Raw genomic sequence first — 72,089 nt, 5'->3', positions numbered from 1 at the left:
TCACTTCTCAGGCAGGAGTTGGTATGTTTCATCACCAACCTCTCAAAGCACTTCATCACTGTGGATGTAAGTGCTACTGGATGACGGTCATTGAGGCAGATTACCATGTTGTTCTTAGGCACCGGTATAATTGAAGCCTGCTTGAAGCAGGTGGGTACCTCAGACTGCTGAAGCAAGAGGGTAAAGATCTCAGTGAGCACTCCAGCCAGTTGATCAGCACAGGTGTTTAGTACCTGGCCAGGTACCCCATCTGGGCCGGATGCTTTCAGTGGGTTCACCCTCCTGAAAGATGCTCTCACATTGGCCTCAGAGCCTGAAATCACGGGGTCATCAGGGGCTGTGGGAGTTCATGAAGGTTTCTCCATGATTTGATGGACAAAGTGAGCATAGAAGGCATTGAGCTCATCTGGCAGTGAAGCCCTGTTGTCACCCATGTCGCTTGGTTTCACTTTGTAGGAGGTGATAGTGTAGGGTAATGAAACTGGTGGAAATGTACATAATTCACAACCACTGATATTGAGTTGGGGTTTCACTTTAAGAGCTGGGTCTGACATGATGATGTAATTATATGAAGTTCTTTTTACCGCACTTTGTGTTCACTAGTACAATATGAGTTGTTACAGTTTTTCTTAAACATAAAACGCCTCGTGTTTTATTTTCAAGAACCTCATTGGTGATCCCGATGCTCTAGGATGATTCCAGAGTTATTGAACATGGTGGCCAATGCAGTCGCTTTGAATCCAGCAGAGTTTTAGGAGCAAAATGCAGTTGCTTGGTTTGGACAAGCTGAGGCCCAGTTCGCACTGCGAAAGATCTCCACAGTTGACCTAGTTAGGGGCAACCATCAGGTACTGGTGTGCTCAGAGAACATTCCCAACACAACTGTGATAACCCCATTTGGCCTCTTGAGTTTCTGCACATGCCGTTTGGGCTGAAAAACACAACACAGACTTTCAAACGGCTGATGGACTCTGTAGTAAAAGACTTAGATTTTCGTTTTGTTTACCTGGATGATGTAGTTGCTCCCAGGGAGTCCAAATCTGAACATGTATCTCATCTCATCTCATCTCTGCACACTTTTTGAGTGTTTAAGCCAGCACAGCCTGTGCTATTAGCCCTGCTAAATGCCAGTTTGGGTTGTCAACCACTGACTTTCTCGGCTATCGCATCTCCGCGGCAGGTGCAAAACTCCTCCCATCAAAGTTAGTTGCTATTATGAATTTCCCACCACCCTCACTACTAAAAAACTACGGGAGTTTTAAGGCATCGTGAATTTCTATCAGTGTTACATTCCATGAGTTGCTGAGTTTATGAGTGGCTTAAAGGCAATACACTTAATAAAGCGCTTGACTGGTCAGCAGCCATAACCAGGGCTTTGATGATCCCAAATGAGTTTTTTCCAAGTCGACCGTACTGGTGTACCCGCTCCCCAATGCACCCGTGGCCATTACTACTGATGCTTCAGACTCCGCTGTGGGTGCTGTGCACGAACAGTTGGCCAGAGGTGTGAGGAAGTCGTTTGCCTTCTTCAGCCGGCAGCTCCGTCCCTCGAAAGGAAGTACAGCACGTCTGAGAGCTTCTCGGTCTCTCTCTGGCTGTCTGCAATTTTTGTTTTCTTCCAGAGCGTCGCCATTTCACAGCACTCGTTGACCCCAAAACCCTCGTGCACACAATGGCTAAAATATCAGAGCCTTGGTCTGCATGGCAGCAACACTAGCTGGCCTACATATCCGAGTTCACAATGGATATACAAAATATCAAAGTGAAAAATAATGCCGTGGCTGTTTGCCTCTGGCAGCCATTTGTTGAGGGGTTGAATATGCCGGCATGGTAGCTGACCAAGCTACTGACACAGAGGTCCAGGCCTATTGAACAATTACAGGCCTGCAGTTAGTTGACATTAAGTTCGGAGAAGCTGCGGTTTCTCTCTCTCTCTCCCTGTGATGTCTCAACCAGTCACTGCCCTCGCCCCATGTTGTCCACAAACTGGAGGTGGGCTGTGTTTTACTCCATACATGGCCTCACATGTCTGGGCTGAAAGGCCACAAGGAAACTGGTTGCACTTAAGTTTGCTTTGCACAGCCTCTGAAAGGACATGGGCCAATGGAGAGCCAGTGGGCGAATGGAGAGCCAGTGGGCAAATGGAGAGCCAGTGGGCGAATGGAGAGCCAGTGGGCCAATGGAGAGCCAGTGGGTGAATGGAGAGCCAGTGGGCCAATGGAGAGCCAGTGGGCGAATGGAGAGCCAGTGGACGAATGGAGAGCCAGTGGGCCAATGGAGAGCCAGTGGGCCAATAGAGAGCCAGTGGGCAAATGGAGAGCCAGTGGACAAATGGAGAGCCAGTGGGCGAATGGAGAGCCAGTGGGCGAATGGAGAGCCAGTGGGCCAATGGAGAGCCAGTGGGTGAATGGAGAGCCAGTGGGCGAATGGAGAGCCAGTGGGCAAAAATTAACTGTCACGTTCAGGCATTATTGGCACCTTTTGTGGCTCCTGAGTGACGGCTTGAGCATGTCAATATGGACCTTGTTGGTCATCTTCCCCCTTCCCTCGCTTTCATGCACCTCCTTACCATGGTGGACTGTACCACTAGGTGGCCGGATGTAGTCCCCCTAGCATCAGCAATGGCTACAGACTTGGCTCAGGTGTTCATCAGCACCTGGGTTGCTCAGTTTGGTCCCCCACGTTGTGATATTTCCTCTGACCGTGGCCCCCAATTCATATCAGACCTCTGGGCTGCGATGGCCCGGAGTCTCTGCCGTAGGCTACATCACACCATGCCGTATCACCCGAAGTCCGATGGCCTGTGCGAGCAGTTTCACCGCTCCTTAAACACTGCTCTGACGGCATCCCCGGCCGATGAGTGTTGGCATGATCGTCTCCTGTGGTCCTGCTGGGGCTCTGAACAGCTCTAAAAGAGGACATACGGTTGTCCACAGCTGAGCTGGTATATGGGCTGCCATTATGAGTGCCAGGTGATTTCATTCCTGATGCCACCACCACCTGGTCGGCCTCTCAAAAGCATTCCACCCTCCTCAGTAAATTCAATTCCTTTGCACCTATTCCTGCCTCCCATCATGGGATACAGCACTGTTAACCTACATTCCACCTTGTTTGTTTTCGGCCACCATGATGCACACCAATATCCCCTAAGGCCCCCTTATGATGGCACATTCCATGTTCTGGAACTGAAACAAAAGGTTGTTGGCTTTCTGAAGATTGTACCTAACCTCTTGTATTTACCTTGGTCGCCCTGCCTGACTACCACTGATCTGGCCCCGACGAGACTGTGAACTTCATGGTTCATCCAGGGGCTCTGGTTAGTGAAGACTCTGAACGATTTTGTGGGGACACACGCTCTGTGACTGTTTTTATAAAGACAGTGACAACCGTGGTATATTCATTCAGATCCTCTAATGAGTCCTTGAACCCAGCCCACTGACTCGAGAAAATCCCCTAGCCACTCCTCTGCCTCCTGCGTACACCTCTTTACTGTCCTGATCTCCGGAGCCTAGCTCTCTGGCCTCTGCCTGTATTCAGGTAGGAGAAGGACCGTCAAGTGATCAAGTTTCTTGAAATGCAGTCTATGCATGGAACAGAAGGCATTCCTAATCATCGTATAGCTGTGGTGGGGGCCCCTGGAGCTGTAGGTGATATGTTGGTGATAATTGGGCAGAGATTTCTCCAAACAAGCGTAATTGAAGTCCCCAACAGTGATTTGAAAGGCATCGGGATAGGCTGTTTCTTGTTTGCTGATGGTGGTACTCAGTGTCTTGGATGCCTGATTAACACTGGCCTTGCAGGTATGTAAACTGCAGTCAGGATCACGGTGAGAACAGTCGGCACTTAATCATCAGGGGAACAAGAGAGCAACAAGACCACTGCATCAGAGCATCACAAAGAGTTTATCATGGGACCCAGATACCCAGCTTTTACCTTCTCCAAATCAGCAGTTCAGTCCATTCGATGTACCAAGAAGCTCTCGGGTCTTATCAACGTATCCGGCGTGTCCAGAGTGAGCCATGTCTCCGTGAAACACAGAACGCAGCAATTTCCCATTTCCAGCAGTACAGCAATCGTGCCCTTGGGCTCTCAATCTAGTTCTGCAGCATCTCTGCGTTTGGTAACAAGATGCTGGGTAGGGGATGTTTCATTCCCTGGTATTTTCATCAGGCTTGGAGTTCTCCCCTCCTCCCTTTCTTCCGGCCGTGGGGATGTACCTTCATCTGCTTAAAGGTGCCATACCTGCATGTTTGAGTGTTTAATGCACCAAGTCCTTCAAAAGATCGTGAATCACTAGTTCGTTAAGACGGTTCAAGACTGTAGTGAAGTAGTTCAGAAGTATATTTAGAATTTTATTAAGCTGCCTGCAACACGTTGCCATGTTTCACCAGTGCCATCTTGCATAAGACGTCTTGTGATGTGCTGGCTGCAGCCCTCAAACCCTCAGTATCGCCGTGCTTCCAGCACAAGCACGCACAAAATGCTGGAGGAACTCAGCAGGTCTGGCAGCATCGATGTTTCAGATTGAGACCCTTCATCAGGACTGAAAAGGAAGGGGGTAGATGCTAGAATAAAAAGGTGGGGCAGAAGAAGGAGGATAGCTAGAAGGTGATAGGTGAAGCCAGGTGGGTGGGAAAGGTCAAGGGTTGGAGAGGAAGGAATCTGATAGGAGAGGAGAGTGGGCCATAGGAAAGGGAAAGAGGAGGGGACCCAATGGGAGGAGATAGGCAGGTGAGAAGAGGTAAAAGGCCAGAATAGTGAATAGAAGAAGAGGGGAAAGGGAGAGAATATTTTTTACCGGAAGATGTTCAGACAGAATATAAGGTGTTGCTCCTCCACCTTGGCATAAGACTGATTTGTTGAGGCCAAGGACTGATTTGTTGGAGTGGGAATTAAAATGTTTGGCCACCAGGAATTTCTGCTTTTTGCGTATGGAGCAGAGGTGCTCAACGAAGTGATCCCCCAAATTACGATGGGTTTCACCAACGTAGAGGAGGCTACATTCAGAGTGCTGGACTCAACAGACGACCCCAGTGGATTCACTGGTGAAGTGTTGCCTCACCTGGAAGGACTGTTTGAGCTCCTGATTAGAGGTGAGAGAGGAGGTAAATGGGCAAGAGGTTAGACTTAGGCCACTTGCAGGGAAAAGTGCCAGGAGGAAACCTACTGGGGAGGGACAAATGGACAAGGGAATCACAGAGGGAGAGATCACTGCAGGAAGTGGAGAGAGGGGTGAGTTAAAAATATGTTTGGTGGCCAGAGGAAACCAGTGCGCCCAGAGGAAATCCATGCAGTCATGGAGAGAACATACAAACTTCTTACAGACAATGGTGGGAATTGAATCCTGATCTTCCAATTGCTGGCACTGTGAAGTGTGACGCCAACTGCTGCACTACCATGCTGCCCTTTGTAAATATTAGAAAAGGCCACGTAGCATCTCTGGTGAGAGAAATGGAGTTAACATTTCAGGTCACTGAGCCTTCATCAGAAGTGGAAAAGTGAGGAAACATGTGTTTTGAGTTGCAGAGAGGTAGAGGTCTTGGAGAGAACGAAGGGGATGTCAGTAAAAGACTTCGATGAAGATTGTCCAGATCTTGGGAGTCACTGAGAAGGGAAAAGAACGCTTGTGAAGTGTTACACCAGGTGGATGCACTAAACTGAAGTACAAATGAATTGCAGGTTTATCTGGAAGCTGAGAAGGAACAATGTCAAAAATAGGGAAGTAGTGTACAGCATATGATGCTCACAGTGTAGTCTCCTCTCCGCTGGGAAAACCAAACAACTTTGAGGGGTGATCTCATTGAAACCTATTGAATATTGAATGGCCTAGGAAAAGTGAATGTGGAGAGGACGTTTCTTTTAGTAGAAATGTCTACAATCTGAGGACACAGCCTCTGAATACAAATACGTCCATTTATAGAGGAGGGAAGAGAAGGAATTTCTTTAGCTAGAGGGTAGTGAATCTATGAATCTGTGTAATTCATTGCCACAGGCAGTTGTGGAGGCCAAGTCCTTGGGTATACTTAAAACAGAAATTGATAGTTTCTTGATTCGTAAAGGCTTCAAAGGTTACTGGGTGAAGGTAGGAGAATGTTGTTTAGAGAGATAATAAATCAGCCATGATGGAATGGAAGAGCAGACTCTATAGGTTGAACCCCACTAATGACATCTCACCCTCAGTTCTAATAAAGTATCGTCAACCTGAATTGTTAACTTTGACTTTTCTCTACAGAGGCTGGTCAATCTGCAGCATACCTTCTCTTGATAGCTTTCAATATGCTCACCTGCATTGTCCTCTTCAAGTCAAGTCAAGTCAACTTTTATTGTCATTTCGGCCATAACTGCTGGTACAGTGCATAGTAAAAATGAGACAACATTTTTCAGGACCATGGTGTTACATGACACAATACAAAAAACTAGACTGAACTACGTAATAAAAAAAACACAGAGAAAGCTACACTAGACTACAGACCTACACTGGACTGCATAAAGTGCACAAAAACAGTGCAGGCATTACAATAAATAATAAACAGGACAGTAGGGCAAGATGTCAGTCCAGGCTTTGGGTATTGAGGTGTCTGATAGCTTGGGGGAAGAAACTGTTAAATAGTCTGGTTGTGAGAGCCGGAATGCTTTGGAGCCTTTTCCCAGATGGCAGGAGGGAGAAGCGATTGTATGAGGGGTGCATGGGGTCCTTCATAATGCTGTTGCCTTTGCGGATGCAGCGTGTAGTGTAAATGTCCGTGATGGCAGGAAGAGAGACCCTGAATATCTTCTCAGCTGACCTCACTATCCGCTGCAGGCTTCTGAATCATCTCATTCATTGTCTCACTCAATAACACAACTTTGCTTGGATCATCCCTTATTCATTCAATAGTAGACTCCACCTTTCCTTCATGAAAGCATGCCTTTCCTTCAGATTCTCAGATGTTCACTTCTGCAATGTCCCAAGATCCTTGACCTGTTTCTCTTGGTTGTTGTACATGTCACCAATTGTGACATCTACCTGCAGATCAGGAGGACATTTCTGCTTATTCACTGTTATGCAGTCCTGGACATCTTGGACTTCTCTCCAGCTTTGAAGGGCTAAAAATGTTGTTCTTTGTTACCACCCACGAACCCAAATGAATACCCCAGATATCAATTCCATTTCCTGCCTGGTTTCTGCCTTAGCTTGAGGCAGATAGTCTGGCACTGTAGCTGTCACTTTGCCCCCCCCCCCCACCCCCAAGTCTGCAAAGACAAACTAATCTATTGCACAGCATTCATCTCTAATATCTATCGCTGTGGCTCTTGGTCATGTCTTTGTCATCCCTTGATTTGATTATTCTGATGTTTTTATCATCATCTCCCCACTCCTGTTAATTTCATTTTATTCTGGCTCATGTTAAGTTCTGCTCACCCATCATTCCTGCCTCACAGATTGAAAGAAGATTTCTCCCCTCAATATCTCAGCACTAAAATCTCATTCAGGTCTCACCACCGCCTTGTCGTTCCCTTTCACAGTAACTACTATACCTATCCTTTATTCTGCTTATTGTAATCACCTCCCTTTTTCTTTCAAACCTACCTCTGTGGTCATGCTTTTGATCAACACTCCTCATCGCACAGAGTGTCTGCTTTTGTGAAGCAAATCCCGTGTCTGAATAGGTTCTGTAAACACAAGGAGTTTTTTTTGCATTCACTTCTAACTCAGGAACTGGGAAAAGAGCCAGCAGGGTGTTCAATAACTCTACCCTTTAAGATCATAAGACTGTAAGATATAGAAGCAGAACCAGGCTATTCGTCCCACCTAGTCTGCTCTGTCATTCCACCATGGCTGACTTATTATCCCTCTCAACTCCATTCTCCTGCCTTCTTCCCGTAACCTTTGATGCCCTGACTAACCAAGAACCTATCAACTTTAAACATACCCAATGACTATGGCAATGAATTCCACAGATTCACCAGCCTCTTCTCATCTCCACTCTAAATGGACAGCCTTGTATTCTGAAGATGTGCCCTCTGGCCTAAGACTCAACCAGCATAGGAAACATCTTCTCCATATCCACTCTGTATAATTTCAATATTTAATAGGTTTCAATGTGAACCCCCCCCCCCGCCATTTTTCTAAACTCCAATGGGTACAGGTCCAGAGCCATTAAACGTTCCTCATACATTAACCCTTTCATTCTCTGAATAATTCTCATGAACCTCCTCTGTGCCATCTCCAATGCCAACACATCTTTTTTTGGTTAAGGATCCCAAAGCTTCTTACAGTACTCCAAGTACAGTCTGACCAGTGGCTGATAAAGTCCCTGCATCACATCTTTGCTCTTATATTCTAGTCCTCTCGAAATGAATGCTAACATTGCATTTGCCTTCCTTACCACTGGCTCAACCTACAAGTTAACCTCCCAAGTCCCTTTGTTCCACATAATTTTCTCCCCGTTTAGAAAATAGTCATCCCTTTCATTTATTCTACTGAAGTGCATGACCATACATTTCCCAGCACAGTGTTTCATCTCTTACTTCTTTGCCCATTCTCCCAATCTGTATAAGTCCTTCTGCTTCCTCAACACTACCTGCCCCTCCACCTATTTTCGTATCATCTGCAAACACGGCCACAAAGCCATCAATTCTGCCATCCAAATTGTTGATATATAACACGAAAAGAAGCGGTCCCAATACTGACCCCAGCAGAACACCTCTAGTCAATGGTACCTAACCAGTATAGGCCCCCTTTATTCCCACTCTTTGCCTCCTGCCAGTCAGCCAATCTTCTGTCCATGCTCATGTCTTTTGTGTGATACTATGGCCTCTTATCTTGTTAAGCACCTTTTCTCTTCTCTCTCTGCTCAACGGCCCGTGTAGAATCTGCAGTCAGGGAATGTTAGGAAGAGGAGTTGGAGTGGTAGTCTGATTCCTTGTGTTCCCCATTTGTTATAGTTCTAAGACTGTATCCCTGTGGGAGACACAATTATATCATGCAAGGGGCAGCAGTAAGTGGGAGAGGGAGGAACCTATGCAGTTAGCACTGCATGAAAACAGGCCCCTTGGCCCAACTCGTCCATGCCAACTGTGTTGCTCAGAGAGCTAGTCCCCTCTGCCTGCATTTGGCCCATAGCCCTCTACACCTTCCTATCCATAAAGATTTTAATCATTGTTAATGTGCTTGTGTCACCCACTCCTTCTAGCAGCTAATTCCAAATATGCACCACTTTTCACGTACAGGAGCTTTCCCTGATGTCCCTTTTAAGTCTTTCTCCTCTGATCTCAAACCCACGTCTTCTTGCTTTTAGTACCCCCTTCCTGGGAAAGAGACTATCCATTGTATCTCATTGCTTGCCTTCCCAAAATGCATCATCTCACAGTCGCTGGGATTAAATTCCATTTGACACTGTTCTGTCAAACTTCCCATCTGATCCAAATCCTACTTTTCTTGCCATCCGCAACACCAGTTTTCTCATCACATCCATACTGGAAGAGTCCAATCAGACCTCCCATCCCATGCCAGCTCCTATCACCTTGAGCAAAATAAATCTAAACCTATAACTAGAAACATCAGTCATCTGGGCAAAGTCTGGTCTTGAGCCTTGGTTATTTCCATCTATTTTAGTAAGCAGCAAATTTCTTTTGCAAGATGATGGGTGATCTGTGGAATGCTATGCCATAGATATCTGTCAAGGGCAAATGATAGGGTATGCTGTATTCACAATGGAGGTGGATAGGTTCTGCCTTAGGTTACTGGGAGAAGGCAAGAGAACGGGGTTCAGAAGGGTAATAAATTAGCCATGATGGAATAGTAGAGTAGACTTGATGGTCCAAGTGGCCTAATTCTGCTCCTATGTCTTATGGTCTTATGCCAACAGCATAAAGTAAGAGATGACAAAATATACTAAGCAATGCTAAGTCATTAACTAGATTTCATCTGGAGTACTGAATCCTATTGGTGAGAATCTTGCAGCTTTGGAAAGTTGTGAGAATTATTAGAAGGGAGCCATGGCAAAATGTAATGACTGGAAAAGGTGAGGTTACTCTTCTTATCTGAGGGAAGGTTAAGGGTAGATTCTGTAAGAGGTGTTAAAATTCATGATGAGGTCAATGGAGTAAATAAAAGACATTTTCCAATGTCAAAAACATTGCAACAAGGTTAGACAGATTTTATAGTAATGAGCAGAAGAAACAGATGAAATTTATTTGTACAGAAATAAGGAAAAGGTGATGTAGGAAAATGTGAAATTATTCTTTTGTGGAAGGAAAAGTAACATCCAAATGATGAGAGGGCAATGTAGTTGTGAAAGCTCACGTTTTTGGCGCATTGCTTCGGAAACTTTATGCAGGTTACACTTTGGTTATATCAGTATCCATGAGATCTGGAGGGATGTGTATATAATCAAGTTTCCTATTAAAGAAATGTGTTAATGAAATTAGAGTTATAGGGTACTGCAGCACGGAAACAGGCCATTTGACCCATCTAGTCCATGTCTACCTGCTCTTCTGCCTAGACCCAGATCATTTCCCTCCAAACCCCTCTTATCCCTGACCTATCCTTTCTGATGTAACAATATTACAGTCGGGTAAAGGCACAGAACTAAAATGCTTTGATACCATTGTGTTGGCCTCACCCACTTCCTCTGGCAGCTCATTCTGTATACTCAACCCCATCTGCATGGAAACAATTGTCCCTCTGGTCCCCTTTCAAACCTCTCATATCAGTAAGTGTTTTGTGGTCATTTTGTTTAGAGACACCTGAATCCCGTAACAGAGATGACTGCATTTAAGTTACTGACTGTTCATTTGATTTGGTATGCGTCTGCTTTGGCTGCTGGCGCTTTGAGAAGTCAGCTGCAATATATATTCTTGACAATAAACTCAATTAATGTGCTGAAATAATGCACCCGGCTAAAGCTTATCTCAGGAACCTAAGTATTTCCCAGTTGCACATTTTGCCAAAGAAGTTTTGTTAACTCTTGAGTTATAAACTCAAATACAGTTGTGACATTATCCCCGATTAGTCATGCAACTCCATCCTCTCCTTTACCTTCATCTCTATCTCTTCTAAAACATCAAAATCCAGGAACATTAAGCATCCAGTCCTGAACCTCTCTCAACCTAGTTTCTGTAGTGGCCACAACACCATAGTTTCATGCCTTCAAAGTTCAAAATAAATTTACCATCGAAGTACGCATATGTCACCTTGCAACCCTCAGATTCATTTTCTTACAGGCATTCACAGTAGAACAAAGAATCAATGAAACTACACACAAAGACTGACAACTGATGCACAAAAGAAAACAAACTGCAAATACAATAAATACACAAAGAAATGATGAACAACATAAATGAATAATGAATGAATTAATACTGAGAACATTACTTGTAGAGTTCTTGAAAGTGAGTCCATAGGTTGTGCTCAGCGATCAGTGCAGAGTTGAGGTGAGTGAAGTTATTCATGCTGGCTCAGCAGCCTGATGGTCGGTTCCTGAGCCTGGTTGTGTGGGACCCAAGGCTCCTGTACCTCCCTCCCGATGGCAGCAGCGAGAGGAGAACATGGCCTGGATGGTGGAGGTTCATGATGATGGATGGCAGTGCTCCTTGTAGATGTGCTTAGTGGTGGGGGAAGGAGCCATTCCCATGATGGATTGGGCTGTACCTATCATTTTTGTGCATTTTCTGATCTTGGGCCTTGCTGTTTCCATACCAGGCTATGATACAACCCGTCAGGATACTCTCTACTGTGCCTCTATTGAAGTTTCTATTCTGATGGTGATTGTGGAGGAGGTGTTGTTGCCAATCTGAACAGAATAGAGTCTGCAAGTGCAAATGAGTGTCTTGGTCCATGTTCTAAGTTCATCACTCTTACCCTAGCATTAAAATAAACACTTCAACCTGCCTGTCCCATCGTGTACATTGCTGTTCTCCTGCCTGGCCCTCTTTTCAGACTTGCTGGTCAATGCATCTTCTTTCCTCTCAATCCCTCTACTTTCTGACCCGGTGCTTTGGTCCCTATGCATCTAGCGGGAAATTAGTTTAAACCATCGCAGGTACTATTAGCAATCCTCTCGGCCAGAATATTGGCTTCCCTCTAATTCAGATGCAACCCATCCCTCATGTCCTGGTCGCCTCTACACCAGGAGAGGTTCCGACAATCCAAGAACCTAAAACCTCGTCCTTGTACCAGCCTTGCATTCATCTGTCTACCTTTCCATTCCCGTCTTCACTAGCACCTAAAGTTATGAGTAACGTAAACTATGACCTAGAGTTACTCAAAATTCTACTAGAGGTTAGAAACCAATCTAAAACTGTTAGAAATAATTAATTTGCAGTATTGATTCATGCCCACAATTAGTTCACAACAGCAACAAAACTTCAACAACTTTTCCACTCTCTCCAAAGTTCAATGTTCAGCTATAAAAATACCAAAGCTGTAATTTTTTTCTTACTTGATTCCTTTTTCTCTCTGTTCCAGAATAGTTTCATAATTTTCCATTTCTTCAAGTCATTTTTTATATTTCTTTTGATCGACTTGCAATCTTATTTTGCTTTTCTCCAGTGCATGGACTTGATAAAAATTCAACAATTTGGGAATAGAAATTTACCGAACTTGTGCCTTGACAAGGTGCTTTTTGCCAGATGCTACAATCAGATATGTCAGAGTAACTGGAGAGCAGAGTGGATGGGGAATGGTTGTACAGTGTTGGTGCGTATATGTTGGGGGCCACGTCCAGGAGGTCCAAAGCCTCGTGCCTAAATGAGTTTCCAATTAAGGAGGTATTTGGAGGCAACTGGAACATTAATAACTGTATGCAAATTTTAAATGTGTTTGTTAGTGTTATCTGAAGATTGATGCCCCTTCAGTGAAATGCTCAGGAGTTTGAGAACCTGTAACAGTGCAGAGCCACCTAGTGGCTTGAGCATGGCATTGCTGTCAATGGCATGAAAATCAAACAGTTCAGGTGTTAAGAAACTCTATTCCAAAGTTGCCTGCAGGTATCTCAGAGTGTTTGATGTCAGGGTTTGTGAACTGAGTTTATACAGATATTTCCAAAAAGAAATACAAGAAGATTGTGCTAGCAAGCAATGCGACCAAAGGTGATGTCGTTCGGACATGAGATTACTTCTTTTATTTCCTTTACCTCTTTCAAATCTGATTCAGCTGCTATGGAAACCTATGATGTACATTTTGATGGTGTGTTTTCGAGCTGATTGAGTAACCTGGACCTTTGCTGTCTCTGAGGGAGTTTGGTGAGGTTTTGAGCAGAGTGTGTGACCTGGAGGTTAAGAAGCTTGGAAATCGCGAGCCCGTGATCGACTCTATGTCGATCTCGCTAATTAAAGCGTTGAGCTAGATTGAAATCAATGAGGGCGAGAGCACAAAGCGAGTGAGTGTTCAGTGCCATCTGCCTGCATTTGGTCAGTCTCTCTTTCGCTGCTGCCGGAGGAAGGTGCCTGCGTTTGACTGGTCTCTCCCTCCCTCTCTGCTGTGGGGGGATGGTCTTGGGCGAGGTTGGATTGACACGGTGTGTGGAATGGACTCTGTAGTTCATGTGATGATGTTTCTGGCTGCTCCTTTTTTTAATTGCTACTTTGATTGGGGCGGACTGGCTCTGCAGCCTGCAGTCAACAAATGACACAATGCTAAACTGAACTGAACTGAACTATCCTGAATATTCCTAGACTGTTTCAATGACCTTGTGGTTTGATGTTTTATATTCTGTGCTTTTTTGCCATTTGAGTGACTTATTCTTTTTTTTTGCAGGTTTGATGTTTGATGTTTTCTTGGAACAGATTCCATGCCTGTTTTATGGCTGTCTGTGGGAAGACAAATCTCAAGGTTGTCTACTACATTCAAACTTTGATAATAAATGTCGTGTGAATCTTTGATTTTTACGTATAGGAACTCCGGTAATTGGCTGACACTCCTGGTCCTTTAAAGCTTAGCACAGACACAGCCTCCATGTTAGGTGTGCACAATGGTGCATCCTTTTATGGTGGGGATTAATCCCTTAAACAAAATTTTTGTAAATTGAAACTGAAGGCTGAAATGCATACTGGGTACTTCCATATAGTGTACAGAGTGTTGTGTTATTTGTAGAGAAAAAAATACAATTGCAAATCAAAGATCGATGGCTAAAGAATAAATGATATTGTAGAGAAAATATTTGAAATGAATATTTGTAAATGGAGTCATTTCTGCATGTGTGGCTTTTGGCTTGTTTGCTTTGTGCCTGAGACGTAGGCTGTGTTTCCCACTTCTTGGCCACCTTAGACTCAGCTGACTTCCCCATCCTCCTCCATTATCCACCAGTAGCAGAAGTTACAATTTAGGTCACAGCCAGAGTATTAGGTACGGTTCATGTTGTCGCAGTATTGGAAGGACATGATTACACCGGAGAAGATTTCACCAGTATGGTGACACAGGGTTCTGCAGATAGTGGAAGCAGGAGCCACACACACACACACACAAAACGCCCAAGGAACCCAGCAGATTTCTGGTCGAGACCCGTCATCTGGACTGCCTGGGATGGAGTGTATTAAACATAAGGAGAGACTGCCAAGGCTAGTTTTGTTTTCCTTGGAGGAAAAGGGGCAGAGTGGGGAACCAGATGGAGGTACATAGAATTATAAGGAGCACAGAGACTGAGAATCAGGGAATGTGGTTTTAATTAGGAAGGTCATGCTGGTGTAAAAGATCAGTCACAATTTGTTTGAAAGGTAGAGCATGCATGAGGGGCTGAGTGGTCTACTCCTGCTTCTTCTTATGACATTCTTATGTTTATAACCGTGGTGTTATATTTAACCCTAAAGTGAGATTTGCATCCATCTGGCCCTCCCTCACTGTTGAAATCTACAACTGTACCTTTCCTGTCCTGGGTTTCAAATATCCCAACAATTGTCTGGCTGGCCTCATGTTTTTCATCCTCTATGAACTCCAGAGGTTATCCAAACTCTGCAGAGTATGTCCTAACTCACACCAAAGTCCAGCCCAGATCCTTCTCCGAAAGCAGACCCCGGCAGCTGAAACAACTTGCTTCTGCTCTCCTCTGTGCAGGATCTGCAGACTCTGCCATGGTGGGGTGGTGGGGAGGGGAGTTGTAGTGTGGCAGGTAACTGTTAGTTTGGGATGATGTGCACCCCTTCAGTAGGAGGATTTATACACAAAGGAAGAAACAGTGCAAAAAACTTTACGTTCATGATCTGTCCATTCAGTAGTGTAAGCTTTAAGAAGTCACAAACATAGCAATATTGCCATCATGTGGTCCCCTGAGGTGATTGTCCGAGGGGCTTCCACATTCAACTCTGGATCTCCGTGTGTAATAGTTTTAGAAGCCAACACTGCAACCCTTCCCCACGGGGTCTTAGCACTGTTTGCACTGAGCTCCAGTGCATTTCCCAACGGGCACACCCGCTGCCTGAACTGTGCCAGTCAGCACCACTCCCTTACACACGTCTCACTGTGCCGCAAGACTAACAAGTTTCAGGCAGGCTGAAGGGTGTCCTTCACCAAGTTGATAACTTTCCAGCAACACTTGGTGCCTGTCTTGGTGTGTGTCCCCAGGAACAGTCCACCGATCATCTGTTAGGCAGGTGCCGGGGGTGAACCGGGACACAGACCCTTCCACTGACCTTCAGGGACCATCAAGTAATCCGATGTTTGCCACTTGCCTCCATCTGCTTCTGTCCTGCAGGCCCGATGAGTGCCTTCTTAAACGAATGATGAAACAAAGTTTAGCCCTTTCTTAAAGGTCAGTTTTGGTATAAACACCCTTGCCAGTCATGGACCTAATAGCATACGTGCAGAAGAACTTTAAGTGCGTGACATCAAATATGAATTAGATACCCCCCAGTTGATATTGCTGCTGTGCTGGGGGGAGGGAGAGAGGGGCAGAGAGAGGGGGAGAGAGAGGGGGAGGAAGAGGAGGAGGAGGACAGCTGGTGGAAACAGACCAGGGAAAAGGTGGGGGAGGCTAAATGATGTAAGAAGCTGCAAAGTGATAGGTGGAAAGGTGATGCACCATCAACAACTCTTGGAGACGTGAGGCGAGATATAGGCTTTTATTGGCTGGAAGAAAGAACAAGCAGCAATTGACCACCACACTGCATCCTGGAGACTGAGGCTGGGGCGGTGTCCCCAATCGCCTTTATACCGGGGTCTGTGGGAGGAGCCACAGGAGCAGTCAGCGGGGGGGGCGTGTCCAGACAGGTATATGTAGTTCACCACAAAAGGTAACTAGTTGAAGAAGGAGGAATCTAATAGGAGAGGACAGTGGACCATGGAAGAAAGGGAAAGAGGTTTGGAAACTAGAGGGAAAAGCTTTTCTTGTACACTGTCCACTCAGATCATTTCATTACAATGGTGCATTGAGGTAGTACAAGATAATTACCTCATGTATAATCATTACTCTGATGTAACCAAACAAATAATTAATTTATTTGACTCACGCCTTTTTTTTACTTGAAGGTACAAGTAAAGTCTGCAGTGAGCAAACTGAACATTTCTACAATAGATTTTTTTTTCCCGGTGAGTGCAAAGTATTCATCTAAGTGTTTAAGTTTTATATTTAGTTCATAAATTTGTTCATTTACTCCTTTAAAAAAAACATGTGGTATTATTTATTACACCAACCCAGGGTGGCAAGCTAGCGTAGTAGTTAGCACAACACTTTGCAGTACCGGTGACCTGGGTTAATTCCCACTGCTGCCTGTATGGAGTTTGTACATTCTCCTGTGACCACATGGGTTTCCTCTGAGTGCCGCCATTTCCTTGGTAAGTTAATTAGTTTGTAGTCTAGCCATGGCTAGGTAAGGATTAAATCAGGGGACTGCAGGGCTGCACTACTTGAGGGCCCGGAAGGAAACATGGCGCACCTCAAGCTGTATTTCAGTATAAAAATATCTAAATCCCTCACTATACTCCTGTTGCCTCAGACATCTCATCTTCCCTCTAGAGTTTGATGCCATAGAGAAAGCTTAGATACAGTGCGAAAGGGAGGATAGGCAGGTGATCGAGAAGGGATTCACTCAGACCGATGGTTTGAGATGTGTCTATTTTAATGCGAAGAGTATTACGAATAAAGCAGATGAGCTTAGAGCGTGGATCAGTACTTGGAGCTATGATGATGTGGCCATTACAGAGACTTGGATGGTGCAGGGGCAGGAATGGTTACTTGGAGTGCTAGGCTTTAGATGTTTCAGAAAGGACAGGGAGGGAGGCAAAAGAGGTGGTGATGTGGCACTGTTGATCAGAGATAGTATCACGGCTGCAGAAAAGGAGGAAGTCATGGAGGGGTTGTCTACGGAGTGTCTGTGGGTGGAAGTTAGAAACAGGAAGGGGTCAATAACTCTACTGGGTGTTTTTTTTGGATCACCCAACAGTAACAGGGACATCAAAGAGCAGATAGGGAGACAGTTTCTGGTGTAATAATAACAGGGTTGTTGTGGTGGGAGATTTTAATTTCCCAAATATTGATTGGCATCTCCTTAGAGTGAGGGGTTTAGATGGGGTAGAGTTTGTTAGGTGTGTTCAGGAAGGTTTCTTGACACAATATGTAGCTAAGCCTACAAGATGAGAGGCAGTACTTGATCTGGTATTGGGAAATGAACCTGGTCAGGTGTCAGGTCTCTCAGTGGGAGAGCATTTTGGAGATAGTGATCACAATTCTATCTCCTTTACCATAGCATTGAAGAGGGATAGGAACAGACAAGTTAGAGAAACATTTAATTGGAGTAAGAGGAAATATAAGGCTATCAGGCAGGAATTTGGAAGCATAAATTGGAAACGTATGGAAGAAATGTGGGAAATGTTCAGGGGATATTTGAGAGGGGATCTGAGTAGGTACATTCCAATGAAACATGGAAAGGATGGTAGGGTACAAGATCCATGGTGTACAAAGGATGTTGTAAATCCGGTCAAGAAGAAAAGAAGAGCTTACGAAAGGTTCAACAAACTAGGTAATGATAGGAATCTGGAAGATTATAAAGCTAGCAGGAAGGGGCTTAAGAATGAAATCAGGAGAGCCATAAGGGGCTATGAGAAAGCCTTGGCGAACAGGATTAAGGAAAACCCCAAGGGATTCTACAAGTATGTGAAGAGCAAGAGGATAAGACGTGAGAGAATAGGACCAATCAACTGTGACAGTGGAAAAGTGTGTATGGAACTGGAGGAAATAGTGGAGGTACTTAATGAATATTTTGCTTCAGTATTCACTATGGAAAAGGATCTTGGCGATTGTAGGGATGACTTGCAGTGGACTGAAAAGTTTGAGCATGTAGATATTAAGGTAGAGGATGTGCTGGAGCTTTTGGAAAGCATCAAGATGGATAAGTCACTGGGTCTGGATGAGATGTACCCCAGGCTACTGTGGGAGGCGCGGGAGGAGATTGCTGAGCCTCTGGCAATGATCTTTGCATCATCAATGAGGACGGGAGAGGTTCTGGAGGATTGGAGGGTTGCGAATGTTGTTCCCTTATTCAAGAAAGGGAGTAGCAATAGCCCAGGAAATTATAGACCAATGAGTCTTACTTCAGTGGTTGGTAAGTTGATGGAGCAGATGCTGAGAGGCAGGACTCATGAACATTTGGAGAGGCATAATATGGTTAGGAGTAGTCAGCATGGCTTTGTCAAAGGCAGGTCGTGCCTTATGAGCCTGATTGAACTCTTTGAGGATGTGACTAAACCCATTGTTGAAGGAAGAGCAGTAGATGTAGTGTATATGGATTTCAGCAAGGCATTTGATGAGGTACCCCTTGCAAGGCTTATTGAGAAAGTAAGGAGGCATGGAATCCATGGGGACCTTGCTTTGTGGATCCAGAACTGGCTTGCCCACAGAAGGCAAAGAGTGGTTGTATACGGGTCATATTCTGCATGGAGGCTGGTGACCAGCGGAGTGCCTGGGACCCCTACTCTTTGCAATGTTTATAAATGACCTGGATGAGGAAGTGGAGGGATGGGTTAGTTAATTTGCTGATGACAGAAAGGTTGGGGATGTTGTGGATAGTGTGGAGGGCTGTCAGAGGTTACAATGGGACATTGCTGGGATGCAAAACAGGGCTGAGAAGTGGCAGATGGAGTTCAACCACGATAAGTGTGAGGTGGTTCATTTTGGTAGTCAAATATGATGGCAGAATATAGCATTAATGGTATCTCAAAGCTGCTACACACGTTGTCTCTGTGGTTAAGAAGGTATGTGGTGCATTGGCCTTCATCAATCGTGGGATTGGGTTTAAGAGCTGAGAGGTAATGTTGTAGCTAATTAGGACCCTGGCCAGACCCCACTTGAAGTATTGTGCTCAATTCTGGGCACCTCACTACAGGAAGGATGTGGAAACCAGAGAAAGGGTGCAGAGGAGATTTACAAGGATGTTGCCTGGATTGGAGAGCATGCCTTATGAGTATAGGTTGAGTGAACTCGGCCTTTTCTCCTCAGAGCAATGCAGGATGAAAGGTGACCTGATAGAGGTGTACAAGATAATGAGAGTCATTGATCATATGGATAGTCAGAGGCATTTCCCCAGGGCTGAAATGGCTAGCACAAGAGGGCACAGTTTTAAGGTGCTTGGAAGTACAGATGTGAGTGTGTTGAATGGGCTGCCGGCGGCGGTGGCGGAGGCAGAAACGATAGGGTCTTTTAAGAGACTCCTGGATGGATCTATGGAGCTTAGACAAATAGTGGGCTATGGGTAAGCCTATGTAGTTCTAAGGTAGGGACAGGTTCGGCACAGCTTTGTGGGCTGAAGGGCCTGTATTGTGCTGTAGGTTTTCTATGTTCTACAGTGGAACTCAGCTCCAGCATTCTGTGCCAGCTTGCTGGACTGAAATAAACAGCTGACTCATATGCATTTTCAATATCAAACTATATGCAACATATATTTTCTGCAGCAAGATAGTGTTGCAACAAAAATTGCTGAAAGGAAATTGAGGGAAAGGAAACAAATCATTGAGGCAAGGTGTAGTATTTGAGGAGATGTTAAAAGATTAGTCTAGACATTGATTTGTTTCCATTTTTGTGTGTGTTTGAACAATGATGTAACTCATCCTAAAGCTTTATGGGAACATTGTGCAAAGAGTGAGCACTCCAGTTACAAGATTCATAGAGTGGCACTAAGTTTTGTCTATATTGTTACTCTGGATTTGTTGGAAGGTTTTGGTAAGGCTCTTTCTGTTGACGTGTTACAAATTCTCACAGCTTTCAGCATGTAGCCTAGCAGGTGCCATTTTTGCAGACAGTTCTCAAGTCCCACGTCCTATCAACTTCACATGATGGATTGACTCATAGTTTGATGAAAAAGACAAAGATTACATGCAAAGTGCTACAGTGATGAATAGAAAACAGTTAAATAAGATAGATGTTACCATAACAAGGACTATTCTGTGGGTTTACAAATGGAACGGTACTTTATTTGTTAACTACCTGTTCTGCTTAGCATAATTTAAAACAATCCTGTAAACACTCCTGCACCTCCCTAGGCCTCACCACTGATGCTATCTGTACACTGGGAATAAAAGCACAGCCAGATGATTGGACTTCCCAATGTGTGGGTGTGGGATGGCATGGTAAGTTTTTGATGGTGTTATAACAGTGGTCAAGTGTGTTGGCTCCTCTGGTTCCACAGGTAATACGTTGGTCGTAGTTGTTCAGAGATTTTTTCAAGCTGGCCTGGTTGAATTCTCCAGCAATGATAGAGAAGGCATAATAGTGTGCTGTTTTGTGATTATTGATCACAGTGCTCAGCTCTTCTTGTGCTGCCTGACAGTGGCCTGAGGTGGAATGTACATCGCTACTAAGATGATGGCAGAAAACTCCCTCGCAAATAAAATGGATGACACTTGACTGCTAGATGTTCCAAGTCGGGTGAGCAGGATTAAGATACAACCGCTATGTAAAGCATCCTTTACCTTTAAAAGAACCGGTTGTCCTGTTTTTGAGATGAATGGTGAAGCCTTTGGGTTGCAGTGCTGTGTCCAAAATGGTGGGGTGAGCCACGTTTCCGTGAAGCAATATACATAGCAGTTCCTGATATCCCTCTGGTACTGCAACCTTGTTTGTAGTATTGCAATGACATAATCTGTCAAGATGTGTAAGCCAGCGGCAATTTTGCAACTTTTCAAATCCGTTTTTTTAAACTGACTGCATCGTTTGCAGGTACAGATTATTTTTCTCACAACCAATCACACATTTTTACCTCTCATGTAAAACATTAAAAAACACTAAGCGATTTAAAATGATCTTTCTTGTTCTGTTTTTCCGGCTTGAGGCGCATGTTTTGTTCTTGCAAGACCAGCAGAATCATCCGCCCTGACGACCGACGAGGACGAGCGAATCCGCGGCAGAGACGCGCGTTCTCGCGACCCGCCCGCGGGCTCGCGGCTCAGTCTGGCCGATGCCTGACGGGAAGTGACGTCGGTCCGCGCGGCGCCTGAGTTCAAGGAAAGTTCGCGACGGCGCTTGGTTTTCCGTGCGAGCCATCGAGCGACGCTGAGGCCCGGGCGCCGAGTGTGGGATGTCGCGTTTGGCGCTGGCGGTGACAGCAACAGCGAAAGCGGCCGATTGCGTGTGCGAGAAGGGTTTTCGGCGGAGTCAGGTGGGCAGGGCGGGAGTTTGTGGGACGTTAGGCTGAATTGTGTGGGGTCGGGCCGGACTGGGCTGGGTTGGGTTGGGTTGTGTCATGGCTGACGGTGGTCTTGAGAAGGGGCTGTTGGAACAATGAAGTAGGGCTGGGCTTAGCTGTGTGGGGCCGTGTCAGTCTGGACTGAGTTAGATTGGCCTGGGTTCATCTGTGCAGGGTAGGCGGTGGGGCTTGGAAGGGGGCTGTTTCAACAGTAGGCTAAGGGGTGGAGTGACGGTAGGAGATGAGGGTTCAGCACCTCGATCTTTAACCCTCTGTTGTAGGCGAGGGATTGAGATATCGGTTCCTCCAGTTTATGCACTGCCATTGTTTAAACCGTTTTATGAGAGGGAGACCAATTTAAATGCCAACCTGAAAGAAAGTTTCTATTCTACAGGAAACTCGTTTGCAAGTATGGTTATTGGACGCGTTTTGAAACACGTACTGTGTCGTTGCAGAGGAAGAATCAAGGTGCAAGTAGACAAGGAGCTGGATGATGATGAAGGGATGAAATGATTTCCTGGCCCAGCAACAGCAGAAAGTAATGGGCTGCGGGACAAGCAAAGTGCTTCCCGAGCCAACTAAAAACTTTCACTTGGATCTGGTCAAAACTGTGGAGCCATACACTGGCCAAAATGTAGATAAATATAAGCACTTTATTAAAGACAATACCATCAAGAATCGAAACAAGAATGATGCACCCCCGCCTCATCAAACTAATGCCTACCAACAGAGTGGCCATTGGGACCAGCAAAATGATCCTAGGAGGAATAAAGTGGCTAAATATCGTGCCAAGTTTGATCCCAGAGTGACTGCAAAGTATGACATCAAAGCACTGATAGGTAGAGGGAGTTTCAGTCGGGTTGTCAGAGTGGAACACAAAAGCACCAAACAGCCTTATGCAATAAAACTGATTGAGACAAAGTACAAGGAAGGCAGGGAAGTGTGTGAGTCTGAGCTTAACGTCCTCCGGAGAGTGAGGCATACCAATGTCATACAACTCATTGAAGTATTTGAGACTCAAGAGCGAGTGTATATGGTAATGGAGCTTGCTACTGGAGGTGAACTTTTCGATAGGATCATAGCCAAAGGTTCTTTTACTGAACGTGATGCCACAAAAGTGTTGCAAATGGTTCTTGATGGAGTTAAATATTTGCACATACTAGGCATCACACACAGAGACCTGAAACCTGAAAACTTGCTGTACTATCACCCAGGAGCTGATTCTAAAATTATGATCACAGATTTTGGATTAGCAAGCACTCGAAAGAAAGGTGATGATTGTCTGATGAAGACAACCTGTGGCACCCCAGAATATATTGCTCCTGAAATCCTTGTGAGGAAGCCTTACACAAATTCTGTTGACATGTGGGCATTGGGTGTGGTTTCTTATATTTTATTAAGTGGAACCATGCCCTTTGAAGATGATAATCGCACTCGATTATACAGGCAGATATTGAAGGGCAAATATAGTTACTCAGGAGAGGTAAGTGATTAGTATTAAAGTATGTTATAACAAAGTTTCTGGAATTAAGTATCTCATTATTTGTGGTTCCTTGATTAATTCCAGTGTATAGGAGTAAATGTGCAGTCACAGCAATGCTAACTGTATAAAATCTTTCACACATTTTGCGTTTGTGTAGTGATTTCCATTTTAAAATGAAGCAAACTCGCCCTCATGATAGTCAAAAATATTTAATATGTCAAAGGGTGTAGTATGCTCTCTGGGTATTTTTCAATGTCCTCGTCCCAACGTAAACCAACGCTGACTTCCAACCCAGTTTTACTTCGGGTCTTGGATGTACATGTCAATGGACCTGACACATAATTGGTCATCCGTATCTAAGGTGTCTGAAAAAAATCACCATCAGCCCTAGCTGTTCTATAAAAATCTGTCTTCTACTTCACCTTTACCTTGAAAATATTCCTAAATTTATTTTCCATAAATCTGCCTACCACATTGCTGTATACTGTACCTTTTCCTCTAATAAATTTGAAGAAATTGTTTATTTTTGGTGCCGTTGAAAACAATTTGTTTAGCACCTTCCAAAATCTAGCCATTGTAATCCCTCCCACTTTGATCCTAAAGCTCTATATCTGCACTTTATTGTGTTGAAATCTTGTTTCTTGCTCTCTGTGACAGACCATCTCAGTGTGGCTGATTTTTAATTCCTGATCCACTCAGCTAAATTTCTTGACCACTCATTGATGGTTCTATCTTTTCACTTATCAAGCCATTTACTTATATAAAACACTATAATTAACTCATTTTCAATTCCTTTGCACATATTTTTGATCTATTACCAAACTCCATTTTCTTTCTATGTTCTACCTCTGACTTTACTGTCCATCTACCCAACAGGTCAAATCTGACTCTTTTCCATGCAATAGCGTTAAAGTTCTCATTGTCATTGGTGCAATATTGTGATCATGGTGCATTATTTTTTGAAGTCTTCTATGTGATCAACCACTTTACCCATTAAGGCTGTCCTTCATTCAGCGGTAGAGCTTTTTTTGTTAATGTTTACATTTTATGATCTTTGTGCATAGTGGCTTCATCTGTGGGAGGTGTTTATCCTTCATGTCAGCATTCCTTTTGCAGCAGCAAGACCTCCAGTCATGTTTTTACTGTATGTGAACAAATAGAAATCTACCAGATTGTCTCAGAATTACTTAATCACTTGAGATCTCAAGTGTAAAACTCCTAAGCTGCCAAGCAACTGCCACCCTGAATCTATTACTTGTCATTCAATTTTGGGACATGTTCTGACAATGAAACAAGCTATTTACGTATTTCTTAGGCATGGTTAATGGAATATGGTATGCTAACCACTTTGGAAAACATCTACTTGTTTTGTGCAAAATGCCAAGGATGTTGGTGCACCTCTCAGTTTGGGTTGGTGTATTACATTCAGGTCTTTACATACTAACGCCAATGCTCTCTGTCCTGGTATACTACATTCCTCAGAGTTTAGAGCTGGAGAATGCCTTGTAGGATATAAATTTTTTTAAAGTGCTGGTTGAGTTGGAAATGCTTGGAGCTGGAAGTGTTTCAGATTTTTTTGGATTTTGGAATATATAATGAGATAGCTTGGTATTGTCATAATTTCTGACACTGAATTTAAGTGCTAAAGTCTTTGTCTTACAATTGTTCATCACACACATACTGATGCAGCTGTTCAGTGTGTTAACGTTTCGTCAGCAACGATCTTGGTAAACCGATCAATGAATTTCTCTGCTGCTTCATGATCAGATGCATGATCACTACAAATCTTTAAAAGTTTAACGCTAACAGCGCACACACAAAATGCTGGTGGAACAAAGCAGGCCAGGCAGCATCTATAGGGAGAAGCGCTGTCGACGTTTCGGGCTGAGACCCTTCGTCAGGACTAACCGAAAGGAAAGATAGTAAGAGATTTGTGAGTAGTGGGGGGAGGGGGAAATACGAAATGATAGGAGAAGACCGGAGGGAGTGGGATGAAGCTAAGAGCTGGAAAGGTGATTGGCAAAAGTGATACAAAGCTGGAGAAGGGAAAGGATCATGGGACGGGAGGCCTCGGGAGAAAGAGGGGAAAACACCAGAGGGAGATGGAGAACAGGCAAACAACTAAATATGTCAGGGATGGGGTAAGAAGGGAAGGAGGGGCATTAACGGAAGTTAGAGAAGTCAGTGTTCATGCCATCAGGTTGGAGGCTACCCAGCCGGTATATAAGGTGTTGTTCCTCCAACCTGAGTTTGGATTCATTTTGACAGTAGAGGAGACCATGGATAGACATATCAGAATGGGAATGGGACGTGGAATTAAAATGTGTGGCCACTGGGAGATCCTGCTTTTTTTGTTTAATGCAGTGCCTTTTCTTAAATTTCTGCAACCAGTCTGCTGAATGTTCCCGATTACCTTCAATTTTCAGTTTGTTGTGCAGATCTTTGCTTGTTTCATGATCGGCACTTAAAACAGCATATGTTCACTGACACTGAATCCATTCTTTCAATACACATTCTTCATTTTTTGCTTTATGCAGTGTTTTTCTATTTTTCATGAACTTATTTTCATTACACATGAGTTAATTTGTTAGAACTGTCTGGTGCACAAAGATCTGTGCATCCCCTTGGAGTCTTCCCAGCACCTTGTGGAATTTTCCATTTATGACATCACGTCAGCGCTCAAAAATTTTTTGGATTTCAGTGATTTTTGGAATTTTGGATAAGAGTTGCTCAGCTTGTATCTTGATTTTTACTCAAAATAATTACAGTGATCTGTGATTGAATACAACAATTCCAAAGAAAATGTGTAATTAGCTGTTTTTAACTATACCTGTTTTGGTATTTGTCCTGAACCTCCAGTGATCTTTTGATCTCATTGGTGAGTTGCCGCAACTAAACATCTGAGTAATTTTTGTGTTGAATGGTGCATAGGTTATTCTGTTTGTCAGGTCACTTGTAGAAATTCAGTGACATTTCTTGGTTGTTACTGGATTGTGTCTGTACTTTGAAGTTGCTAAACTGTTAAAATGAAAAAAAGCAATAGGTATATATACTTGTGACTAAGTGCAGATCATTAGGCTTCACATACATGAAATGATAAATTTTTTGTTGAGGTGAGATATACTGAACTAGTGTTAGTTGGCTATTGTGAAAATGTAGTTTATGTGTGAACCTACGCGATGTTTTTGTTTATACTACTCCCCCACTATAAATCTCAAGATATTTTTCAGTGGACTGACATGCAATGTTAGGTTACAGGTTTATAACCCGCTAGGTAAATACTACCTCTCTTCATCAGGTATTATGTTTTATTAGTGAAACAGCATGGAGTAGGCCCTTCTGGCCTTACAAGCACCATCACCCCCTCAAACCCCAATTTAATCCTTATCTAATCATGGGATAATTTACAATAACCAATTAGCCTACCTGTTACGTCTCTGAACTATGGGAGGAAACTAGAGTACCTGGGGAAAACCCACACACTCCACAGGGGGATGTACTGTAGATGCTGGGATTACACTCGGAACTCAGGTGCCCCAGGTACCTGTGTAATAGTTTCGTGCTACTGTGGTGCATTTTGGAAGACAGGAACAAGTAAACTTATGTAATCTTCATCTAATTTAGCACATAAAAGTGGACATTAGACAAAATCTACTGATAATTTTGGTTTAGTTAAATGAATTGTGATAAAGGTTAATGTCTATTTCACACAAAATTAGTACACCATAGATTTTTTAAAAATTTTTAAATTAGTTTTTCAAAACATTTTACAAAATTAAAAACCCCAAATCCCAATGAGGAGCATTAATACAGTGCAAGATTAAGCATACAATAACAATATGCTACAAAGGAAGAGAATTTAACAAAAAAGCACCTAAATTAAAGACAAGTGAACTTAGTGTCCTCCCCAAGCCCCACAACACAAGAAAAAAACAACAACTCCAGACCAACCACCACACAATATAAAGAGTATAAGTCCGGACAGTCAAACTCCCAGACTGTGAATACACTTAGCAACAGAGCATAATAATGCCTAGTACCAGAAAAAAAAAGGGAGCTGAAAGCAAGGGACCGAAAAGAAGAGAAAAAAAAAGAAAAAAAAACCCTAGTCAAGAGGAAGGTTATGAAAGTACTCGATAAAAGGTCCCCAGACCTTATGGAACTTTAGATCCGAATTAAGAACTGAATAATGAATTTTTTTGAGGTCCAAGCAGGCCATAATGTCGTTAAGCCATTGCGCATGAGTGGGCGGGGCAACATCTCTCCATCTAAGGAGGATCAAGCGTCTCGCCAGGAGAGAGGCAAAGGATAGTATTCGGCATTTGGTCGGACCCAGTCATAAATCTGTCTCGCCCCAAAAACCGAACAGAGCAATTAAGGGGTTAGGTTCTAGGTGCTGATTCAGAATACCCGATAATGTAGTGAAAACATCTTTCCAGAATTTCTCCAAGCTAGGACAGAACCAGTACATATGGATGAGAGAGGCCACGCCCCTCTTGCATTTATCACAGAGCGGACTAATGCCAGGGTAGAATCGAGGTAGTTTAGATTTAGACATATGGGCTCTATGAACAATCTTAAACTGTAAAAGGCAATGGCGAGCACAAAGGGAGGTTGAGTTAACCGATTTGAGAACTGAGTCCCAGCTCTCCTCGGATAAGGAGATATTTAAATCCTGCTCCCAGGCCATTTTAATTTTATCCACAGGGGCCCGTCGTAAGGCTGCTAGTTTATCTCGGATAATTGATATTAAACCTTTACCTAGTGGATTAATGGAAAGAAATAGGTCCATAGCATTTTTCGCAGGCATTTCAGGAAAGTTAGGAATTAAAGGAGCAGTAAAGTGTCGGATTTGGAGATATCTGAAAAAGTGAGCGTTAGGCAGGTTGAACTTAACGGAGAGCTGCTGAAAAGAAGCGAAGCGATTATCAATGAAGAGATCTTCAAAATGTCTAATGCCCTTCCTTTACCAAACATGGAATGCTGAATCGTACGTAGTAGGTAAAAAAAAGGTGATTATGTGCGACAGGGCTAGAAACGGAAAACCGCTGGAAACCATAGCATTTCCTGAACTGAGCCCATATACGCAAAGTGTGTCTAACCAGAGGATTAGCTATTGATCTGGGCAGACTGCTAGGGAGTGCAGAGCCAAGAAGTGCAGATATAGATAATTCTTTAGTGGAGCTCAACTCCATTGCCACCCAGTTAGGGCACTCGGGTTGACCGTGGAAGAAAAACCAGAAGGCAGCACAACGTATATTAGCTGCCCAGTAATATAAGCGAAAGTTAGGTAAAGCCATGCCACCCTCTTTTTTAGATTTTTGGAGGTGGATTTTATTAATTCTAGAGCGCTTATTCTGCCACAGATATGACAAAATAATAGAGTCTAAGGAATCAAAAAAAGATTTAGGAATAAAAATTGGGATAGATTGAAATAAGTATAAAAATTTGGGGAGAACATACATTTTAACAACATTAATATGACCTACCAAGGACATAGATAGAGGTGACCATTGTACCAGACTCTGTTTTATAGCATATGAAAGATTGACAAAGTTTTCACGAAAGAGATCTTTAAACTTCCTTGTGACAGTAATTCCAAGATAAGTAAATTGATTATGGATTACTTTAAAAGGGAGATCACGAAATATTAGTTCTTGTGCTTCTTTATTAATTGGGAAAAGTTCACTCTTATGTAAGTTGAGTTTATAGCCAGAGATCTGGCTAAACTGGTCAAGAAGTGAAAACATTAGAGGTAAGGATGTAGACGGATTTGAGAGAAAGAGTAATAAGTCATCAGCATAGAGAGAAACTTTATGCTCAACACCCCCTCTCCAAATCCCGGTCAATTCAGGACAATTTCGAAATGCTATCGCCAGAGGTTCTATAGCCAAATCAAAGAGAAAGGGACTTAAGGGGCATCCCTGACAGGTGCCATGTTTGAGATTAAATACTTGGGATTTCTGAAAATTAGTTAGAACAGAAGCAGTAGGACACAGGTACAGCAATTGGATCCAAGAGATGAAACTTTGGCCGAGGTCAAATTTTTCTAAGACTGCAAAAAGGTAGTTCCACTCTATACGATCAAATGCTTTCTCCGCATCAAGGGAGATAACACATTCAGGAGTCCCAGTTGGAACTGAGTATAAAATATTAAATAGACGCCGAATGTTAAAAAAAGGGAGACGGTTTTTAATAAAGCCTGTTTGGTCATCAGAGATAATGGAGGGAATAACGGTTTCTAATCTATGAGCCAACACTTTAGCTAAGATCTTTACATCAACATTGAGCAGAGAGATCGGCCTGTTCGAGGAACACTCTGTTGGGTCTTTGCCCTTTTTTAAAAGAAGAATAATAGATGCCTCATTGAAAGAGGGTGGCAATTTGCCGTAATTAAACGAGTCAGATAATACTGAAAGTAACTGAGGAGAAAGAAGTGAAGAGAATGATTTATAAAATTCCACAGGGAACCCATCAGGTCCAGGAGATTTCCCTGAGGACAGTGCAGAAATTGCAAAAGATATTTCTTCTGGTGATATAGGCGCATTGAGTTTGGCTTTGAAATCAGATGAAAGTGAGGGGATATTCAGATTCTGTAAAAATTGATCCACAGAGATATTGTCATTCAGAGGAATAAAGCCGAGAATAAAATTTTTTAAATGCGTCATTAATTTCGGAATGATCCGATGTAAAGTCTCCGTTCTCCTTCCGGATCTTTGTAATATGTTGTTTGGCTTTGGAACGCCTCAGCTGATTGGCTAGGAATTTACCAGACTTATCCCCATGAATGTAAAAGCGGCTCTTGCTTTCGAGAAGTTGGCGTTCGACAGGTTGAGTGGACAGAAAGTTAAATTTAGTTTGGAGTTCAACGTGCTTCTTGTATAATTCAGGGTTCTTAGTTTGGGCATATATTTGATCCAAATCTTTAATCTGGTTAATGAGGTCTGCTCGATCTGCACAGGATCTTCTATTGAGATTTGTTGTGTAAGAGATTATTTGACCCCTCAGATATGCTTTCATGGCATCCCAGACAATCTGGGATGGCACTTCAGGTGATGTATTAGTGTTAAAATAAAAGGTTATCTGATCCTTAATAAATTTTACGAAATTATCATCCGATAATAAAGTTGAATCAAACCGCCAGTGCTTATTCCTCTGAGGGAGACCAGGAAAGTTCAGAGAGAAGGTAATTGGGGCATGGTCAGAAATCAGTATACTCTGATAGTCACAAGAGTGGGCAAATGGGATAAGTTGGTTATTGAGTAAGAAATAGTCAATTCTAGTGAAGGTATGGTGAACATGTGAGAAAAAAGAATAATCTCTCTCCGTAGGATGGAGGAAACGCCATATATCAGAGATACCAAAATTAGAGAGAAACGATTGAATAGCTAAGGCAGATTTAGTAGGTGATCTGGTAACAGAGGACGATCGGTCCAGTTTAGGATCCAACCAACAGTTGAAGTCACCACCCAGTATAAGAGAGTATGAGTTTAAGTCTGGTAGTGAGGAAAAAAAACCGTTCAAAAAAGTTAACATCATCAAAGTTGGGGGCATACAGGTTTGCTAGTGCAACTTTAGTGTTATATAGTTTACCAGAAACAATAATAAAACGGCCATTTGTATCAGATATTTTATTATGGAGTTCAAAAGGAATATTTGAGTTAATAAGAATGGAAACTCCACTAGCTTTAGCGGCAAAGGATGAATGAAAATGCTGACCCGCCCACTTTGACAGAAGCCGGGAGTTATCAAAACAACGAATATGAGTTTCTTGGAGGAAAGCAATGTCAGCTTTGAGTTATTTGATATGTGAGAATACCTTCCTCCTTTTAACAGGGTGATTCAATCCCTTTACATTCCAGCTCACGAATTTAAGTGCACTAGCCATTATCAATTACTAATGCATAAAAGGCAGCAGGCATATAAAAAGTCAAGCAGTACAATAGCAGTCTGGGAGCAGAGATGTAAACATAGATTCGTAAGGTCAAAATATATACATGTCCTAAGCAATAAAGAGATGTTGGAACTGGAAAATCCACCCCACCCGCACAACCCAAAACTAGACGGCTACCAAAACAAGTAGCTAGCTCTACCAAAAAAATTAACCCAAATACAACTTCCAGATCTGTGTCATTAACAACAGTTCCGTATAAATACTATAGCAAATAGTAACTAGTTTATGCACTAGAAAACATAACTACAGATTAGAACATCTTCTGCAGAAATATAAAACTTAATACAGAGAAAATCGGAAGAAAACCAAAATTAACCTACCCGCGAAAAATTATAGAAGAATAAAGTAAGAGAAAGGGGAAAAAAAAGGTAAGAAAGAAAAAGAAAAAAGAGGAAGGGGAAAATTATAAATTCAAGACGAGTATTTATCAACCATTTACAGAGAAGGGAGAAAAAATTCAGAGATTAGAAAAAAGGGGTGAAGAAAAGAAAAAGATAAAATAAATAAATATTTAAAACAAAGGAAAAATAAATCAGCAATTGAACTGTGAACCGACAAACAGGGAGGCCTTCACTAAAGACTTCGAACCTCCAAAACAAGTTAGAGTTAGTTGTAGAACTCTGTAGGTAAAGTTATACAAGAATAAAAATAGATTTCACACACACCAAATCCCGGGAGAGATTGTCAACAGCCCTTAAAGTTTCAATGAATAATGTCTGAGTGAGTCAAGTGAATTCCGAGTCCAGAAAAAGTAATTTTACTACGAGGAGTACTTATCCACCATTTTAGGAGGTCCGATCAGATTCCGAAGATGACTGGATAGCCGGAAGACTTGCCACAAACGCTTCAGCTTCCTTTGCTGATTTGAACCACTTGTATTTCCCAGTATTAAGCTTGATTCGTAGATCGGCAGGGTTACGAAGGGAAGGTTTGAAACCACGATCAAAAAGCACTTTCATTGCGCCTTTAAACTCAGCGCGCATCTTTAAGGTCTGGGGTGCAAAATCTTCCACAAAGCGAATGGTTGTATCCTGGAAAGGAAAAGACCCCCTGCGACGCGCCTCCACAATCAGACTGTGTTTTACCTGGTATTGATGGAAACACAAGATTACTGGTCGCGGGCGGGAGCCCAGAATTCCTGGAGGAATGTAAACTCTGTGTGCCCGTTCGAGCTCAGGCGGCTTCGGAAGCAAATCTTTCCCGAATAACTCACAGAGAAACTCGGCGAAAAACTTCACGGTTGATCCCTTTTCGGTCGCCTCTGGCAATCCCAGAATTCTGATATTACAGCGTCTGCTGCGATTTTCGAGATCCACCATTTTGGAAAGAAGTTTGTTAGATTTTTCCTCTAAGCTGGAACAGAGAGTCTCCAAGTATCGAACACGACTTTCTAAATCTTCAGAAGTCGAATCGATGCGAGATAAGTGTTCAGCATGTTTGTCCACTTTATCGTTGATCCGATCCAGTTTGTCTTCTAACTGTTTGAAAGCGGTTTTAAATTCCTTTAAGATTTCGTCTCGGAGCTTTCCAAGCGCAACCATCGTCTTGTCCGACGGGGTCATAGCTTCTTTTCTCCCTGATTTAGAACTCTTGCTAGACATTGTAAGTTAGATATATTCACAGGCAAGTAAGAGATACTGAAATAATTCCTAACTAAGGTTTAAAAAATGGAGACATTTAGTGCAAAGATAGCGACAGTAACGGAACAAAAGTTCGGAGCAGCTAAACAATCGCCATCTTACCAGATGCACAGTACACCATAGATTTTGAGTAAGATTGTACATTTGATAATTTGGTTTATTGGGATACTGTAGCGGTGTGCTACACGCAGCGCTGCAATAACGACACAAAGTCGGTGAGCTGCAGTTACAAAAGAGGTTTATTTAAATTTCGCGGCCATGCTTTAAAGCCTTCCTGATCCCGCCCTCCCCGGGCGTGAATACTGTGGGGGGCGCGTATTCACAGTCTTGTCCCGCGTGCGGGCTTTTCCCCTTGCTGGTGAAGCAGTCTTGGTGCCCTCTTTGGGACCTGCCTCAATGCCAGCGCGGCCGCTTTGTCAGCTGATTCGAGTGTGCTGGGAAGTGGGTCTGAGGACGCAACCTTGTGTTGAGGATGATTGTCGCAGAGGTGTTGCTGTTTATCTTTACTGATAGCAGTCTTTTGGTCAGGAAGTTAGGAAAGGGAACTGTCCCAGGTCAAGGTATTTGGAGAACATATGCTACCTATCCACAAGTATATAGACCCATAGAACATTACAGCACAGAAACAGGCCTTTTGGCCTTTCTTGGCTGTGCCAAACCATTTTTCTGCCTAGTCCCACTGACCTGCACCTGGACCATATCCGTCCATACACCTATCATCCATGTATCAGTCCAAGTTTTTCTTAAATGTTAAAAGTGAGCCCGCATTTACCACTTCATCTGGCAGCTCATTCCACACTCTTGCCACTCTCCGTGTGAAGAAGCCCCCCCCCCCAATATTCCCTTTAAACTTTTCACCCTTAACCCATGTCCTCTGGTTTTTTTTCTCCCCTGGCCTCAGTGGAAAAAGCCTGCTTGCATTCACTCTATCTATACCCATCATAATTTTATATACCTCTATCAAATCTCCCCTCATTCTTCTATGCTCCAGGGAATAAAGTCCTAACCTATTCAACCTTTCTCTGTAACTCAGTTTCTCATGTGCCGGCAACATCCTTGTAAACCTTCTCTGCACTCTTTCAACCTTATTAATATCCTTCCTGTAATTTAGTGACCAAAACTGCACACAATATTCCAAATTTGGCCTCACCAATGCCTTGTACAACCTCTCCATATCATTCCAACTCGTATACTCAATACTTTGATTTATAAAGGCCAATGTACCAAAAGCTCTCTTTACTACCCTATCTACCTGTGATGCCACTTTTAGGGAATTTTATATCTGTATTCACAAATCCCTCTGTTCTACTGCACTCCTCAGTGCCCTACCATTTACCTTGTATGTTCTACCTTGTTTTTTCCATCCAAAGTGCAGTACCTCACACTTGTCTGCATTAAACTCCATCTGCCACTTTTCAGCCCATTTTTCCAGCTGGTCCAAATCCCTCTGCAAGCTTTGAAAACCTTCCTCACTGTCCACTACAACTCCAATCTTTGTATCATCAGCAAATTTGCTGATCCAATTTATCACATTATCATCCAGATCATTGATATAGATGACAAATAACAATGGACCCAGCACTGATCCCTGTGGCACACCACTAGTCACAGGCCTCCACTCAGAGAAGCAATCCTCCACTACCACTCTCTGGCTTCTCCCATTGAGCCAATGTCTAATCCAATTTAATACCTCACCATGTATACCTAGCGACTGAATCTTCCTAACTAACCTCCCATGTGGGGCCTTGTCAAAGGCCTTACTGAAGTCCATGTAGACAACATCCACTGCCTTCCCTTCATCCACTTTCCTGGTAACCTCCTCGAAAAACTCTAATAGATTTGTTAATCATGACTTACCAAGCACAAAGCTGTCTTGACTCTCCCTAATAAGTCCCTGTCTATCTAAATACTTGTGTAGATCCTATCTCTAAGTACTCCCTCCAATAATTTACCTACTACCGATGTCAAATTTACTGGCCTATAATTTCCTGGATTACTTTTAGAGTTTAAACAATGGAACAACATGAGCTATCCACCAGTCCTCCGGCACCTCACCCGTAGATACTGACATTTTAAATATATCTGCCAGGGCCCCTGTAATTTCAACACTAGTCTCCTTCAAGGTCCGAGGGAATACCCTGTCAGGTCCTGGGCATTTATCTACTCTGATTTGCCTCAAGGTAGCAAGCACCTCCTCCTCTGTATAGGTTCCATGACCTCACTACTTGTTCGCCTTATTTCCATTGACTCCATGCCAGTTTCCTTAGTAAATACAGACACAAAAAAACCATTTAAGATCTCCCCCATTTCTTTTGGTTCCATACATATTTGACCACTCTGATCTTCAAGAGGACAAATTTTATCCCTTACTATCCTTTTGCTCTTAATATACCTGTAGAAGCTCTTTGGATTATCCTTCACCTTGACTGCCAAAGCTACCTCATATCTTCTTTTAGCCTTCCTGATTTCTTTCTTAAGTTTTTTTTTGCACTTTTTATGCTCCTCAAGTACCTTATTTGCTCCCTGTTTCCTATACATGTCATACATCTCTCTCTTCTTTATCTGAGTTCCAATATCCCTAGAGAACCAAGGTTCCTTATTCTTATTCACTTTGCCTTTAATCCTGACAGGAACATACAAATTCTGCACTCTCAAAATTTCTCCTTTGAAGGCCTCCCACTTACCAACGACATCCTTGCCAGAGAACAACCTATCCCAATCCACGCTTTTTAGATACTTTCTCATTTCTTCAAATTTGGCCTTTTTCCAGTTTAGAACCTCAATCCAAGGACCAGATCTATCTTTATCCATGATCAAGTTGAAACTAATGGTGTTATGATCGCTAGAACCAAAGTGTTCCCATACACTCACTTCCGTCACCTGTCCTAACTCGTTTCCTAATAGGGGATCTAATATTGCATCCCTTCCAGTCGGTACCTCTATATATTGATTTAGAAAACTTCCCTGAACACATTTTACAAACTCTAATCCATCTAGACCTTTAACACTATGGGAGTCCCAATCAATATGTGGAAAATTAAAATCCCCTACTATCAAACTTTTGTTTCCTGCAGTTGTCTGCTATCTCTCTGCAGATTTGCTCCTCCAATTCTCACTATTGGGTGGTCTATAATACAACCCCATTAATGTGGTCATGCCTTAATGATGGATATTTTCTTGAAGCAGATGTAGACTGTAGTCTGTTGAAGTAAGTGGGTGAGAATGTCAACAAAGATGATGGCCAGTTGATTGGCACATGATTTCAGAATCTGTCCTTGGAATTCCATCTGGGATGGCCACTTTTCAAGAATTAATCTTCATGAAAGCAAATCTGACTCCTGCCTCTATATGTATGGGATAGAGTGGTGATGGTGGGATGAGTTTTGGTGAAACTTTGTTTGCCTGCTCAGAACAGCTCTAGAAGGTATTGAGCTAATCCATTAGAAATGTTTCATTGCTAGAGATTGTTCCTGGTTTCAGCTTATGATCTGTGATGGTGTTCAGTCCCTAACACAGGTACACTGATTGAATTGAGCCTTTACCTTGCTCTGGTATTCTCTCATTGCATCCCTGATTTTGGTTGCCTGCAGTTTCTTGATTTTAATTGTTCTGAAATTGGCAATTGCCCTTTAGCTGCTTAGATCTTGTGCTTTAGATGGCCCTTTAGACCTCCATCGCACCATAGCTCTACCTTTAGAAGTGGCTCAATGTCAGACTTTGACATCGTATTATTCCTCTTTGGACATTTTACACTGCTTAAGCAAATTTACTAGTAATGTGAAACACTGAATCAAGTTTAAGTTCAGACAGATACTGTGGAATAGATGATCAGTACGCACAAGCAGTGTTTCTTGAATTTCTTGGGCTGTATTAAAATTATTGTCACCATCAGTTTGTCCTTTGCTTTTTACTGCTCTGATTATTTATAAAATTGTTAGAGTTGTGGATTTGACCTTGACACATCTTTCTAGTACTGAATGTTGAAGGATTTTCTAAATGCCCATGATATTATTAATACTAACTTAGCCTCACCTCAAGGACAATATAAGTGAAATACTTTTTAGAACAAGTATATAGTAACTCTACCTTTTTTTGTAGTTTGTCTGTTATGTTTGCACTAACCTATTAATTTATTTTGTCTCTATTAGACATTTTCACTCTGCCATTCATTAAAAACTTGGCTGACCTGATCTTGGCTACAGTTTCATTTTCCTGTCTTTCTTATATATGTATGTATTTAATGTGTGTGTGCGAGTGTGTATGTATATATGTGCATGTCTGTATAATTATATATATATATATGTGTATGTTATTTGTTCCAAAAAATCTTTATAATTCAATGTTTATTTTCTTATTTATAGATACAGCATGGCACCAGGCCCTTTCTGACCCATTGAGCCCGTGCTGTCCAGTTACATCAATGTGATCAATTAAACTATTAACCCATACTTTTTTGGAATGTGTACAATGAAACTTTTTTGAAACTGTGAAGTCTCAAGTCCTTACTGTAAAACTAATGTTTTTATTATGTGCTGCAGGTAAATGTTTGTCACACTACAATTATAATAATAGTTAAACTGTGCATGTAATGTTCTGAAAAGCTTCTCAAGTATAATTTTTTTTAAAATGGCATGATTATAAATTGAATTAGGTTTTGAGTATGTGGAAAAATATTTTCATACATTATTTGAAACTGAAACACTTACTTTTTCAGGGTTAACATTGTAGAATAGCAAGGTCCTGCAAGCAGGATAATTCATTGTGTTGATTTTGGCTGAGCGAAAGTTGTTTCTTTAAGTAGTACCACAGTTTTTATTGTGTCTCAAGAAAAAAAGTAATGACGTTTCATCCTAGATTGCTGTCATACTAGAGTGAAGTTGTAACGGTAAGAGATACTAAGTGAGTCATGCAGGTGATAGTTATGCAGTTTTATTTACCCTGGCCGATGTCCCTGTGAGACTGATATAAGCAATGTGGTCTTTCGCTAATGTGTGAAGATTGAAAGGCATGTGCTTTGGGTGCAGTGTGTTCATGAGAATACTGATGAACAATCTTGTGTAACACTTTTCAATGATGGTAATGATTACATTTGAGTGCCTGAGAGAATTTCCATATGGAATGATAGGTTCGAGGCAGTTGAATACTCGAGCAGCAGCTAGATCAATTAGCTAGAACTGAACAATGCAAGAGTATGAATCAAATTGATGTGCATCTACTCAAGCAATATAATACTCCCCTATGCAGTTATCAGGGGGAATCTGTTTAAGGTTACATGCTTGCCTTTTTGCAGCTCATGTGTTTATGTTCTTGGTTTTGACAAGTTCCATTAATGCTATGTTGAATTCCTAGCAGCTCCTGTTCCAGTAGTTTTAGTGTCTTGGCCTTTAATATTTTGTTAATAATTATTTGATTAGTACAGGCAAGGGTCAATGTTACTAAGTTCATGTCTAATTTAGGCTTTTTTATTTTTACATACAAGTTCTTTCATTTGTTTAATGCTTAACCCTAGACTTTCAGATGACCTTCATTTAATGCCAACATAATTTCAAAACTAAAAATGTCATAAGGTTGTTCATTTTTTAAGTTATGTTTTAAATTCTACATCTTTGAATAAAATAGTTGGAAGAATGAATTTGGGCAGGTTTAGTAAAGATATTCACCCATTCTGCCCTAAGAACAAATGTTGACATAAAATAAGCCAAGCAGCCATTTCCTATAACAAGAATTTCCTTGTTTTCATTCTATGAATCTGTGTCCTCCTGTGTATAGACATAGCTAATTTTCTTTTGGGGGGGGGGGTGTGGTTGTAAGTGTTTGCAGAATGATGAATACTAAGGTTCTCTAGAAGCTGCTCAATCATATCTATGCTTAGTGGCCATTTTATTAGCTACACCTATACACCTCATTAATGGAAATATTTAATCAGCCAATCATGTGGCAATAACTCAATGCATAAAAGCATGCAGACATGGTCAAGAGGTTCAGTTGCTCAGACCAAGCATCAGAACAGGGAAGAAATGTGATCTTAGTGACTGACTGTCGATGCCAAAAGGGGTCGTTTGAATATCTCAAACTCCTGATCTTCTGGGATTTTAATGCACAACAGCCTCTAGAGTTAACAGGGAATGTTGTGAAAAACAAAAAGACCTTCTAGTGAGTGTCAGTTCTGTGAAGGGAAAATGCCTTGTTAATGAGACAGATTAGAGTCGGTCAAGCTGACCGGAAGGTGACAGCATGGAGATTCCAATTCCTTTGAGTGGAAAATTCTACAAAAGGTAGTGGATTTGGCCCAGTACATCACAAGTAAAACCCTTCCAACCTTTGAGCACATCTACATTGAATGCTGTCAGAGGAAAGCAGCATTCATCATCAGAGATCCCCACCACCCAGGACATGTTCTCTTTTCACTGCTACTATTAGGTAGAAGGTACAAGAGCCTCAGGACTTGCACCACCAGGTTCAGAAACGGTTACTACCCCTCAACCATCAGGTTCTTGAGCAAAAGGGGAGAACTACACGCACTTGCCCCATCATTGAGATGTTCCTACTACCAATAAACTCTCTTTAAGGACCATTTATCTCATTATCTCATGGTCTCATTATTTATTGCTATTTATATTTGCATTTGCACAGTTTGTTGTCTTCTGCACTTGGGTTGAATGTTTTCCTTTAGTCCTTATTGATTTAAGTTTGGTAGATGTCTCCCAAGATCATGAAGAGGACTGTTAATTTCTATTTTTTTTAGTGTTTGGCTTGTATCCACATCTGAATCTTGACCTGCCAACAGGTTTTGTAGGAATGAATTGAGCCTTTTGTGTGAAAGTTATTAGTGAGTAAATTATTAGTGAATGTAAGTAAACTTGATGGTGAAAAGAATGCTTTACTTCATTATTACTGAGGAGGTGATGGATGCTAATTGGCATCAATGGATGTATACTATTTTCCTGTGGGTAGGTCACATGGGCTACTCCCATGTTTTTGCTATACAAAACAAAACCTGGAGTACTATGTGTGTTTAGGCTTTGGAATATTTTATTGTTCAGTGGATTTATTTTCTCTGCATCACAGAAATAAAGTCAGTTGGTTGGATACTGGGGGTCAGGTAGGATTGTTCACTTTGCAGTTTTCGTGTTAGAGATTTACAAACATCACACCATTGTGTGTCATGTTACTCTGTGATTGAAGGTGGTTTATCAAAGTGGATCTTCCTATTCTGTGGTGTCCATAGGAATTGTCGCCTAGATGTGCATGGTATAGAATTTTGCAACAATCTTTTGGTTTTTGGAGTTAGAGAGCTGTCTGTAACCTACTTTTGATGCTTAACATGTAAGTGGTTCTGTGTAGTAGTTTCAGTAGATTTGTTTCTGAAGCTGTCCTTGGCAGTTGCTTGTTCATTCCACACTGAAAACTGGATCAGTCTACTACCTGAGATACACTCGACTGAAGTTTCAGATTGTATCAGTTACCAGTCTTCACCTTGTGGCATTATGAATGTTCTTGCATGCTGGTAATAGTGTTTGAAATCTATCCCACTGAAGTAATTTGTTCATAGCACACTATGTATTAACATATGCTCTTACAGTAGAAATGACATCTGCTTCACAATGAGTACATTTGTCAGCTTAACGCTATCATGGGTACATCTATTTGCAGAAAGGTAGGTTGGTGGGAATCTGGTGAAGAGATTACATATTGCTTTTCTTTAGCACAGCTTCATCAATCCCTAGCACAGCTGCATCAATCAGTACATGACTAGCTTAATTAGTATTTGTAGGTTCAAGGTTGCTTACCTAGAATATGTTCTGATCCTTTGCTTCCCATTACAACTTCAAGCAAACAGTGTTCAATGTGGTCTGTGGTTTAGCAGGCAGGTTGCAGGTGGTAGCTAGGGCATGATGTTTGTAGTAAAGTCTCAAGATCCGCTGACTAATTGGAAAGAACTAAAATGAGATACAAGAATGAAATGAATTCGACAAGCTTTCACTTTGTCTAGAGGTCCAAGCTATGCACAAAGTGCAACACTGGGTGGGAACTCTTAACATTTTTGCTTTCCAGCATCAATTTTCAGAATCGCTTGTGTTTATTTTTCTACGTGCCAGTTTTGAGAGTGGCTTCTGTGCCTTAAGAAGCTCAAGCCCAGGTATACTAACATTTACTAAGTACTGAGATTCTGCCATTTACTGACTTCAAAAAGGCTGGGACTGATCACATTAACTGAGCACATACAGAACCACTTGGCAACTAGATATTTACAGATATGTATGCAACTTGCAATTCTGCAATGCATTCTAATTTTTTAAATTGTTTTACCTTTTTCTGTGTGGGTTTCAACTTTTATTTTGTGCATAAAATTTTAAATAGTTAAAATATATGCATTTTTAGAATTTTTTTCTGTTCATGGGAATTTTATCTGTTTAGGTGCTCACCCAGTTTAATGACAATACTTGGTAGATACAGGGATCATTCTGAGCTTTACCTGACAATAGCTGCCCTGTTACAGATTGCTAGATCAATGTGGTTTATTTTCTTTGAGGTTAAAAGCAAGTGTCAACATTGCTTTAATCTCCAAGCAAACCACATTGATCTACCAAAATGTACATTTTCCAATCTTTTCACCCTTTAAGGTGTTTTTTTTTAAAGAAAATCTTAACTTCTCAGTTTTCTGACTGTGAATTTAATAGTGATTGGCTGTTCATTTTGTTTGTGGGGTACATTCTGGTATGGGGGGGTCGTTGACTACAGCACAAGATCGAAATAAGTTGTAGAAACTTGTGAAATTAGTCAGCTCTGTCATGGGTATCAGCCTCCGTCGTCGTATTCAAGACGTCCTCAAGGAGTTGTGCCTAAGGAATATGGTGTCCACCACCCAGGACATGCCCTCTTTACATTGTTGCTATTGGGAAGCAGATACAGTACTCAGTGATTCAGGATCAGCTTCTTCCCCTCTGCCATCCAATTTCTAAATGGACATTGAACCCACGAGTACTACCTCACTATATTCTTATTTCTGTCATTTTGCACTACTTATTTCAACTTAACTATATAATAGACATGTATATACTTGGTATAAGCAACACACAGAGAAAATGCTGGAGGAACTCAGCAGGCCAGGCAGATCCATGGAAAAGAGTATAGTCGACGTTTCAGACCAAGATGGCCTCCAGCATTTTGTGTGTTTTGCTTGGATTTCCAGCATCTGCAGATTTACTCTTGATTATATTTAATGTAACTCAGTTTTTTTCCTCTATTTATTTATCATGTATTTCATTGTACTGTGCCATTAAGTTAACAAATTTCATGGCATATGCTGGTGATATTAAATCTGATTTTGATTATAATTCACAGGTGGTAATATTTGTGATGTGTACCTCTAATCACAACTAAAAGTTGATCTGTTTTTAAATAAGCCGAATACCATGTGTACATACTCATAACCTCTTTATTTTTAAAGGGATGGTGGATGCAGAATTAATAGTTGTACACTTTAAATTTAGTAAAGTGCTTTCCAACCAATTAAGTGTAGTCAGTATTGTTTTTGAAGACAAAGTCAGTCCCTGAACATTTATTTTTAGTCTGTCTTAGCTTGACAGGAGCAAGAAGGATTTTAAACTTTTGTTCATAATCTCTTGGTAAATGATCATTTTACTAAGTTGTAACTGCTGCACTGGCAGTTTTGGAAACTAGATACTGGAGTATAAATCATTATTAGTGTATTTTCTAAGTTTCCCTTTTATTTACTCATGAAGGGAGAAATATTGCATAGTAGAAACAAATTTATTCCAATATTCTATCTTGGAATCAATTCCCTCCCTTTCTCTCTTTTCCCATTTCTCCATTCTGACTCCCTTCTTATTCCTCTCTTCCTTCCCTGTCCATCCCCTCCCTCTGGTTCCCCTCCTCCTTCCCTTTCTTCCATGATCCACTGTCCTCTCCTATTATATTCCTTCTTCACCAGCCCCTTATCACATATTGCCTCCCAACTTATTTCATCACCCTTCCCCACCTGTCCACCTTCTCCCTCATCTAGTTTCACATCACCTGCCATCTTCCCCTTCCTTTCCAGTCCTCACGAAAGGTCTTGGCCCAAAATGTCAACTGTGTATTCCCCTACATAGATGCTGCTTGACTTGCAGAGTTGTTACGGTATCTTCTGTATGTTGCTCAAGATTTCCATCATCTGCAGAATCTTTTGTGTTCAGTCCTGGATCTGTGTCTAGTTATCTGCCTTCAAATGAGCAGTTTTAAAAATGAATTCTGGTTATCAATAACGATAAAAATCAGAATATAGCAAATGCTTAGATATTCAGGTTAGCTCGCACATGAGTGAAATGGAGTTAACAATACAGGTTGTTGATATCGCATAATTTCATTCAAATGATTTAACATTTCTTTAATGTAACGGTGCTTCTGACACTATTTGGAAGTGCTGCACCAAGTTTTTGTGTGCTGTTTATGTATCATTAACAGAAATGTACTGGTTGTGATAAGGTTCAGAGTAACATTGGAAGGTGCAGGACCTGAAAATAAATTGTCATGATTGGCTAACCGCAAAGACTATTTTTTTTCCCAATTATCCAGCAAAAACGAGTGTGAATATTACTGGAATTCTTATTTCAGGTCCTGGAATTGAACTGATAATGCAAATATTTCACAATGCATGTAAATAGGATAACTTCTAATGACAGTTTTGAAAACTGAAGTTTACCAAAGCTTTATAAAACTTGCAGAGTTTATATGTAGAGACTATTATTTGCAGAGTGCAGATAATATTAGAGGCGATGCTAAGCTTACACAGAAAATATAAAATCTTTAAAGCTGTATATTTGTGGTGATCCAAAGTTGATAAGGTTAATAATATAACAATACTTGCATCAACCTGTTTTAACTATTCCTATAGCAGTGTAATTTATTTTTGTTTTCTTTAGTTGCAAATAGTTTTTAAATTGCTGACTGATAAAATAGTGAGGCCAAGAAATTTTATAAAAAGTTGGTGATGTACCTTGTCAGCATACATAACATATACTGTGTACTCTCAAACACTTGCATAATATTGTTTTATATTTAGATAGAAACAGTGCCTTGGCATGTTACTTATCCAGAGATTATAAATCCATGTACTAAAGTTTGATCTTTGGGTAGTTTTCTAAAAAATGAGAGTTCATTGCAGATATCTGAAAAATTAAGAGTTTGTTGTAGAGATTTTTTCAGATGGCTTCAAGCATGATGTATAGGTGATCCCTGCATTACAGGGCTCAGGTTGTGGGCGTGTTGCCTTCTGAGAAAATTATCTGTAAAACAAAATTGTTTCTTCTGTACAGACATCAAATGCTAGTTGGAAACATTTTTTGTATTTATTTACTTTATTCACAAATACAGTGAGAACAAATTTTATACTGCATCTCAAATTTTCTGGTTGTGATTTGTGAATTCTGCAAAGGAAATTTGTATTATTCAAAAGACCATAATGCAGGGGCTGCCTGTATTCATTTATAAATGAGCTGTATTGACCTTGTTCTTAATGATGTATACTGAAAACCAATCCAGTGCAAAGTGTGGTTGATGCTGCTCATTGTCTCCCCAGTTTAATCTTCCATTAGATTTGCTGCATGATCATTGATTTGTTTAAACTGTTGGTTGTAAAAGCTAAGGAAGAAAGCAAATTCTTTATTCATCCAAGAAATGGGCATTGTCAGCAAAATCACCATTTCTGCCTGTAACTAATTGTCTTTGAGAAGATAAAAGTGAGCGGTGTCACTACCTTTTAGTAGGTCTTACAATAAAGAACTGAAAAACACAGTGGATCTATTCAGAGACATGTTTATTGCTAGCAATAATGAGAAGCATCTCCACTCCTCAATGTCTAGAGGTTGCTTCTGATTTGCAGCTTACAAAGTTTGTGTACAAGTTCTCAGGCTATGCTTTGGCTGTTATCTGTTCTGCAGGCAGATGCTCTGCTTCAATAAGCTGCACTTTCCAAAGCCAGCAGTAGATCAGCCTTCCCTTAGTTGCACAATGCACAATGATCAAGGACATTACATGACTCTTGTCACGTACCAGCATATAGCAAAGTGCTATGGGATCTTACAGGTTCCATTTTGTTACATTACAAGATTCAATGCATAAAAATCTCAGTTTCAAATATTTCCACGGATAACTAAGAAGCTCCAGGAATCTGATACAATGACAATAATGGAGTAATAAGATCCCTGTCAGGATAGTGCATAACTTGGAAGGAAATGGTGTTCTCATATGCTTGATTCTGTTGACCATGGTTATAGATTATGCAGATTTTGGAAATGCTTTAGTTTGGAATGCAGTAAAACACTTTCTAAGCATTACACTCCCTTCATTGTGACAACAGCACCTGTTCATTGTAATATATATTCAGCTTATCTGCTATTTATTTGTGTTTCTGTGACTGGTATTTGATTTTCTGATCAGTGGCAACCCCCACACTAATAGTGATGAGCTTGTCATAAATATTCAGTGGAATTATAGGTGGCCAGACTTTTTTGGAGATGGTCATTGACATGTTTTTTATGAATGTTTTGTGCTTATAATCAGGCCATGATTGACTTTTCTGCAAGTGAGCATGTACTGCTTTATTTTCTCAAGAGTTGGGAAACGAATAGCACTTAATCTTATTCACATAAACTCCATTTATGGCCTTTGTCATTAAGAAAGCGGCTGAAGATGGTTAAGCAAAGATTCTGCTCTGAATAATTCCTCTTTTGATGTTGTGGGCCACAAAGCTTTTTCTTTTGTACGAAGATCAACTCCAAACATTGGAGTGTTTTCCCTGTGGACTTCACTTTTAACCTGGGTCCTTGTTTCTTCAAACTATAAAATATTGTATTGATGTATCTGAGATTTAAGCTACTTGAAAATTTCAAATATAGAAATGGTGTGAGCATCATGTCCTTTGTTTTAAGTTGTGATCTGAAATTTGCAATGCAGGTCTGTTAATGATTAAACCCTAAGCCTCGTCTTGCACCTAACACCACTATTGCCACTCTGAACCAAGCACAAGACGCATGTATTGATGTTATTCTATCCTCATTGTCATAAAGGTACATGGTATTAGTGTACTTTTGAATGAATTTCCACATAATACACCCTAAACTATTTATTTTCTTAAAGCCAATAATCCTGACCTGGATCAAGTACAGAGGTGGGTCCAAATGTTTGATCAGAATACACTCCAACCAACCAACATGTTTGGATTAGTTAGGCTTGGATTGGTAGCTAGGCTCCTTAAATTCAATGCAGTTAACAGTGTGTTAATCAGCATGCCCTGTTATAACGGTGAAAAATTAATGTTGCTGTTAGTTATTCTTTGCTACCCTGCAGTGCTTCCCAACCTCAAGGTCAAGTGTGACTGAGTTACTAATGCAGTACTAGGTTACTGCTTAACAACCACCTTGGCCTTAAATTTGTGCATGAATTCCCTCAATTTGATAGTCTGTTGTCTCTTGTGGGAGAATCTATTAGCTTTTGTAGTTAGGCGAACATCAAAACTAATACTTTTTCATTGTTTTGAAGAATAAGTAACAACATTGTACAGTGCAAAATTTAAAGTACATTTTGTATAGTTATTTTTCTGCTTCAGTTTAATTATCCAAAATAAAATGAGAAAATGCTGTGGAAAGTTCATCAGCCTGAAAAGGTTATCTCTGCTTCTGTCATCACAGATCTTACCCAATCTTAAATATTTACTGTTTTATCAAATTTCCATCATCTAAAGTTTCTTAATTTTTAATTTAGTTTCTTAAGTTTTACCCTTGGCACAAGTTGTGCAAATGTACTTTTTAACTTGATGCTCTTATTTCAAGATGTTGAGGCTAATATGTACATTTCTCGCTATGAAGTTGATATCTACTGGGTGTGTAGAACTAGAAATGAGCTTTTGGATAGCTTTTGTTACATAGGATTGTACTTTCACCAAGCAGCAATGCATATTTGTTGCATAGGCACTTGCATTCAGTCTCATCTAATTTTGTGAAGAGATTCTTAGTGGTGGAAGAACATGAGAATTTCAAACTAAAATCTCAGTTGTTAGCCTTATTATAAGCAGGCCAGTAATGTTTAAATGCCAAGTCTATATCTTTAACATGAAACCTATGTTGACATAATTTGAGGAAATAACAGGTAGGTTAGACAAAGGAAAGTCAATGGATGTTTTTGTGGATTTTCAGAAGGCCTTTGACAAGGTGTCACACATGAGGCTGCTAAACAAGATGGTTATGGTATTACAGGAAAGAGAGCGCAAAAATTTCAGGGTCCCTAGTGGAGGTATTTAAAATGTCTTTTGCCATGGGTGAGCTGCTGGAGGATTGGAGGGTAGCTAATGTTCTATTGATTAAGAAAGGTCCTAAGAATAATTAGGGAAATTATAAGCCTGACATCAGTATTGGGTTAAGTTATTGGAAGATATTCTAAGAGATTGGATATATAAGTATTTGGATGGCCAGGGATACCCAACATAGCTTGTGTCTAACCAATCATATAGAGTTTTTTGAGGAGGTTACCAGAAAAGTTGATGAAGGAAAGGCAGTGGAGGTAGTCTGTATACAAGGCCTTGTCAAGAATGTTCAATCGGTCGGTTTTCAGAATGAGTTTAGTAAATTGGATTTGATGTTGGCTTCATGGGAGAAGCCAGAGAGTGGAAGTAGATGGTTGCTTCTCTGACTGGAGGACTGTAACTAGTTGTGTGCTGCAGGGATTGGTGCTGGGTGATTGTTTTTTTTTATCTATATCAACGATCTAGATGAAAATTTAATAAATTGGATCAGCAAAATTGTGGATGACACCAAAATTGGGGGTGTAGTAGAGAGCGAGGAAGACATTCAAAGCTTGCAGTGGGATTTGAACCAACTGGGAAAATGGGCTAAAAAAATGGCAGACAAATTTGAGGTGTTGCAGAATGGGAGGACAGCATGGTGAATGGTAGGGCTCTGAGGAGTATGATTGAACAGTCCCATAATTCTTTGAAAGTGGCAACACAGGTAAATGGATGTTTACTGTGAGAGTTTTTGGCATATTCGTCACATATCAAAGTATTGAGCACAGGAGTTGGGATGTTATGTTGAAGTTGTTTAAGTCTTTGATGAGGCCTAATTAGGTGCAGTTCTGGTCACCTACCTACAGAAAAGAGATTTGGTAGAGATATGTAATATTGAGTGGTATAGGTAGGGTAAATGCAAGTAGGCGTTTTCTGCTGAGGTTGGAGGAGACTAGAACTAGCGGTCACGTTTAAGGGGAACATGAGGAACGTTTTCACTCCGGGTGTTGGGAGGGTGGAATGAGCTGTCAGCAGAAGTGGTGGATGTGGATTTGATTTTTAACATTTAAGAGAAGTACATGTATGGTAGGGTATGGAGGGCTATAGTCCAGATGCAGATTGATGGGAGTAGGAGAACAATAGTCCACCATGGACTAGATTGGGTTAAAGGGCCTATTTTTGTGCTGTTGTACTGTATGACTACACCATTGGCTGGCTGGCAAAAGGCAAAGAGTAGGGATAAAAGGGGCCTTTACTGGTTGACTACTGGTGACTAGTGTTCCACAGTGATTGGTGTTGTGTCTGCTACTTTTCATGTTATACGTTAATGATCTGGTTGATGGAATTAATGGTTTCATGGCCAAGTTTGCTGATGATACAGATATAAGTGAATTATATTATATATAATTATATTATATTATATACAGGTAGCATCGAGGAAGGAGAGAATCTGCAGAAGGACCTGGACAGATAGGAGAATGGGCAAAGAAGTGACAGAAGGACTACAGTTCAGGGAAGAGTATGGTTATGCACTTTAATAGAAAGAGTAAAGGTGTAGTATATTTTCTAAGCAGTGAGCAAATTTAGAATTAAGGGATGCAAAGGGACTTGGAAGTTCTCATACAGGTTTCCCTAAAGGTTAATTTACAGTTGAGTTGGTAAATGCAATGTTAGCATTCACTTCAAGAGGACTAGAATATAAAAAACAAGGATGTAATACTGGGGCATTATAAGGCATTGGAGTATTGTGAGCAATTGTGGACCATTTATCTAAGAAAGGATGTGCTGGCATTAGAGATGGTCCAGAGAAGAATTGCAAGAATAATCATGAATGTAAGGGTTAAGGTATGAGGAACGTTGGATGGTTCTGGGATTGAGTTTAGAAACATGAAGAGGATTCTTATTGAAACCTACTGAATACTGAAAGGCCCAGATAGAGTGGATGTTGAGAGGATGTTTCACATCTGGGAGAGATAGGGCGCAGCCTCAGAATAAAAGGATATCCCTTTAGAAAAAAATCTGCAAAGAAATTTCCCCTCAGAATTTTCTTCAGCAAGTGCGGTGAATCTGGAATTCATTGTCAGGACTGCTGCAGAAGCCAGGTTATTGGGTGTATTTATAGCAGAGTATTATAGTTTCTTGATTAGTAAAGGCATCAAAAGTTATGGGGAAAAGGCTAGAGAATAAGGTTGAGAGGGAAAATAAATCAGCCAAAATTGAATGGCAGAGCAGACTTGATGGGCTGAATGGCTGAACTCTGCTCTTATGTTTTGTGGAACAATGTGTAGTAAAATATTTGCTTTAGAAATAAAATAAGGATGCCAAAACAATTGTGTTACTTGTGTAAATGTAAACCTCTGGATCAGTGTATTTTATGCAACTTAAGTAGCTGTAATAAAAGATTGTTTGATGACTTGATGCAATATGGGCTTAGCATACCACTTTAATTGGTTGATAATTTTTGGCTGTTGAACTTAGCTCTTGTGATACAAAACCCAGAATGAGCTAATCACATGAAAATGTTGGATCTGTTGGTGAGACAGTAATAAATGAACAAAAGTAGAAAATGAGATGTGCAAAATGTGATTGTCAACTGTTCTGTAGTCTACACCATTTCAGTGAGGGATGATAAAGTGCAATAACCATTACCATTGAATTGGACACTTTAGTACTGTATTTCCTCTAAAAGTGAAAGTAAAGTTGTATGTTCTTCATATCCAGGTGCCTTGAATATCTGAGAGAACTGATGGATAACAGAAAAGTTGTAATGTTTTTTCAGTGTTAATGTATGCAAAGCAGACATTTGTGTGCAAAGCAGACATAGTGCCTTATGTCAGTGTCTTATAGTACTTAAGGCAATAAATTCTGCTGAAGATGTATTATATAAGCCATTAGACATTTGGATATACAGACTAATATTTTGGTATAATAATTAAAGCCATTCACTGTTACAACTGTGTTGCATTTGTGCTATCTTGACAAGTAGTGGATAGTTTTGCTATGGGTTTTTCCTGTGATGGACTGAGCTATATCCACCATTTTTTTTGTAGGCTTTTCTATTCTTGGGCGTTAATGTTACCATACCATGCATGACCACAACCAGTCAGGATACTCTCCACTGTGTGTCCATAGAAGTTTGTCAGAGTTTTAGTTGACATGCTGAATCTGTGCAAACTTCTAAGAAAGTAGGAGTAGGAGCTGTTATGCTTTCTTTGAATGGCATTTATATGCTGGCCCCAGGACAAATCCTCTGAAATGATAATACTAAGGAATTTAAAATTAATGACCCTCCCCACTTCTGATTCCCTGATTGGGATTGGCTTGTGGTTTTCTCCTGATTTAGTCAATAATCATCTCTTTGATTTTGTTGATGTTGGGTGAGAGGTTATTCAACTAGATTTTCAATCTCCCTCCTATATGCCAATTCGTCACCAGCTTTGATTAGATCAACAACAATGGTGTAATTGGTAAATTTAAATATGGGATAAATATGGCATTGAAGCTATACTTAGCCTCACAGTCATAAGTGTAAAGTGAGTAGAGAAGGGGTGTAAACACGTAGCCTTGTGCTGTGATACAAGAATCATCCCTTGTAGTGATTCGTGAGACACAGAGAATCTGTACTTACTGACAACTAACTTCTATTGTTTCAACTAACAAAAGCATGTGGATTCACAAACTAACTACTTGTGTGCACACCCACTTGAATCCTTGACCCTTCATGAACAGTCAATGAAGAGAAAAGGTATTACCCAGAAAGGAGTCTACCTTCCTCAGGAATTCCATGAAGTCCTGATCTCCATTTGTCTGTATGGTTCTCTTTATCCACGATGGTTGGTTTCTGGTTGCTGGAGACTTATCGCCCCCACGTATTTGGAACTTTCTTTCTGGTTCTAGTCCAGGGTACAACCAACATTGTTTCATGGTTCCACCCACCCCAGCCTTGTGTATTTGTGTCTTTCAACTCTGACTGCTCCAAATGAGTTAAATGACAGAGTCAAACAAGATTACAGATTGCTTCTGGCATTTTACATAATAAGTAGCTACACATCTGAGAATGGTCTCAGGTTTAGCAGGTCATTACCTGAAGCTCCTTGTGTCCACATTCAGTTGCTCTGATTAGATTATTCCAGAGCAAGACTCAGTTCAGAGTCCACAAAATGTTGGGGGGTGGTTCCCCTGTCCTTGATTCATCAATTGTGACCAACTGTCTTTGTTACCACCCCACCTGCCCCCATTTTGTGGGCTCTGAACTGATTCTTGCTCTAGAATTTCATTGCTTAGGAACTGTACCTTTGTATCTTCTGCAATACCTAAAATTTTGTTTATGCACGTCAAGCCCTCAACCCCAATATAATATACATCCTCCATTTTTCCTTTGTTAACCTGCATTACCCGTGTCCATTGAAAAGATTTTTTTTGTTCACTGAGGAGTGCGCTCTAAGCAACAACCTCACTGTTGGCACATTTTCCCCTGTAATGGCTCTGGAGCAAGGCTGGCCATGGCCTCGGTCATGCTTAATTATTTTGAGTTGTGCGTCTGTGCTGATGGTGATTGTGGTGATATGATGTTGGTATTTTGAACTGACTGGGGTCTATAAGTGAGGAAATTGAGGATCCAATTACATAAGGAGGTATCGAAGTCTAGGTCTTGGTGCATATTGATTGGTTTCAAATGCAAAATGATGACCCCTGGTTGGAAAATGAACCAGCGCCTATGCCCTGGGTGTGACAAATTGTCAAATGTCAAAAATAATGAATACTATGAAATGTATTGGTATGCATCATTAATTAGCAGATTCTCTCCCGTGAGGAACTGCAGAAACCTTTTGTTCACTCCTCTCACCTTATCTTGCTTCTTCCCTGATGCTTTTTTCATTTCAAATTTGATTACTCTTTTTTTCTTTTGTATTGCTAAGTTTATTTTAATTTTATAAAATGTTAATGTTACTTAAGTGAATTTTTTTAGACTTTGGAATATGGTTATGTTGATAATCACTAAACTTATTGTACACTTATAAAGATTTGGTGATTATTTATTTTCTTTCTTTTATATAGCCATGGCCCAGTGTTTCAAATCTCGCAAAGGATTTTATAGATCGTCTTCTTACTGTGGATCCCAGTGAGAGGCTGACTGTGGGCCAAGCCTTAAAACACCCTTGGATAGTAAGCATGGCAGCATCCTCATCTATGAAGAATCTGCATCGCTCCATTTCTCAGAACCTTTTGAAGAGAGCTTCATCTCGATGTCAAAGCACCAAGTCAGCCCAATCCACAAGGTCCAGCAGATCCACTAAGTCCAACAAATCACGGAGAGTACGAGAGAGGGAACTAAGAGAATTAAATTTGCGATACCAGCAGCAGTATGAGGGGTGAAAAGAAACTTGGAGCTTTTTCACAATGTTATCTTTTGCTGTGCACTTTCTATTTGTGTAACTCTCAACAACATGTTGACCATTTTGGATTCAACAAATTGGTAACATGGAGAGTTTGGACAAACCACTTTTCTAATTTACGAGATCCATCAGATTACTATTCCACAATTCACTAAAAATAGTTAAATGCTGAGCATTGTTCAAACATGGTGAATATTGAGCCAATAAGACTATTTCCTACTAAATTAGTGTGTATGTAATTGATTAAATGTACTGGCCATTTTACAGGGTAAAATTAGATTGCATAACTGAAATTTGTCTTAAGTGCTGGAAATATTGAACCTCATTGCTCTGGTTACATTTTATAACTACCAGTTAAGCCCAGATTTTTAAAATCTTGTTAGGAATTAAAAAAGCTGTGTATGTTACATTCAAAATTGCAATCTGTTTAAATTGTCTTTAACCATTTTACTTTACAAAAGGTCTTTATTCCTTAATAAATACAGATATAGTAAGATGAAAGTTTTGACTTGGCAGTGTGCATAATATAAACATTCATTCTTGCTGAAATGTTAGATGCCCAAGGAACAGAGAGAAAGGTAACATTCACAAATATTTTCTCCCCAGTATAAACTCTTCTATACTGCTGAACATCTTTATTTATATTAAATACTGAAATGGCAACTAACAACAATATGTTCATCTGGCACACTAAGTAGGCAATTTCTTGCAGACCTGTGAATTAAGGTCTTTTTTTATGATTTTATATCTTACAGAGCACAAAGTTGGTACATACACATGAGATTAAGGTAGATGTTAAAATATTGTAAACAAGGTTTAAAAGATAAAGGTAATTATGTTCAACATTTATGGAGTTTTTAAGATGTATATTTGAGAAAATCACAGTTTACATGGCTATTTTAGAGCCCGAGTGGTGGTCAGCTGCACATGATTTAAAATTCAGTTCCTCCTAATGGAAACAATGTTACACATTTTTTGGAGTTTGCTCTTTTTAATGTGAGATACTTTAAGTTAGTTCATTATACAGAAGGGAACCAATAGATTAAATTTAGTTTCCATATTTACCTACTTTAAGTTCCTAAAATGTCTTCCTCTCTTTGAGTGCTAGTGGCCTCATTCTTAGCAAATTCCAGAAAATATTCATTGTGTCATTATTGTGTAGAATTCAAAAATCACAGCTGCTCTGTACATTAATGTATGTGCACTTCAGTTAATTTAGATGTGAACAGCCATTTAAATGATAGATTTAATTTGTAATCTTATTCCTAATAACTGTGCTGAAAGCAGCAAGAACTGAAAGTGTAATTGGTCTATATCCAAATGAGCCCAATTTGCTTGTTGGAATCCATGGGAAGATGGCCAAGACTGGAAGAGTCTTGCTCTGTTAATGATGAGTAGGTCACATCTAAACTTTATGGTGAAATATTATTGTACAAAATATATACATACAATAATTTCAGAATGAAGGGACACAATCTTTCGTCTAAATTTTCATTTCCCTCTTTAAAAAAAAATCTCTTTCTATAGACCTCTGTACACGATTTTCACTTTAAGTGAATGAATGGGTAAACACATGTTGCCAAACTGCAGATTTGTGAATTAACTTGTGATTAATGAACGCTATCAACCCAATGTACCTTTTCATTCTTTCATCATCCAGATAGAATACGCCTTGCCTCTCTAGGACCAGTAAAGCCAACATGATGGAGTTGTATATGTAGTCTAATGCCTGAGCAAAATACACAGTTGGTTTGAAGGATGTTAATTATCCTATGTTTTGATATATTAATTTGCATTATGCCATGCCAAACATTGCTCATCTCTGCTATAGGAAACAAACAGTTATATAAACATAGCATTCCTGTACTAGTTGTTTGACCTTGATCCCCACATTGACTTGTGTTTTTTTTATATGTCAGCCTCCAGTGTAAAATTAGCTTTGTTCTTAATTTCCATTGATTTTATCCCATCTTTAATCTCTTTGGACTTTCTTTTTATTCCTCTGGACTGTGGACCATTGGAAAAGTTTCATTTTTTCACATAGCTGTTAATTGGGGCGAAATAAAGCAAAAATGCTAGATACGTTCAGCAGGTCAGGCAACACATGTGAAAAGCTGATTGATGGGTGTATGACTAAACTTTCTCTTTGTATATATACTGTCTGTCTGACTGCATTTCCAGCATCTTATTTTTTGGATTTCTAGTAACCACTGTTTTTAAAAAAAAATTTTCCACTGGCAGTGATGTCTGGAGATGACTGTCCTCATACACTGGAATTTGCCTTTATCAGGGTTATGTCTGCCTGCCATTGCCACCATTAATGGTTACATAGCTTGTTTTAGAGATGTGGAATGCATTGGTTGAAAGTAAATTATAACCTGCAGCAGAAATTGACTAATACTTGAAGAATATTTTGATCTTTGGGGAAGAGCAGGAGTATGGTATTATTAGATAGCTTTTAGAGTGTTGGCTCTGGCCTGATTGGGCAAATGGTCTTATGTGGTATACATACCAATGTTTTAGTTTTTCTTAAAACCCACACAACCATTAAGCATCCATTCTCATTTGAACACACTAAAGCAACATTAGACTTTTATGTTAAAGGTACTATGTAAGTGCATGTTGTTGGAAATAACTAATAAGGGCTTTTGCTTTTCATTAAGACCAGTGCAGCCTGCAGTTTTTTTTCTCCTAAATGGCAATGTTAGCTGATGGTGGTTGAATACCTTGAATCCCTTTGAAGTATATTTATAATATGGAGACCCTTGTACTTTGATATTTTTCTGATTGAAAACGATTGTCTGTTCACAGTATTTTGGTTGTACCTTTTTACCAGTCCCTATACACTTTCATCCCCATCAAGAAGGCCTTAAAACTTTCTGCTTCTATCTCAATAGAAGAACCAATCAGTTCCCCTTCACCTCCATCCTTCTCCAAATGGCAGAACTGGTCCTCGTCCTCAACAATCTTTTCTTCAGTTCCTCCCACTTTCTCCAGACTCGAGGGGTAGTCACAGGCACTCGCGTGGGTCCTGGCTATGCCTGCCTCTTTGTTGGCAATGTAAGACAGTCTTCCTTCTTTCTCCTATAGTTCACTGTCCTCTCCTATCAGATTCCTTCTTCTCCATTCCTTTATTTTTATACCATCCTGGCTTTACTTACTACCTTCTATCTATCATCGTTCCCCTCTCCCCACCTTTTTATTCTGGCATCTTCCCCCTTCCTTTCTTGTCATGAAGAAGGGTCTTAGCCTAAAACATCAAATGTTTGTTCATTTCCATGGATGCTGCCCGACTTGTTGAGTTCCTTCAGCATTTTGTGTGTGTTTTGGATTTACAGCATCTGCAGGCTTTCTCATGTTTATTGTTTATATGTTTGTCGGCATCTTTTAGCAATAATGCATACTGGTAGAAATACTTCCAAGTGTATTTAAAACCAGTTTTTTCCAAAAGGGTTTTCCAAAGATTTTGGAGAGGAGTCAATCACTTCTGTTAGAAAACATATTTGGTTGTACATGTAAAGCAAGTTGTGGCAAGATAGGTGGTTATTGGGGCCACATTTTATAAATTCTCAGAAGTGGTGTAACTGAGAGCAGTACTGTATGAATTATCAAAAGGAATTTCTATACTCAAGCAATCTGCCACTGTAATAACTGTAATCATGGTTCCTATTGACTAAAGTTAATACCTTTTGATAATTTTCCCAAATGTAATTCTCATTCTTGTCAATTACAGTGTGTGCCATGATTATTGTAATTCAGTTAGCATTCAGGCTAAAATAAACATTTTCATTGCAGAATATCGAGATTGGTGAACCTATATGTATACCATGTTATCTGTGGTTCATATTTTAATGTTTGCCTGCTTTTTTTTAACCATGAAAAGCCAATACTTTGTTGAGACCAAACATTGATGAGAAATTATTGCTCAATTAGAAATCTTGTTAATAAACCTTGTTTGTCTACTTGAAGAATTGCTGGGTGTAGAAGAAGCTTTATAAGATGTCATATTTGAAATCCCAACTCGTTGCTATAGTGAACAAGGTGGTAAAACTAAATATCTTGATTGCTATTTTATACTTTTCAAACCTAATTCACTGTAAACTATCAAACTTTATATTGTCATTGTTTGCTTTCAGGATTTCCTAATAGTCAATTACTGAGGGTGTTAGGCTACATAGGTAACAATGTGGATTTTCATAAGGATGAGTAGTTTATGGTGTGCAATTATCAATTTGCAGGTCTGATTCTGACAGTGGATATTTTACAGTCAACTTCTCTCAGTCTTAAAAACCAGAATTTAAATTGGTACCAGAATTCAATAGAAGTAAAGTAAGCTGATGGAACCTTTAACTACTTGTCACTTTTTATGTGAATTATGATATTTCATTGCTACTGTTGATATATATCGAGAACTAAATTTTAATCAATGTGGTTTGTGATGTTCTGGAAATAATATTTAAAAAGTGACATGTAGTACATGCTTAATACAGTTTAATAGGCAAGATCTAAATAGATAGCCAGATGCCATCCAATGTGTGTAAAGTATGCTACACTAATTTTTTTGTGAATTTCTGGGAATTCATGTGTTATAAAATTAATTGGGAGAAGTGTAATTTTTCTTGCTGGAATTGTGTTTTAATAAAAAGAAAAACTGCTGTCTTTTTCAAGCAGTTTTAGATTTTAAATTAATGGCATCTTCAAACTTAATTCTAAGCAAGTTATACCTGAAATTTGTGAGTAGAGATGTACACCAATTCCATGATGTGCATGAGTTTAAAACAAAACCCCAAGACTGGAATTATTTGATTTTTTTTTGTTCTAGATAATTTTAATTTCATTGAAAAAGAGAATGCATTTATTTCTGCCTAATTAACCAGTTAATGTGCTGTATTACTAGGGTGACATAAGATCTAATTATAAAAATAAATCATCACTTACTAAAATTCATAGGTTTAATCCAAAATATTATGGATTTTATTATACCACTGAATAAACAATTCGCAATTGCTATTTTTGTCTTTCAGGTTTGACATGTTTAGAGTAGTAGTAATTTAGTATACTTTCACTGGTCTCAGCTGTGCAAATGATCCAAAAGATTCTCTGTCCGACAGGCCATTTGGGGAAAAATGAATTAATTGAATTAATATTTTATACCTATTAATTGCAAATATTTTGAGTTTTTGACTTGTTGATCTTAATCTGAAAATTCTGCTTGTTAATCTAAACTGGAATTGTGGTTTAACATATCTGTAGGCAAAATGTGTATATTTTAACAAACTACAAACATTGTTAATTTAAATGATAATGCAGAGCAAGTAGCTACATGTGTAGAATTCAAATGCAAGTCAAACTGCACAGAACCAGTATTAGTCAAAATTGTTCATAACTGGACCTGTTCAAAATTTATTTTTCATTATTATGCAATATCAGTTTTATATTGTCATGTGCAATTGTGTTGATAAAGAGATTCTGTACCAGTATATTCATGCCATTTTGTTATTGGTGTCTTTTTTATTTTATTCACTTTTTAAAGCAATTCTCATTACACAATAGTAATGCAGTCTCAATGTTTCAAGTTTTACTTAGCTGTTTGTATTAGTGTACTGTAAGAAAATTTCATGAACGGTACAATGTCATGCAAAGTAATTTGTCATTTGAACCTCAAATATTAAATGATATGACGCTCAGAATGCATTCTTCAGCCACTCCGTAGTTGGAAGAATATAATTCTTATATAGTTTGAATGGGATGAAAAATTCTCACCCCTTGTAATTTTCTGAAATCCTAGTGATGCATTACCTGAAACAATGTGGATTACTTGAACTACTAAAAAATGAATGTGAAATAAAAGTTTGGATTTTCCCCAAATCTGGTTGGTAAACTTCAGTCATCCCTGCAGGTGAATAATTCTTTGAGGATTTGTTGCTGTGGATCCTCCTGGCCTGAAGGAGCACTAGAGCAAGAGCATCCAGACCTTGGCTTATTGCAATTCTTCGATTGGTTTATATTTCAAAGGAGGCTCTAATACTTGACTGTACTTAAGGTCCATGATGTTGCCTGTACATACAGTAGAGTAAGCCTTTCTTGTGATCTCCCAGCACCACAGTTTTTAATGGAACATAACTGAGCATAACTGTTGGAGAAATATTGGTGGGGGTGCATTGGGATGCAATGGAGTGATAGGATTGCTAAGGCCAAGCCAGGGAGTAGGTGAAGAACGTGGCAGGAAGGAGATTTACAATGGTCGTTGGGAGAGTCAAATAACAGTAGAAGGTTTCCATCAGAAAGAAGATCGGCTCAAACCTGAATGGGGAGGATGTTTGTGTTTGGGTGGAGTCAAGTGTGTAGTTAGGGATACAATAGTGTGGGAGAAGGCTGAAGACAATTGGTGGGGATGTTAATCAAATAGATAATGCATTGGGAAAGCTAAGGAGTTTGACAGCATTGGGGAGAAGATGAATAATCAGTGACAATGGAAAGTTAAAGGTAATAGTTAATGAAGAACATGGATTTTTCAGACTTGTGCAGTGGGTCAAGTGGAGGTGATCTTCAGTGATCTCATGCAGTTGATGCGTGCCTGGCTGCGTCAGTACACTATTTCATCCATGTGCCAGCAGTGTTTGCAGATCAGTCTTCCATTCTGACCTGAAAGTGAACTCTACACTAGACTTCTTTTGTACAAGATTAATTAGAATAATTATTAAACAAGCTTATTGTACTGTTGGTTTTGTGTGATGCTCCAGAACTTGCCTTAACTTTTTCACAAGATTAAGTAATATGTTAAGTACTGTAGATAGTTTTGTTTCCACTTTGAGCAAATGGCAGTGAGGGTGGGAGGTGAACAGTTTAGAAGTTCAGTAATACCTGCTCAGTGCTGTGGTAATACAGGACAGTTTAATAGGATTATCTACATGAATGATGGCATAAAAACCTGTGAAGTATCAATTTTATTTTGCAATATTGCTGTGTAAAACTTAATGCCTCCTGAAGAATTCTACTGTGGGTGGAATATTGTATACAATGTGCTAATTTAGAGTGGCCTGTTTTAAATATACTGTTTATATATTTTTAAAAGGCTGCTTTACTTCCCACTGTGACCAAACATTAAGACAGAAATGTGGAATACTCTAGGCCAACTGTCTCCCTTTTTTGCCAAATTCAATTACTTGCTGGTTCTTAATATATATATTTTTAAGACGTGCTGTTTGTAAACCACTGTGTTCAGTTTTAATCCTTTTTGTGGTTTCTTCATTGGTTGTTTTTATACATTTAAAAGTATAATCATTTGTAGATCATTGCTGAGCATTAATCTGTAATTCAAAGATTTTGCAGAAATTATTTATTTTATCAATTCAGTCAATTTTTATGTAATAGTAAACGTCTTTATTGTATTACAATAGTTTTTGTCCACTATCTTTTAATCCTTTGATTTACTGTATAGTAAACATTTTTGTATTTCCTGTTATTTGTCCATTAAAAAGATAATACTCTGTGTTCTCTCAGTTTTGAATTTTGGAAAACTAAGCCTACATTTAATGGTCCTTCAACATTTCTTCTTAGCAAGGCAGTATTGTGAGCAGCTTCTGTCCTCTGCTAAGAGTGCAAAAGTGAGACAAATGCATGCCAAGTTCCTTGGTATATGTCAGCAAGAGTATGATTTTTCCCATTTATTTTACATGGAAGTTCCATTTGCAAGCATTCCTCGCTTGCTCCTAACAGTTTTGGCAGTTGCCTATGGATAAGAAAAGTTTCTACTATCTACTTAGTATTATCTGTATAAAGTGGGTGAATAATTCCTCTGCTAAGATTCTGGAAAAAGATTATTTCTTTAATAAAAAAAAATGTAGGTTGGGTAACTTCTGTAGGGAGAGAAATGGTCATTGTTTTAAGTCATTGAACTCAGTTTGGAAGAAAACTTGTCTGTTTATAAATGAGCAATGTGACTGCTATTACTGATACTTACTAGCCCTCCAAAGTATTTGGCTCCACTGGGTGAAGCTGCAGCAATGGGACTCCAGCACTGTGGCTCAGAAGGAAAGTGGGGATGGGAGATTCCTTAGAGAAGTAGGCACGAAAAAGAGATACCTGGATGATATGTTGCCTCCCATTGTTGGAGGTCTTGGTTTGGATCCACGACATTATACAAGGGGAAGGTGAGCAGCTAGAAACCTTTGTACATATTGGGATGAATGATATAGGCAGGAAAAGCAATGAGGTAACTAAAGAGTGAATTTAGGGAGCTAATAGAGAGCTGAAAAGCAGGACCTCCAGGGTAGTAATCTCTGGAATTTTGCCTGTATTATGCACCAGTGAGGATAAGAATAGGATGATTTGGCAGATGAGTGTGTGGCTGTGGAACTGTTGCAGGGAGGGGGTGCATTTTAGATTCCTGGACCATTGAGATTTCTCTGGGGAAGGTATGACCCATAAAAAGAGACAGGTTATACCTGAACCCAAGGAAGACAATATCCTTGTGAGCAGGTTTGCTAGAACTGTTGGGCAGGGCTTGAAATAAGTTGGTAGGGGAATGGGAATCAGAGTGCAATCAGATTGAATTCAATTGACTTTATTTCTTACATCCTTCATATAAACGAGGTGTAAAAATCTTTGTATTATGTCTCTGTCTAAAAGTGCAGTGTTGTAGTAATATATAATAGTATTTACAACAGGACAGTCAATATAACATAGAAATACAATTGTATCAGCATGAATTAATCAGTCTGATGGCCTGGTGGAAGAAGCTGTCCTGGAGCCCGTTGGTCCTGGCTTTTATGCTGCGGTACTATTTCCCGGATGGTAGTAGCTGGAACAGTTTGTGGTTGGGGTGACTTGGGACCCCAATGATCTTTCAGGCCCTTTTTGCACAGCTGTCTTTGTAAATGTCCTGAATAGTGGGAAGTTTACATCTACAGATGTGCTGGGCTGTCCACACCACTCTGCAGAGTCCTGCGATTGAAGGGAGTACAGTTCCCATACCAGGCAGTAATGCAGCTGGTCAGGATGCTCTCAATTGTGCCCCTGTAGAAAGTCCTCTTAAGATTTGGGGGCCCATACCAAACTAGTTCGACCGTATGAAGTGAAAGAGGAGCTATTGCGCCTTTTCCACCACTCGGTTATGTACAGACCATGTGAGATCCTCGGTAATGTGTATGCCGAGGAACTTAAAGCTGTTCACCCTCTCAACCCCAGATCCATTGATGTCTATAGGGGTTAGCCTGTCTCCATTCCTCCTGTAGTGCACAACCAAGCTCCTTTGTTTTCTCGACATTGATGGAGAGGTTGTTTTCTTGATACCACTGCATCAGGGTGGTGACTTCTTCTCTGTAGGCTGCGTCATTATCATTTGAGATTAGGCCAATCAGTAGGGTCATCAGCAAATTTAATTAGCAGATTGGAGCTGTGTGTGGCGACACAGTCACGGGTATACATGGAGTAAAGGAGGGGGCTTTGGACACAGCCCTAAGGGGTGCCTGTGTTGAAGGGCAGAGATGAGGGAGCTTACTCTGACCACCTGCTGGCGATCTGACAGGAAGTCTAGGATCCAGCTCCAGTAGGCAGCGTGAAGGCCAAGGTCTCTGAGGTTCTTGTTGATGCTGGAGGGAATTATGGTTTGTAGTAAGTTTGTGAGGAAGAGCAGGCAGATAAAGTGACATTTGCAGTCAGTGGGATGAGTTAGTGTAATGGGGACAAATTGAAAAGGGTGACAAACACAGGACTGAAGGTGTTATATGTGAATGTGTGCAGTATATGGAATAAGGTAGATGATCTTGTGCAGTTAGAGGTTGGCGGGTATGATGTGAGATGTAGTACATATACATGATGTAGTTCGTGTAGTACATTGCCCAGTTTAATGGGCAAGATCTAAATAGATAAGCCAGGTGCCATCCAATGTGTGTATAGTATGCTACATTAATTTTTTGTGATTTTTCTGGGAAATCATGTTTTATTATAAAATTAATTGGGAGAAGTGTAATTTTTCTTGCTGGAATTGTGTTTTAATAGAAAGGAAGACTGCTTTGTTTTTCAAGCAGTTTTAGATTTTAAATCAATGGCATCTTCAAACTTAATTCTAAGCAAGTTTTACCTGAAATTTGAGTAGAGATATACACCAATTCCATGATGTGCATGAGTTTAAAACAAAACAGGAGTGACCTGTACAAAAAGGACGGGTTGCTCTTGAATCCCAGGGGGACCAATATCCTGGCGGGCAGGTTTGTTAAGGCTATTGGGGAGAGTTTAAATTAGGATTGCTGGGGGGTGGGAACCAAACTGAAGACATGGAGAAAGAGGTGGTTGGCTCACAAATAGAGAAAGCTTGGAGACGACGCAAGAGGGAGGATGTTTCCTATAGTGAGGGAGTCTAGAACGAGAAGGCACAACCTCAGAATAGAGGGTGTGTATAGACCTTCGTTAGTCTCGATAGACCATGGATTTGCGCCTTGGAAAGTTTCCAGGGCACAAGCCTGGGCAGGGTCTTTTTTAATGGAAGACCGGCAATTGCCCAAGCTGCAAGTCTCCCCTGTCCATGCCACCGATGTTGTCCAAGGGAAGGGCATTAGGGAATAGAGGGACATCCATTTTGAATGTGGATGAGGTATTCTTCAGCCAGAGGGTGATAAATCTGTGGAATTTGTTACAACCCAGTGGCTGTGGAGGCCAGGGCATTGAATGTATTTAAGGTGGCGATTTATATTTTCTTGATTAGCTATGGTGTGAAAGGTTATGGGGAGAATGGGGTTGAGAGGAAAATGGATCAGCCATGATGAAAAATTAGAGCAGACTTGATAGGCTGAATGACCTAATTCTGCTCTTATGCCCTTTAAATACTGTAGTCATTTGGGTAATAGTGCATTTGCCTTTTGAGTGAGTGGTGGCTCTTTTGGAAATGTATTCTTAACTAAGTTCAAGTTTATTGTCATTCAGCCATATAGATGTTTACTGCCAAACAAAACAATGTACCTTCAGACTAAGGTGTGCAACACAGTACATATAACTCACGCAGAGCACATAAAGTGATATTGCCACAAATAAATTAACAAATAATAAAATATTGTACATTTAGCATAAGGTGCATTTACAACAAAAGTTAAAAGGTAAACAGTATAACATTACTGGCACTTCATACACGATGAGATCTGGGTGGCGGCAGGGAGTTCACGAGTGACACGGTCTGGGGTTAGAAGCTGTTTCCTAATGACACAGTGCCTCCTGCTTGATTGTGGGGATGATGGGAAGAATCCTTGACAAGTCCAGTCAAATGGCTTTTTATTGTCATTTTGACCATAAACTGCTGGTACAGTACACAGTAAAAATGAAACAACGTTCCTCCAGGATCCTGGTGCTACGTGAAACAACACAAAAACTACACTGGACTACAGACCTACATGGGACTACATAAAGTGCACAAAACAGTGCAGGGCAGTACAATATTTAATAAATAATAAGACAATAGACCAGTAGAGGACAAATTTCAATATAATAATAAATGCTGTAGATGTCAATCTAGACACTGAGTATTGAGGAGTCTGACGGCTTGGGGGAAGAAACTGTTGAACAGTCTGGTCGTGAGAGCCCGAATGCTTCGGTACCTTTTGCCAGATGGCAGGAGGGAGAGGAGTTTGTATGAGGGGTGAGTGGGGTCCTTCATAATGCTGTTTACTTTGCGGATGCAGCGTGTAGTGTAAAAGTCTGTAATGGCAGGAAGAGAGACCCTGACGATCTTCTCAGCTGACCTCACTATCTGCTGCAGCGTCTTGCGATCCGAGATGGTGCAATTTCCAAACCAGGCAGTGATGCAGTTGCTCAGAATGCTCTCGATACATCCTCTGTAGAATGTGGTGAGGATGGGGGTTGGGAGATGGACTTTCCTCAGACTTTGCAGAAAGTAGAGATGCTGCTGGGCTTTCTTTGCAATGGAGCTGGTGTTGAGGGACCAGGTGAGATTCTCCGTCAGGTGAACACCAAGAAATTTGGTGCTCTTAACGATCTCTATGGAGGAGCCGTCGATGTTCAGCGGGGAGTGGTCGCTCCGTGCCCTCCTGAAGTCAACAACCATCTCTTTTGTTTTGTTCACATTCAGAGACAGGTTGTTGGCTCTGTACCAGTCCGTTAGTCGCTGCACCTCCTCTCTGTAAGCTGACTCGTCGTTCTTGCTGATGAGACCCACCATGGTCGTGTCATCAGCGAACTTGATGAATTGGTTCGAGCTGTGTGTTGCAGCAGTCGTGGGTCAGCAGAGTGAACAGCAGTGGACTGAGCACACAGCCCTGGGGAGCCCCCGTGCTCAGTGTGATGGTGTTGGAGATGCTGCTCCTGATCCGGACTGACTGAGGTCTCCCAGTGTAGTTGCAGAGGGAGGTGTTCAGGCCCAGCTGTTTCAACTTTCCAATCAGGTGCTGAGGAATGATTGTGTTGAATGCTGAGCTGAAGTCTATGGACAGCATTCAAACGTATGTGTCTTTTTTGTCTAGGTGGGTGAGGGCCAGGTGGAGGGTAGTGGCGATGGCATTGTCTGTTGAGCGGTTGGGACGATATGCGAACTGCAAGAACCCTGCAGGGATACACAAAGGACCTCGTGTATGCAGTGCTTTATTAGAAAACATTATTTTAAAGAAATCTATTTCAAGATCTGCTGTTGCCCTCTGAATTCCCACCAAGCTCTGGGGAGAGAATTTTTTCTGCACATCCTCTCTGAAAGTTTTGCACCTTGCCTAAAACTAGAGACTTGGGTTTAACTTATTTCTGCTAAGGGGAAATGGTTCTTATTATCTACCCTGTAATGATTATGAATACCTTAATCAGACTCTCTCTTTAGCCTTCACTTCTCCATGGAGAAATTAGCCAGCCTATTCAGTCTGAAACACTCAATGCTTTTGCATACATCCTTGTTATAATATAGAGTTACAGAACCATAGAAAGATGTACTAAGCTCTGCTGAAAGTAAAATCTTTGTTACTGGAAATGCGTCTCTCAGTTTTGAACAGACTCAATAAATCAAGTGCAAAGGGTCTCTCTTTTGAACACCTTGCTGAGTATATTCATGACATTTTCTTTCACATAAAATCAACATCACAATTCGTCACCAGCTTCCGATCGGTCCAGTTTTGGATTGGAAGAAGCTGGGGGCCCAATACCCACCTTTGGTTTGTAAATAAACAAGTACCAATGATCAGACTATTAGAGGTGCTGACATTTGAATCACTTCAGGACAAATCCCCAAGCTCAGAAACTGCAGTTCCTGGAATTTTTGACAGCCTGGATTTGAAACACTGATGTGGTTTCCTTTGCAGTGAAAGTCCTGAGAGATGAGGAATAAATTCACATTCATATTGTTGCTATTTTCCCCCTCCCCTAGTTTTTGTTGAGATCTATTTTTATGAACCACAATAATCTTATTAATGTGAATGTTGCACAGGAGAACTAACACCCTGCTATCTAATGGATGATACGAAAATATGTGGTGGTGTTGATCGTATAGGTTATGAAAATGTGCAGGATGATCAGGATCAGTTAGGGATGTGAACTGAGGACTAGTAAATGGCTTTCAATCTGCACTACTGTGCAAAAGTCTTAGGCACATACATATAGCTAAGAATTTTGCACAGTATTATAGATAAATGGTACTCATACCAGGCATGGTATGGCATGTGCAGTAAACGCTAGGGCCATGGAGAGTGTTGTGGAACAGGGAGTGAGCATGCATATTTTGCTGAAAGTAGCATCACAGGTAGATACGGTGGAGAAGGTGTTTGGCATGTTGACCTTCATCAGTCAGGGTCATTGAGAATCGGAGTTGGGAAGTTATCTTGGAGTCATATGAAATATTGGTGAGGCCACGTTTGTGTGACTCTGTGTTTGGAAAGATGTTACTAAATTTGAGAAATTTACCAGGATATTGCCTGGACTACAGGGCCTGAGTTACAAGGAGAAATTGTGCAGACTAGGATTTTATTCCTGGGAGAATAGGAGATTGATGGAGCTGTTTAAGATCATGAGGGGTTCAGACAGGGTGAAAACACATGGTATTTATCCCAAAGGGGGATGGCTAGAAACAAGAGGGCATAGGTTTAAGATTGGAAATGTTAAAAGATCAGGGCAGCTTCTTCATGCAAATGGTGGTGTGTATCTGGAGATGGCTTCCAGATTTAGTGGTTGAGGTGTGTGTAGTAATAACATTAAACTTCTTCAATCCATGGCTTTTAAGAGGGTATGAGCCAAATGTGGGCAGATGAGTCCAGTTTGCTGGGCAACACATCTGGCATGGATGAGTGGGGCCGGAGGGCCTGTTTTCATCCTGTATGACTCCATAATTACATGATAATAAATTATGCTAATTTGCAATCAAGGCATGAGCATTGCCTGGGCTTTTCCCTTCCACACACAGAAAATATTGGTGGCTTGACCATTGTCCTGATTGACGTGGAAGCAAAATATACCACCACATGTTTTGCTTTAACCTGGGCCACTCCTGCACCTAGAAAATTCAAACTGTATTAGTCTCAGCCACTCTCTTTACCATTGTCTGTAGGAATATGCTGGCTCAGCTACAAACTAGACTGTACACACTGAAGATTTAAGAGTACTTAGTTGAACTAATGTTGAATAGCATATTAGATGACTGCAGAAAAATCAATTTAATAGAAAGCTGTTGCTAACATTGTGAATTGGCTCCAAACACTGATTGTCATGGTTTGTAGTTATAAAATCAATGATTATTATTGTTATAAAATTGGCTAGTCTGTTTTTTGCTTCTGAAAATCTGTCACCCTTCTCTGGTCTATCTACGTGCAATTCCAGTTACGTAGGTGGCTTTTGATATTCTCAGTGCAGTCACCATTACCCAAATAGAACAGTCCTGTAAGCAATTCAGAAAATTGACTTGAATTAATGTATAAAAATGTCAACATAATTAAGATTTTTCTTATCTATCTTTTACTGTACCTTTGGGATTTGTTCAATTTGAGCCATTCCTGATGTGAAATCATCTGTAACTAAAGAGAGGCTCACAGAGATTATGTGGCAGGTTAGTTTAGTCAGGCTTGCTAGCTTTAACAACGTATTGTCATGGTTTAGAATTTCTGGATTTTAATGTGGATGAGTGATTTCCTGTGAAAGTATCAACAGTTTTATTCTATAACCCAAGAATGTGGTTCTGGTTAGTGTATTACATAAATGTCACAGGCATCAACTAAATTTCTCATGGAGTCATAGAGACATACCTTTAGGCCCACTAGGACCTGCTGACCACAAAGCACCCTGTTAAGGCTCATTCTTTTCCCCACGTTTCCATCAACACCCCTCCCTGATCCTACCAGTCATATGCAAACCAGGAACAATTTATTAGTAACAAATTAACCTATAAAGTTGTACATCTGGGGAAACGTGCACAGTCACAGGGAAAGTATGCATACTCCATGCAGACAGTAGCAAAGGTCGAGATTGAACTTGTGTCGCTGAAACGGTAAGGCAGCAGCTCTACTGCTGTGTTACTCTATTGAAATATTCACAAAAGGACTGGAATATAACAGTTCTGTTTTAATGTCATCACATCAAGATCATTGTATTAAAATCAAATTGATAGATGTAAAACTGAAGTAGCTACTTTGTCACATATGTTCTGGTCACATTCTTCTTTAAAATCATTTTGAAAATCTTTATTTTCTACAATTTCTAAAGCTCTGAAAATTAATTTACAACCTAATAGATTGACTGTTCTATTTGTAATAGTTCCGCATCATATTCAGGGTATCTCATCTTCAGATCAACATGTAATTGCATTTGTTACACTGCTGGCAAGAAGGGCTATTTTATTAAAATGGAAAGATATTTCTTTCCCTATATTAATTGAATGGTTTTCTCAAGTGATGTTATGTCTTAGTTTGGCAAAAATCAGAAGTAGAACTTTTGATCCTCGATTTGATTTTGAGAGAAGATGGGGTTCTCTTGCCAAATATTATCATTTAATTTGAATTAAGTTATATGGTTTCCTTCCAATTTTATTTTTTATATATAAATGATGGTTGATGACTCTTTTTTAATATATTTAGATTATGGTCAAACGTATTGCTCTGGGGGGGGGGGGGGTTGATTCCCAGTGGGTTTTTTCTCTTAGTCGGGGGTTCTTTTCTTTTCCTTCTTTTTTCTATATATAAAATTTTTCCCCCCATTTTTATATTTCAAGATCAGTTTTTTTTCTTTTCTTCAGCTTTTTTAATTGTATGCATATTAATCTGTTAAAGTTTTGTATCATTTTATAGCTGTTGATGATTATGTATCAATAAAAAGATTCTAAAAATGAAAATGAAAATCAAATTGATATGCTGCTTTTAACTTTTCATTTTACTGATGCTATTAATTTGTATCACATCTGTCCAATGTTTAGTCTGAGTTTAATCTAACTTTCCTTTGGAACTCGATGAGGTCATGAAGCCAATTGTTGGTGGGAGAATGCCACACTAGGAGAATGAGAGAGCTTTGATGGGCCAAGTGATATTTTGTTATTCTTAAGTTCAGTGTTATGCTAAATGATCGAACTGTACAAATAAAAATGTTTACTAGAGGACTTGAGCTGTTTTTTTTATTTTTTAAGATTAATCAGGGAAGGACCAGAGATTATTTCAAGGAATTCTGGAATGCTAAGATGAGGGGACTATGGGGTATGTTCCTTATGGACAAATAAGGACAGGCTGTGATTTTTATTAAATCAGGCGCTTATTGAAACAGGAGCTTGTTTCCAAAGTTGGAGAAATGTGGCTGATCATTGCCTCACAAATCCTATTTCGTATACTGACCTCAATAGTTGGAGTTTCCTCTGCTTTTGACTTTTTTTTGGATGATCCCAAAGCACACGGCAGAAAATGTCACCGGCTACTCTGATTCTAACAGTTCTGTCATTGTGGCCGTTCCAGAACCCCACCATCTAGATGGGTACCAGGGAACACCGTCACCTCTGAGTTCCCCTAAATGAATTGCACCTCCTCAAATTAAGGAATAATAATGTTAGTTATGTTGTAATTTTCAGTGTAGGTGAAGCCTTCGTATGATTGTCAATGATATTATTTGGCATGTTAATGATCAGGTACTGTTGATTTAGATTTTTTTCACAAGTTGTAGTTAGTATATTTAATACTGTATTAATACAGGGGGTGCAGCAGTTAGTACTCTAGGAACCCGACTTTCGATATTGTCTGTGTGTAGTTTGTAGGTTCTGTTTGTAGCAGCCTGAGCTCCATCTCATACTGGTGGGTTAACACCTCAGTCAGTGCCGTGACTCGCAACATGCTCAAGCCTGCTGAGTTCCTCCAGCGATTGGTTTTTTCTACTGGTGGATTAACCGGCTGCTGTAGATTTTACCCCTGGCAAAAAGGGTCAAAGGGGAGTTGGTGGGCTTGTGAGTGTGAAAAAGCTGCAAGGTGACAGGGAAATAAGGAGAGGGGAATGGAGCTGGTCGGCCCTTCTGGCCTGAACAGCCTCCTTCTGTGCTATAATGATAGGCAATGCGCCAATCAGATTATTATTTTCCCATCGTACATTTGGCAGGTTGGGACACATGGTGGGCAGTATATTGGGATCGTGGCTGTGAAGGAATGGAGAAAGGTGCCTCAGGCAGTGTGTTGTGTGTTCTAGATGCTGGGCTGGGATTGCTGAAATAACTTTTGGACAAGGGGTACTTAAGCTGATCTGTAATCGTTCAAATTCAATAAACATGTTGAATGGACTGTTTCAATGTAAAAGTTGAAATGTTACATTATAATGTATTTACAAAGGTGCATTTCCCAGATGCCGCAGGAAACACACAATTAATTTGGTGTTTGGATATCCCCCCTTCAACTTTTCAGGTGTTTCTTCCTCCTGCAGAAAAGCAGGAATGCTGAGACTATTCAGCTGTTTAGGATACAAAGCCCACATTTTCATCAGACGGGTTAATTCCTACTCTACAATGGTGATGACACTTCAAAATTAAAGCTGCAAACTTTGATGCATCCTGTTGTTGTGAAGGGTGTCACTGCACAAATACATATCTGCCTTGGTCCCTTCGGGAACTGCAGCGTCCAGTCGAGCAATGGCACCTCTGACAGTGAAGGAGTGAAATATCTGCCTGGGGTTTCAGACTAATGTCTCTGGAGGCTGGGCGGGTGGGTGGATCGCTTGGTCTTTCAGAACTTAACAACCAATGCTCACTAGGTCATCGTTCGTCCAAGCATTACATGCACTGCCACTGTTGGCAATATCTCACATCTTCAAAGGATGCCTGGGTGATGGAATGACCGTCACAGATTAAAGATAATTTTAGGAATAACTTCATGCTCTGCAATCCAATAAAACCATATGGATTTTATTTGGATTTTCCATTCAGTAAAGAGGGATGGTGCCTGTCACTGACTTTGACAAAAAGTTGCCATCAAAGGTTGTTACACCATCAATGTACTTTTCTCATTGTTACTAGCTGTCAATTATTAGCTGCAGTGGCCTCTGATACCCAGCAATAAAGGTGGTAATTGTGACCTCATTGAGACTTGCACAAACCTGCTCTTTTTGCAATCACTTTTGTTCTTTTTCAGAGCTGTGTGCATTGATGACAGTTGACTGGCCAGCTTGAGCTCAAGAGTGAAGAGTCGTAAATCCCAGCTGATTGATAGTAAAACCAACATTGTAAGTGCGACTTGGTTGTCTCGTCCAGTGGGAGATGAGTCTTCTCTCTGCCCATTTCAGGCAGTGGCCCCTCACTTGGTGCAATGGTCCTGATGTGATGAATGTAAATTTTTGTCTAACTATTCTGTGAACGTTCCCTCTAATTTTCGCTGACAGCTCCAAGGACAACCATTGCTCTGAGCAGGAAATGTTTACACCGCATGAAAACTGTGGCACTTTAAGGGTTTTTAAAAAATATGCATAATATGAATATTTAGAATGAAAATGGAAAAATCACATGCTTTTCATTTTACTTATGAATTGAAGGATAAAATGAAATGCAGTACAACAAAGAAAAATTATATTAACATTATATAAAAGAAAATCCCAGCCGTGTGGGAACAGTTCAGTCTCTGTGCGGACGTGCACCTGCACAGCTTCCAGGGAACAGTGGTCTCTGCACTGCAGGGTATGAGCTTTGCAGGATCTGACATTTATCTTTTGTTTCAAGCTCTGCCTTAGGAGGTCCCACTGGAGGCTACTAGGCTGAATCCACTGCCATTTCAATGAGTGAGTGTGACACAGGTTCAAGGAAATGGAAAAGGGAAGCGGGTAGAACAATGGTACAGTGAGTCCTATGCATTATCTGTCTGAGCACTGGAAGCTGGCTCAATTCTAACTTTGGAGCAGAATTGAATAAATACTGAAAAAGCTGCTGATGTGTGCGGAATGAACTGTTTAATATTCACCTACTGCCTGAGAAATGACTTGGATCCACTCCAATTTGCCTACCAGAGCCACAGATCCGCAGCAGATGCCATCTCATCGGCACCTCACTCAACCCTGGAACATCTGGACAGCAAAAATATATACATCAGGATGCTCTTTATCAACTGCAGCTCAGCATTCAATACCATCATCCCTTAAAACTAATCATAAGCTTCAAGACCTCGGCCTCAATACCTTCTTGTGCAATTGGATCCTTGATTTCCTCACTTGCAGACCCCAGTCAGCTCAGGAATAAGCCATACATTTGCTGTTGCCAGCTCAAGACAATTTTCACTTATTGCATTTAAGTTGGGGATTGGCGCAATCTTCATTCAGTTGAGCCATG

The 72,089-nt window shown here is 40.5% G+C and overlaps 1 protein-coding gene across 1 annotated transcript; it reads left to right on the top strand.

Moving 5' to 3' along the window:
* Window positions 1-21,372: 21,372 nt before the first annotated feature.
* pskh1 (protein serine kinase H1) lies at window positions 21,373-59,838 on the top strand. The gene is made up of 3 exons (XM_073069891.1): window positions 21,373-21,564; window positions 21,986-23,074; window positions 52,008-59,838. Exons 2-3 carry the CDS (start codon window positions 22,133-22,135, stop codon window positions 52,323-52,325), a joined length of 1,260 nt encoding a protein of 419 aa, XP_072925992.1. The 5' UTR covers window positions 21,373-21,564; window positions 21,986-22,132; the 3' UTR covers window positions 52,326-59,838.
* Window positions 59,839-72,089: the final 12,251 nt, after the last annotated feature.

This window comes from Hemitrygon akajei, chromosome 17, assembly GCF_048418815.1.
Source record: "Hemitrygon akajei chromosome 17, sHemAka1.3, whole genome shotgun sequence".
NCBI classification, from domain to species: Eukaryota; Metazoa; Chordata; class Chondrichthyes; order Myliobatiformes; family Dasyatidae; genus Hemitrygon; species Hemitrygon akajei.
The sequence above is the reverse complement of the archived record's forward strand: the minus strand, read 5'-3'. Positions and strand labels throughout refer to the sequence as shown.

What these genes read in the sequence shown, in the direction of transcription:
- pskh1 (XM_073069891.1), top strand. Translation starts at nt 22,133, where the DNA reads ATGGGCTGCGGGACAAGCAAAGTGCTTCCCGAGCCAACTAAAAACTTT. An exon ending in AATATAGTTACTCAGGAGAG is followed by an intron (nt 23,075 to 52,007) that starts GTAAGTGATTAG and finishes TCTTTTATATAG; the next exon opens with CCATGGCCCAGTGTTTCAAA.